Below are 72,089 nucleotides of genomic sequence, written 5' to 3' on the forward strand. Positions count from 1 at the left end.
AGCTGATGTTCATAAAAATGAACCAGGCATGGATCCCACAGGACCTGTCCATCCCTTGTGCAGATTAGATATTAACTACCTCCCCTTAACAATATATTATTCTACTCCAGGGCACTTCCTAATTCAATACTATTTTTAATTTCATTTTACCATTATATTGCGGGGCAACCCAAAGTTGAATGAACCTCTCCTCTGTCTGGGTGCCGGGGCCTAAATGTGTGACAGAGGCCTGTTCCAGTGGTGGGTGACGTGAAGCCTGATTCTCTGCTATGACATGAATACAGATTCTGCGCTGACATAAGGCCAGATTCTCTGTTACGGGACCTCTCTCCTCTGCCTGGGTGCCTGGGCCTAAATGTGTGACAGTGGCCTGTTCCAGTGGTGGCTGACGTGAAGCCTGATTCTCTGCTATGACATGAATACAGATTCTGCGCTGACATAAGGCCAGATTCTCTGTTACGGGACCGCTCTCCTCTGTCTGGGTGCCGGGGCCTAAATGTGTGACAGTGGCCTGTTCCAGTGGTGGGTGACGTGAAGCCTGATTCTCTGCTATGACATGAAGACAGATTCTGCGCTGACATAAGGCCAGATTCTCTGTTACGGGACCGCTCTCCTCTGTCTGGGTGCCGGGGCCTAAATGTGTGACAGTGGCCTGTTCCAGTGGTGGGTGACGTGAAGCCTGATTCTCTGCTATGACATGAATACAGATTCTGCGCTGACATAAGGCCAGATTCTCTGTTACGGGACCTCTCTCCTCTGCCTGGGTGCCAGGGCCTAAATGTGTGACAGTGGCCTGTTCCAGTGGTGGCTGACGTAAAGCCTGATTCTCTGCTATGACATGAAGACAGATTCTGCGCTGACATAAGGCCAGATTCTCTGTTACGGGACCGCTCTCCTCTGTCTGGGTGCCGGGACCTAAATGTGTGACAGTGGCATGTTCCAGTGGTGGGTGACGTGAAGCCTGATTCTCTGCTATGACATGAAGACTGATTCTGCGCTGACATGAAGCCAGATTCTCTGCTATGGCATGAAGAAACTGATTCTCTGCTGACATGAAGCCAGATTCTTTGCTATGGCATGAAGAGACTGAATCTCTGCTGACGTGAAGCCAGATTCTCTGCTATGGGACCTCTGTCCAATTGATATTGGTTCATTTTTATTTTTTTAATTTTAATTTTAATTCATTTGCCTATCCACATTTGTTTGCAGGGGATTTACCTACATGTTGCTGCCTTTTGCAGCCTTCTAGCTCTTTCCTGGGCTGTTTTACAGCCTTTTTAGTGCCCAAAAGTTCGGGTCCCCATTGACTTCAATGGGGTTCGGGTTCGGGACGAAGTTCGGTTCTGGTTCGGATCCCGAACCCGAACATTTACGGGAAGTTCGGCCGAACTTCTCGAACCCGAACATCCAGGTGTTCGCTCAACTCTATTGACAACTCTTTGCGGTTGTTTGCGGTGCATTAAACGGGGAGTTTGGTCTGTCAGAGTTACACCCTTACACTTCCTGATCGATACAACATCATACCTGATCGTATACACACACTGGATGTTTTAAAGCACGTTATTCCAAACAATTTAGGAATGTTAGGTGATTTATGCCCTTTATGGATCAAAACCCGACTCTGCGTCAACTACGTAATTTTCCATGGGAGTTTTGCCATGGATCCCCCTCCGGCATGTCACAGTCCAGGTGTTAGTCCCCTTGAAACAACTTTTCCATCACTATTGTGGCCAGAAAGAGTCCCTGTGGGTTTTAAAATTCACCTGCCTATTGAAGTCTATGGCGGTTTGCCCTGTTCTCCGTTTGAGAACGGAAAATTTAATGTTTGCGACATCTCTATTCCTTGGCTTTATTCCTAAAAAAGGTCAATTAGTCCCTTACATCAGCAAACCCCAACCACTGGTCTACGTACCAGGCTGTAAATCATCTGGTACTAGTCCGTGGGGGGGGACAGAGTTAAACGGAAGGGACGGGAACTGTTGTCTCCTGTGCCCCACAGTTCAGCTTCATAGTCCAATGAGGCAGTGCTATGGAGCAGTATGGTCGCGATGACATCAGGGTCACAGGTTTCATAACAACATTCTTACACAGCCAGAGACCCAGGGGCCGAAGGTCGCAGTGACAGACTGAGCCAGGGCAGCAAGTTGGAGGAGTTTTTTTTTTTTTGGGGGGGTTATGGGCACTATTAGGGGCACTACGGGGGAGCAGTTGGTGCATTATATATACAGAGGGCATTAATTGTAAAGAGCCCACAACCGGGAGCACTATATTTAAGAGGCCACTACTGGGGGGCACTACCGTGTTTCTCCGAAAAAAAGACAGGGTCTTATATCATTTTTTTCTCCAAAAATAGGGTTAGGGCTTATTATCGGGGTAGGGCTTATTTCGGCTCCATGAGCAACAATCACACATTTATGCTTGAACAAAAAAACAGGGAGATCCGGCGCGAGAGATGACAAGGTGCTGATTGGTGGAGGTGGGGGAGGGAGCAGGACACGCTCACCACCAATCAGCACCTCCAGCTCCAGGCAGCAGAGAGGAGAAGGACATCCTCCTGCTGCCTCATTGTTAGAACGTACAGGCTGGCGGCAGTACAGGGTAGAGAAGCCGTTCAGCCTGCCCAGCGATGTACCCGTACGGTAGATGGAAGCGCGGCTGCCAGCATAATTTTGCATATAGTGAAGCCACCAGCCACGATACATGCAAGGGCTAGCGGCTTCACTGAAGGCTAAGTGCTGGCAGATTGCGCTGCTGTAACTCCTGCCCACCTCCGCCTCCAATCAGCTGGGAGAAAGGAGATTTCCAGCGCCGAGGTCCTGCCCGCCCGCCCTGGCAGCTCAGGAGCCATTAGTGAGTGCTCCTGAGTAGGGTTGAGCGAACCCGAATTGTAAAGTTCGGGTTCGTATCGAACTTTAGGATTTTTGGACCCTGGACCCGAACCCCAAAATTTCAGTAAAAGTTTGGGTTCAGGTTCGGTGTTAGGCGATTTCTTGGCACTTTTTGAAAGGCTGCAGAGCAGCAAATCAACAAGCATTTAACTCTGTGCCCTTAGAAGCCATCACAACCATGCCTACTAATGGCATGGCTGTGATAGGCCAGTGCAGCATGTGACCCAGCCTCTATATAAGCTGGAGTCACGTAGTGGTGCACGTCACTCTGCTGTTTCTAGTGTAGGGAGAGGATGCTGCTGCTGTGAGGAAGAGAATAGGAAAAAAACTTTAAGAAACTTTTTGGGTTTAAAAAACACCAATTTTTGGCAATATCCTACATCTTGGGCCTCTGCCGAATTAGTCAGTGTGCAATTTAAGCTAGAAATACAGTTTTATTTTTTGGGGGTTTAAAAACACCCTTTTTGGGCAAAATACTAAATTTTACAGCCCTTGCTGCATCTGTACGTGTGAAATTCAAGCGTTATATTCTGCTGTCATATTCTGTTCGGAAAAAAAAACCACCCATTTTGGGCAAAGTACTTAATATTGCAGCCTTTGCTGCATCTGTTATTGTTAAAACAAGCTTGAAATACTTCAAGAATTTTCTGGCTTTGAAAAAATAAAAAAATTTGGCAATACCCTCCATCTTGGGCCTCTGCCGCATTAGTCAGTGTGCAATTTAAGCTAGAAATACAGCTATTATGTTCTGGGTTTTAACCCCTTAGGGACGCATGAAGTACCGGTACGGCATGTTTCCCAAGTCCTTAAGGACCCATGACGTACCGGTACGTCATGGGTATAAAATGCGATAGCGGCGCCGCGGGGGTTAATCGGAACAGGATGCCCGCTGAAGTCATTCAGCGGGCATCCTGTCACAACGCCGGGGGTGTGGGTCATGTGACCCCCCCGTATCGGCGATCGCAGAAAACCGCAGGTCAATTCAGACCTGCGGTTTGCTGCGTTTCCGGTCCATTCGGGTCTCCGGTGACCCGATGAACAGGAAAAAAACTGCGATCAGTGGTGTGATTACACACCACCAATCACAGTACGAACATTTGGAGAGGCGGTGCTGGCCATGGTGCTGATGCCTGCTGTCCAGGGTGCTGATTGGTGCAGGGAGAGAGGCGCGAGATTCAAACTTACAGCGCTCCTCTCTCCCCTCCTCTTCCTGTTTAGCACCTGCACCCTGCAGCACCGTCCTCACCAGGCTCCTGCGATCCCCCTTAATCGGCACCCATCACCCTCCTGCACCCATCACCCTCCAGGTAGGTTAGGGTCAGTGAGGGGGAGGCACCGTTAGGCAGGGATAGAAGGGAAAATGTAGTTAGGAAAAAAAAAAAAAAAAACTTTATCTAAACTTTTTATTTTCTAGCTTTGAGACCCTAGACTCCCCTGCCACCCTAGACTCCCCCTTTTTTTTCAGTGACCCATTTGTGAATCTGATGGTGGAGCAGACAATCCTGTACGCCCAACAGTTCGTTGCTCAGCACCCGGGCTCTATTTTGGCTAGACCCGGTGGCTGGACGCCGGTCAGTGCAGCCGAGATGAGGACATTTTGGGGCCTCGTGCTGCACATGGGTCTAGTGCAAAAACCCAGTGTCAGGCAATACTGGAGTGGGGACGTCCTCTACCAGACCCCACTCTACAGTATGGTCATGACACGTCCCCGGTTTGAGGCCATCCGGAAATGTCTGCATTATTCAGATAATGCAGAATGTCACCCCCGAAGTGATCCTGCCTATGACCGTCTGTATAAGATACGGCCGGTCATCGATCACTTCGGGGCCAAATTTGAGCAGGCCTACATACCTGGAAGGGAGATCGTGGTTGATGAGTCTCTCGTTGCGTTCAAGGGGAGACTCACTTTCCGGCAATACATTCCCACTAAGCGGGCGAGGTATGGCGTGAAGCTGTAGAAAATTTGTGAGAGTACCTCAGGGTACACTTACAAGTTTTGTGTGTACGAGGGGCGAAATTCCCGTATTCAACCCCCAGAATGTCCCCCCACTCTGGGTGTTAGCGGGAAACTCGTGTGGGACCTTATGTACCCACTGCTAGATAAGGGTTACCACTTATACGTGGATAACTTTTATACTATCATTCCCTTGTTCAGGTCCCTTGCTGCCAGATCCACGTTCTCTTGTGGGACCGTGCGGAAAAATCAGCGCGGCCTCCCTGCCCACCCCCTCCAGGCACCTATCCCCAGGGGTGAGACCCGTGCCCTTAATAGTGGAAACCTGTTGCTGGTCAGGTATAAGGACAAGAGGGATGTCCTTGTACTGTTCACAATCCACGGTAACAGCACCACCCCTGTCTCTGTGCGAGGTACCGTGGCAACGGTCCTCAAGCCCGATTGTATCGTCGACTACAATAGGTATATGGGAGGAGTTGATCTCTCTGATCAAGTCCTCAAGCCAAATAATGCCATGTGCAAAACCCGGGCATGGTACAAAAAAGTTGCGGTCTACTTGGTACAGTTTGCCTTGTACAACTCTTTTGTTGTACAAAGCGCTGGCAACACAGGGACATTCCTCCAATTCTATGAGGCAGTCCTCAAAGCCCTGATTTTTTCAGACCGGGAAAGAGCAGGCCGGAGTACCTCGGGAATTGGAGGCGCCTGGATCGTCCCTGGCCAACCTTTTCCAGGTGTGGTCCCCCATACTGGAAAGATTGGGAGAACCCAAAAAAGATGCAGAGTGTGTCACAAGAGGGGGATACGGAAGGACACCACCACTCAATGTGACACTTGCCCCGATTATGGATTGCTTCAGGGAGTATCACACTTCCATGGAGTACTAAATTTTTAACAGTCCCCTAGAGAACATAAAAAACTATGGCTCTCAGACTTTGGAGACACGGAAACAATTAATTTTTTTCCCAAAAATATTAGTTTTAGTGCAGGCATCCTCAAACTGTGGCCCTCCAGATGTTGTAAAACTATAACTCCCAGCATGCCCAGACAACCTACAGCCATCAGCAGGGCATAGTGGGAATTGTAGTTTTACAACATCTGGAGGGCCGCAGTTTGAGGATGCCTGCTTAGTGTCTCCAAAGTCTGAGAGCATCGCCGCCTCCGTAAAAATCTTCTCTCTAAAAATAACATTTAATCCAACCCCCCCGGATGAACAGCGTTAACAAAAAATGAGCCCCTACATTAGATAGTCGCCCAACAAAAAAAAAAAAACTGTAGCTCCCAGGCTATGGAGATACTAAAATAATATTTTTTGGTTCCTAAAATGATAATATAGTGTAAAATCAAAATACATTTTAAAATGTAGACATATTAGGTATCGCCGCGTCCGTAAGAATCTGCCCTAAAAAAATTACATTTGATCAAACCCCTCAGATGAACAGCGTTAAAAATATAAAATAAAAACTGTGCCAAAACACCAATTTTTTGGCAAAATTTTCATTTGAATCCTTTTTTTCGGTAATAAAGCAAGGGTTAATAGCCAAACAAAACTAAATATTTATTGCCCTGATTCTGTAGTTTGCAGAAACACTCCATATGTGGTCGTAAATGGCTATATAGCCACACGGCAGGGCATAGAAGGAAGGGAACGCTATATGGTTTCTGGAAGGCAGATTTTGATGGACTGGTTTTTTTGACACAATGTCTCATTAGAAGCCCCCCTGATGTAGCCTAGACTAGAAACTCCAAAAGAGTGACCGCATCTAAGAAACTACACCCCTCAAGGTATTCAAAAGTTACTTTACAAACTTTGTTAACCCTTTAGATGTTCCACAAAACTAAATAGCGAATGTAGAAACAATTTTAGAATTTAAATTTTTTGTTACCTTGCCTCAAAAAAGTGTAATATAGAGCAACCAAAAAACATATTTACCCTAAAATAGTCCCAAAACAACAACCACCATATCCCATAGTTTCCTAGATGGGGTAATTTTTATGGAGTTTCTACTCTAGGGGTGCATCAGGGGGCTTGAAAGGGTACATGGTGTAAATAAACCAGTCCAGCAAAATCTGCCTTCCAAAAACCATATGGCGTTCCCCTTCTTCTATGTCCTCCCATTTGGCCAAACAGTAGTTTACGACCACATATGGGGTGTTTCTGCAAACTACAGAATCAGGGAAACCCATATTGAGTTTTGTTTGGCAGTTAACCCTTACTTTATTACTGGAAAAAATGGGTTAAAATGGAAAAGTAAAAAAAAAATTGAAATTTCTAAATTGTTTCACCATCTGCCATTAACTCTTGTGGAACACCTAAAGGGTTAACAAAGTTTGTAAACCCAGTTTTGAATACCTTGAGGGGTGTACTTTCTTAGATGGAGTCACTTTTTTGGAATTTCTATTCTAGTGGTGCAACGCGGGGCTCTAAATGGGACATGGTATAAACAAAACCAGACCTGCAAAATCTGCCGTGCAAAAACATATGGCGTTCCCCTCCTTCTATGTCCTCCCGTTTGGCCAAACAGTAGTTTATGACCACATATGGGGTGTTTCTGCAAACTACAGAATCAGGGCAACCCATATTGAGTTTTGTTTGGCAGTTAACCCTTGCTTTTTTCCTGGAAAAAATTGATTATATTGGAAAATTTTCCCAAAAATCTAAATTCTTACATTTTATGTCCATTTGCCATGAAGTCTTGTGGAAGACCTAAAGGGTTAACAAAGTTTGTAAAATCAGTTTTGAATACCTTGAGGGGTGTAGTTTCTATAATGAATTGATTAACATATATCTCCCTAACACGTGTTCGGACTTTGTATTCTTTTATTTACAATTGGCCACATAGATGTCCCTAGGCTGACACGTGTTAAATAATAATAAAATGTAACATTTATTCCTTGTCCTTAAAATTCACTTGTTAGAACTCTACAATTAAAATTTTCAGCAATGCCTGCCTGCCTTGTATTTATGATAGCAACATAGTATCTGATTATTAAATCCGTCCACTGGGTGGCACTATATTCATGTAGCTATGTTTCTCATTGCTTTCTTTATTAAGGCATCTCTCTGCTCAAATGATGCACGCTGTTATTTCCACAGCGTGCTACTTGCTACTATGACTGCCTTCCTGGACTATGCCCCTCTTATCAATGTGTCTCACAGGCGTTATTACAGGCTAGGCAGGAGCTGGCTAAAACACAATTTTTGCTAGCGGCCCCCCTTTTTTTTAGTTTCTATAATGGGGTCATTTTTGGATGGTTTCTATTATGTAAGCCTCACAAAGTGACTTCAGACCTGAACTGGTCCATAAAAAGTGGGATTTGGAAAATTTCTGAAAAATTTCAAAATTTGCTTTTAAACTTCTAAGCTATGTAACATACCCAAAAAATAAAATATCATTCCGAAAATGATACAAACATGAAGTAGACATATGGGGAATGTAAAGTCATGACAATTTTTGGGGGTATTACTATGTATTACAGAAGTAGAAAAACTGAAACTTAGAATTTTGATAATTTTACCAAATTTTGGGTAAATTTGGTATTTTTTTATGCAAAAATGCACTTTTTTGACCCAATTTTAGCAGTGTCATGAAGTACAATATGTGACGAAAAAACACTCTCAGAACGGCCTGGGTAAGTAAAAGCGTTTTAAAGTTATCAGCACTTAAAGTGACACTGGTCAGATTTGTCCTTAAGGTGAAATAGGGCTGAGTCCTTAAGGGGTTAAAAAAACACCCTTTTTGGCCAAAATTATCAATTTTACAGCCCTTGCTGCATCTGTACGTGTGAAATTCAAGCATTATATACTGCTGTCATATTCAGTTTTTTTTAAAAACACCTTTTTTGGGCAAAGTACTTAATATTGCAGCCTTTGCTGGATCTGTTATTGTTAAAACAAGCTTTTAATACTTCAATAATTTTCTGGGTTTTAAAAAACACCCATTTTTTGCAATACCCTCCATCTTGGGCCTCTGCTGCATTAGTCAGTATGCAATTTAAGCTAGAAATACAGCTATAGTTTTCTAGGTTTAAAAAAAAAAACCTTTTTGGGCAAAATACACAATTTTACAGCCCTTGCTCCATCTGTGCGTGTGAAATTCAAGCATTATATACTGCTGTCATATTCTGTTATTCAAAAAACACCCATTTTGGGCAAAATACTTAATATTGCAGCCTTTGCTGTATCTGTGATTGTTAAAAACAAGCTTGAAATATTTCAATAATTTTCTGGTTTTGAAAAAACACAAATTTTTGTCAATACCCTCCATCTGGGGCCTCTGCTGCATTAGTCAGTGTGCAATTTAAGCTAGAAATACAGCTATAATTTTCTGGGTTTTAAAAAACACGCATTTAGGGCAAAATACTTAATTTACGGCCTTGTCTGCATCTGTCAGTGTGAGATACATGCTTTAGATACTGCTGTGCTATTCTGGTATTAAAAAAACACCCATTTTGGGCAAAATACTTAATTTGCTGCCTTGTCTGCATCTGTACGTGTGAAATTCAAACGTTATATACTGCTGTCATATTCTGGTATTAAAAGAACACACATTTAGGGCAAAAATCTTAATTTTGCAGCCTTTGCTGCATCTGTCATTGTGAGATACACCCTTTACATACTGCTGTGCTAAGTACATACTGCTAAGTACAGGCGATAGTACATTGGGTTGCTGACAGTGCCTCCAGTTCCTTCACATTGTCCCCCACCCAGTCTCCTGCTGAAAGATCAGAGTTGGCACCTGCAGCCAATGTCCATCAGTCTTTCACCTCATCCCCTTGCAAATCAGCCAAGCAGTCTGAGCCCCAAGTCATGCAGCAGCCTCTTCTGCTTTTTGATGACTCTGTTAGCAGGGTTTCACAGGGCCATCTGACCTAGCCCTGCCCCAACCACTTATGTTTCAAGATGAGTACTCGGGAGGACCATCGCAGCACGTCTCGGATGATGACGAAACACAGGTGCCAACTGCTGGGGCTTTCAAAAGTGTGCAGACCGAAAATGAGGGCAGGGGTGAAGACTGGGTGGAAGATGATGTGGAGGACGATGAGGTCCTCTACCCCACATGGAATCAAGGTCATGCGAGTAACCTGTGTAGTTCGAAGGAAGAGGCGGTGGTCGCACAGAGACACCAGCACAGCAGAAGAGGGAGCAGGGTGCAAAAGTGGAGCGGCCGTCCACTAGACAGTACGCCTGTTACTGCCCACCGCAGCAAGGGACCGAGCACATCAGAGCCAGCTCCAAGGAGTTCCCTGGCATAGCAGTTCTTCAGACAATGTGCTGACGACAAGACACGAGTGGTTTGCACACTGTGCAATCAGAGCCTGAAGCGAGGCATAAACGTTCTCAACCTGAGCACAATCTGCATGACCAGGCATCTAAGTGCAAAGCATGAGCTGCAGTGGAGTAGACACCCCTTAAAAACCAAGAAAGGTCTCTGGCTCCTCCTGCTTCCTCTGCTGCTGCAGTCTCGGCCTCTTCATCCACCTCTGGAGTAACAGTGCCACCTGCCACGCCGCAAACAGAGGATCTGCAAGCAACACCACCATCTGGGTCACTAAGCATCTCCACAATGTCCCACGGAAGCGTTCAGCTCTCCATCTCCCAAACACTGGAGCGGAAGAGAATCCCCTACCCACTTGCGATCCCTGGCCCTGAATGCCAGCATTTCTAAATTACTGGACTTTGAAATGCTGTCATTCCGTCTGGTGGAGACGGAGAGTTTTAAAAGCCTTATGGTGGTGGCTGTCCCATAGTACCTCGTGCCCAGCCGCCACTACTTTTCCAGGCGTGCCATCCATTCCCTGCACAACCAAGTGGGGGACAAAATCAGGTGTGCACTGCGCAACGCCATCTGTGGAAAGGTGCACCTCACTACGGATACGTGGACCAGTAAGCACGGTCAGGGATGTTATATCTCCATAACAGCACACTGGGTAAATGCAGTGGCGGCTGGGCCTGAGGCGGATAGCAGTTTGCCGCATGTCCTTCCACCACCGAGGATTGCAGGGCGCTTCAGTTTGCCTCCTGTTGCTTCCTCCTCCTACTCCGCTTCCTCATCCTCTACTGGCTCCTCATCCGGTCAGCGTAACACCTTCACCTCCAACTTCAGCACTGCCAGGGGTAAACGACAGCAGGCAGTTTTAAAACTTATCTGTTTGGGGGATAAACCCCACACCGCGCAGGAGCTGTGGACGGGCCTTGAACAACAGACCGATGAGTGGTTGGTGACAGTGAGCCTCAAGCCCGACCTGGTAGTGTGCGATAATGGGCGAAATCTCGTAGCAGCTCTGGGACTAGCCATTTTGACGCACATCCCTTGCCTGGCGCATGTGCTGAATTTAGTGGTGCAGAAATTCCTTAAAAATTACCCCAATATGTCAGAGCTGCTGCAAAAAGTGCGGGCCACCTTGCACATGCTGGCCAGACTGTGCGAGCAGCAGCAGGCGATAGTGGAGTTTCAGCTGCAGCACGCACGGGTAAGTCGCTCTGCGGAACAGCACCACTTCACCACCAATGACTGGACCTCCATGCGAGACCTGTTTTCCTTGTTGCGTTGTTTCGAGTACTCCACCAACATGGACAGTGCTGATAACGCCATTCTCAGCGTTACTATCCCACTTCTATGCCTCCTTGAAAAAACTTTGCTTGCGATGATGGAAGAGGATGTGGCACAGGAGGAAGAGGGATCATTTTATAGGGTTTCCGGCCAGTCAGTCACAAGTGGCTCCGAGGGTAGGTTCCTGCACCCACAAATGCCAGGTTGTCACGGATGGTGTTGCAGAAAGCTGGAACTTATAAATAAACATATGACCGGCTTGATCACAAACTAAGGAGCATATGGGTGAGCCCTATAAAACCCCTAGAGCTCTCCCTGACTGCTATGCCCATGCAAAGGTCTTTATGGTAGACAATTGCATGCCCACGTACCTTATACTGTGTGACACCTGAAAACCCTATAATAGTGAGGGGACATGACCACCGGCTCCCTGCACTTAATACGGACGGAGTCAGGGTCACCTAGAATCAAGCCAGCAAGGAAACACAAATAAAGGAAAAACACTTATCTGAGGAATCAGCAGTAGCAGTCTCCAGCAGTGAACAACTCATCCAGGAAGAAGTATAAACCGCAAAGTGAGGATGTATGGGAGGGAATATAAAGGGAGACAATTAGTGTAAATAGGTGACAGCTGGGAGAAGGAAAGGAGATGACAAAGTGAAACCAAAACAAAGAACATCATGCAAGAGGTAGAGAAGAACGTCTAACAGACCTTCTCACAGAACTTGCGGTGACAGTATCCCTCCCTCTACGGGTGGACTCCGGACACTCAGAGTCCACCTTCTCAGGATGAGACCTATGGAAAGCCCTGATGAGACGAGTGGCCTTAATGTCCGCCACTGGGACCCACATCCTCTCCTCAGGACCATAACCCTCCCAATGAACGAGGTACTGGAGAGATCCGCGGATAATGCGAGAATCCACAATCCTAGAGACCTGAAATTCAAGATTACCATCGACAACAATCGGAGGAGGAGGCAAAGAGGAGGGTACAGTGGGTTGGACATAAGGTTTTAATAGGGACCTGTGAACAACATTATGGATCTTCCAAGTCTGAGGAAGATCAAGACGGAAGGCAACGGGATTGATGACGAACAAGATCTTGTAAGGCCCAATAAACTTAGGACCCATCTTCCAGGAGGGAACCTTCAGTTTGATATTCTTTGTAGACAACCACACCAGATCACCCACATTCAGGTCCGGACAAGGCACGTGTCTCTTATCCGCCACACGCTTATACACTGCGTGCAGAATTATTAGGCAAATGAGTATTTTGACCACATCATCCTCTTTATGCATGTTGTCTTACTCCAAGCTGTATAGGCTCGAAAGCCTACTACCAATTAAGCATATTTGGTGATGTGCATCTCTGTAATGAGAAGGGGTGTGGTCTAATGACATCAACACCTTATATTAGGTGTGCATAATTATTAGGCAACTTCCTTTCCTTTGGCAAAATGGGTCAAAAGAAGGACTTGACAGGCTCAGAAAAGTCAAAAATAGTAAGATATCTTGCAGAGGGATGCAGCACTCTTAAAATTGCAAAGCTTCTGAAGCGTGATCATCGAACAATCAAGCGTTTCATTCAAAATAGTCAACAGGGTCGCAAGAAGCGTGTGGAAAAACCAAGGCGCAAAATAACTGCCCATGAACTGAGAAAAGTCAAGCGTGCAGCTGCCAAGATGCCACTTGCCACCAGTTTGGCCATATTTCAGAGCTGCAACATCACTGGAGTGCCCAAAAGCACAAGGTGTGCAATACTCAGAGACATGGCCAAGGTAAGAAAGGCTGAAAGACGACCACCACTGAACAAGACACACAAGCTGAAACGTCAAGACTGATTTTTCTAAGGTTTTATGGACTGATGAAATGAGAGTGAGTCTTGATGGGCCAGATGGATGGGCCCGTGGCTGGATTGGTAAAGGGCAGAGAGCTCCAGTCCGACTCAGACGCCAGCAAGGTGGAGGTGGAGTACTGGTTTGGGCTGGTATCATCAAAGATGAGCTTGTGGGGCCTTTTCGGGTTGAGGATGGAGTCAAGCTCAACTCCCAGTCCTACTGCCAGTTTCTGGAAGACACCTTCTTCAAGCAGTGGTACAGGAAGAAGTCTGCATCCTTTAAGAAAAACATGATTTTCATGCAGGACAATGCTCCATCACACGCGTCCAAGTACTCCACAGCGTGGCTGGCAAGAAAGGGTATAAAGGAAGAAAATCTAATGACATGGCCTCCTTGTTCACCTGATCTGAACCCCATTGAGAACCTGTGGTCCATCATCAAATGTGAGATTTACAAGGAGGGAAAACAGTACACCTCTCTGAACAGTGTCTGGGAGGCTGTGGTTGCTGCTGCACGCAATGTTGATGGTGAACAGATCAAAACACTGACAGAATCCATGGATGGCAGGCTTTTGAGTGTCCTTGCAAAGAAAGGGGGCTATATTGGTCACTGATTTGTTTTTGTTTTGTTTTTGAATGTCAGAAATGTATATTTGTGAATGTTGAGATGTTATATTGGTTTCACTGGTAAAAATAAATAATTGAAATGGATATATATTTGTTTTTTGTTAAGTTGCCTAATAATTATGCACAGTAATAGTCACCTGCACACACAGATATCCCCCTAAAATAGCTAAAACTAAAAACAAACTAAAAACTACTTCCAAAAATATTCAGCTTTGATATTAATGAGTTTTTTGGGTTCATTGACAACATGGTTGTTGTTCAATAATAAAATTAATCCTCAAAAATACAACTTGCCTAATAATTCTGCACTCCCTGTATCTCTCACTCATCCTCTTCAGATTACCCTAAATCTTTTGCCAAATAAATGACAAAGACGAGGAAAATCTCTCCTCATCAGGTAAACCAGAAGACCCCTCTCCAGAGAATGTCCCAAACTGCGGATGAAACCCATATGCACCAAAAAATGGTGACTTATCAGAGGACTCCTGGCGAAGGTTATTTAAAACAAACTCAGCAAGGGACAAAAAAGAACACCAATCCGTTTGATTCTCCGCCACAAAACAGCACAGATATGTCTCCAGATTCTGATTGACGCGTTCGGTATGACCAGTCGACTGTGGGTGAAAAGCAGAAGAGAACGACAACCGAACCTCCAAGCGAAAACAGAAGGCCTTCCAGAATCTGGAAACAAATTGTGTCCCCCTATCAGAAACGATGTCTGAAGGAATGCCATGCAATTTAACAATGTGATCAACAAACGCTTGCGCCAGCGTCTTAGCATTGGGTAACCCGGGAAAGGGAATGAAATGCGCCATTTTGCTAAAACGGTCCACTACTACCAGAATCACAGTCTTCCCCGAGGAACGAGGCAGGTCCGTAATGAAGTCAATGGACAAATGCGTCCAAGAACGGGAAGGAAATGGTAACGGGAGGAGAGAACCTGATGGCCGTGAATGAGGGACTTTGGCACGAGCGCAGGTCTCGCAGGCTGCCACAAAACCCTCAACCGTCTTATGAAGAGCCGGCCACCAGAATCTCTGAGCAATGAGATCCACTGTGGCTCTACTCCCCGGGTGCCCAGCAAGGACAGTATCGTGGTGCTCCTTAAAAACCTTGTGTCGTAAAGCGAGAGGCACAAACAACCTCCCAGGAGGACAAAGATCAGGAGCCTCTGCCTGGGCTGCCTGAACCTCTGCGTCCAAATCAGGATAAAGAGCAGAGATGACCACCCCTTCAGCCAAAATGGGACCCGTGTCTTCAAAGTTCCGCCCTCCCGGAAAACTACGTGACAGGACATCCGCCTTCACATTTTTAACCCCAGGGCGGAACGTAACAACAAAATTAAACCTAGAAAAGAAAAAAGACCATCTGGCCTGTCTCGGGTTCAGATGCTTGGCCGATTCCAAGTAAGCCAGATTCTTATGGTCTGTAAACATGATAATAGGGTCCCTGGCTCCCTCTAACCTCTAATGGCACCATTCCTCAAAAGCTAATTTGATGGCCAACAGCTCCCTATCTCCCACATCGTAATTTCTCTCTGCAGTGGAGAGTTTCCTTGAGAAAAAGGCACACGGTCGCCATTTGGCAGGAGAGGGACCCTGAGATAAGACCGCACCCACACCCACCTCAGAAGCGTCCACCTCAACAATAAAAGGTAGAGAGACATCAGGTTGTACCAAAATGGGACCGGAAGCAAAACTCTCTTTGATACTAGAAAAGGCTTTAAGCGCATCTACCGACCACAAAGAAAAATCGACCCCCTTTTTAGTCATATCAGTGAGTGACTTGTACAACAGAGGAATAATTCAAAATGAACTTTCTGTAATAATTGGCAAAACCCAAAAACCGCATCAGCGCCTTCTGATTCTCAGGAAGCTCCCAATCAAGCACAGCGCTGACCTTCTCAGGGTCCATGCGAAAACCAGAAGCGGAGAGAAGAAAACCAAGAAATTGAATCTCCGGGACCGCAAACACACATTTTTCCAGTTTAGCGTACAATCTATTATCCCGCAGAATCAGCAATACCTGACGTAGGTGGTCTCGATGAGTCTTGAAATCAGGAGAAAAAATCTAAGTGTCATCTAGATACACTAGAACAAATTTCCCCATTAAATGATAAAAAAATGCTGTTCACAAAATGTTGGAAGACGGCCGGAGCATTCATCAAACCAAAGGGCATAACCAAATTCTCGAAATGATCCTCAGGGGTATTGAAGGCCATCTTCCATTCGTCCCCTTCCCTGACCCTGACTAGGTTGTTATCCCCTCTTAAATCCAACTTAGAAAAAACCTTAGCCCCAACAATCTGGTTAAACAGGTCCGGGATCAGAGGAAGCGGATATGAGTCACGAATCGTGATACGGTTCAGCTCCCTGAAATCCAGACAAGGTCTTAAAGAACCATCTTTTTTCTTAACAAAAAAAAAACAGCGGCAACAGGTGACTTTGAGGGTCGGATGTGTCCCTTTCTCAGGCTCTCAGAGATATAAGTACGCATAGTGACTCTTTCAGGTTGGGAAAGATTGTATAAACGTGATTTTGGCAGTTTGGCGCCTGGGATGAGATTAATAGGGCAGTCGTACGCCCGGTGCGGGGGCAACTACTGGACACCACTCTCGGAAAACACATCCGAAAATTCAAAGAGAAAAGATGGCACCGTCTTGGTAGAAACCTCTGAAAGAGACGCCATGAGGCAATTCTCTCTGCAAAACTCACTCCAATCATTTATTTGCCTTGCTTGTTAATCAATGGTGAACACTAGAGGAGTAGGTAATCCGCTTAAGACGAAACATGACATATCCTCAACATGGATATTGTGAACTATGCCCTTTAACGATCTTTGAGAAAGTGGAGCGGAATCGATAGCAAAAACAGGTATATCCTTTTCCAAAGTGCATACCTGGAAACCATGCGTTATTGCAAATTGATTATCAATCAGATTGACAGCTGCTCCACTATCTACAAAAAATCTCACAAACAATGTTCTTGCTGTCTAGCGCCACCCTGGCAGGTAGGAAAAAACGGGAACTACAAGTAAACGGCAAACCTTCAATTTCCGCATCAACCTTGCCAATAGTAGCAAATTGAAAGTTTTTAGAGGTTTTTTTTTTCTGTTTTTCTTTTATTACCCTTAGAAAACTCCATGAATCTCCTAGAGGGTCAAACATTAGCCAAATGATTTTTACCCCCACAACAGAAACAAACCCTCCTCTGAGAGCTGAGTCCTCTACTATCAGAGGTAAGCAAACCCAGCTGCATGGCCTCCTCCTCAGAGGGGATTGAGAGAGACTGAGACCCCTGCGCACTGAATGAGACAGCCCGACTGTCCTTGGACTGAATATGACAGGAAGGAGTAGTCTCCTCTCTCTCTCTAAGACGCCTGTCAATACGAACAGCTAGAGACATGGCAGATTCTAACGAGGCTGGTCTCTCATGAAAAGCAAATGCATCTTTCAATCTTTCCGAAAGACCATGGCAAAATTGACTTCAGAGTGCAGCATCATTCCAACCAGTATCAGCTTTCCATCTCCGAAATTCTGAACAATATATCTCTGCGGACTGTTTACCTTGGCATAAAAGACGCAGTTTAGATTCAGCCAGAGCAATACGATCCGGGTCATCATATATCTGCCCCAAGGTTACAAAAAATTCATCCACCGATAGGAGGGGCCGTGCCCCCACCGGCAGCGAAAAGGCCCAAGACTGAGCGTTATCCCTGAGAAGCGAGATGATGATCCCCTCCTCATCACCAGAGGAATGGGGAAGTAGGCGAAAATGGAGATTGCAAGCCTCTCTAAAGCGAACAAAATTCTCACTACCCCCGGAGAACGTATCCGGAAGCGAGATCTTAGGCTCGGAACAAACTCCATAAACGCCAGCAGAACCGGTCACCTGAAACTGAGACACAGTTTTACGGAGATCTGCTACCTCCAGCGAAAGACCTTGCATGCGGTCAATCAAGGCTGAAACCGGATCCATGCTTAAGACGGTTATGGTGGTTTATAATGTCACGGATGGTGTTGCAGAAAGCTGGAACTTATAAATAAACATCCGACTGGCTTGATCACAAACTAAGGAGCATATGGGTGAGCCCTATAAAACCCCTAGAGCTCTCCCTGACTGCTATGCCCATGCAAAGGTCTTTATAGTAAACGATTGCATGCCCACATACCTTATACTGTGTGACACCTGAAAACCCTATAATAGTGAGGGGACACGACCACCGGCTCCCTGCACTTAATACGGATGGAGTCAGGGTCACCTCGAACAAGCCAGCAAGGATACACAAATAAGGGAAAAAACTTATCTGAGGAATCAGCAGTAGCAGTCTCAAGCAGTAAACAACTCATCCAGGAAGAAGTATAAACCGCAAAGTGAGACAGTATGGGAGGGAATATAAAGGGAGACAATTAGTGTAAATAGGTGACAGCTGGGAGAAGGAAAGGAGATGACAAAGTGAAACCAAAACAAAGAACATCATGCAAGAGGTAGAGAAGAACATCTAACAGACCTTCTCACAGAACTGGCGGTGACACAGGTACACAATTGTCCAGCCAGTGCACAGTTCTGGATGATGAGGAGATGGAGGAGGAGGAACCATGTTCACAGCATGGTGGCACCCAGACCAGCTCATGGCCATGACTGGTGCGTGGCTGGGGGGATACAGAGGACACAGACGATACACCTCCCACAGAGGACAGCTTTTCGTTGCCTCTGGGCAGACTGGCACACATGAGCGATTACATGCGGCAGTGTCTCTGCAACAACCGCCAAGCTGCCCACATTCTAATTTGTGCTGATTACTGGGTGGCCACGCTGCTGGATCCCAGTTACAAGGACAACGTACTGTCCTTAATTCCCTCACTGGAGTGTGATCGTAGGATGCACGAGTACAAGCGCACGCTGCTAGACGCGCTGCTGGTGGCATTCCCACCTGACAGCGGGGGCACAGTGGAAGCACAAGGCGAAGGCAGAGGAAGAGGTCGCCAACGCAGCTGAGGCACTGCCAGCACCTCAGAAGGCAGGGTTAGCATGGCCCTAATGTGGAAAAACTTTGTCAGCACACCACAACAACCAGCACCACCAGCTGATATGGAATGTCTTAGCAGGAGGCAGCATTTCACCAACATGGTGGAGCAGTATATGTGCACACGCCTACACGTACTGAATGACGGGTCTGTCCTCTTCAACTTCTTGGTCTCCAAATTGGGCACATGGCCTGAGCTTTCCCTTTACGCCTTGGAGGTGCTGGCCTGCCCTGCAGCCAGTGTATTGTCTGAACGTGTGTTTAGCACGACTGGAGAGTTTTATCACAGGTTATATTTCTCAATGTTTTGGGGTGTACCCTAATTTAAAAAATAAAAATCAATTTAAAACCAAAAAGCAGTGTAGGCTACCTCCTCCTTCTCCACCGCCGCTTCCACCTACACCGCCACATCCACCGCCTCCTCAACCTCCTACTCCATATGGACCTCGTCCTCCTAGATCAAGATTATTATTTTTTATTTTTTTGTATTTTATTTAAATTAATTTCCCTATCCAGATTTGTTTGCAGAGCACTTGCCATGCTCTTAACCACATTTTGATGCCATTTGCAGCCCTCTAGCCCTTTCCATGACATTTTTACAGCCATTTCAGTGCTCAAAAGTTCGGGTCCCCATTTACTTCAATGGGGTTCGGGGTCAAGTTCGGGTCCCGAACTCAAACTTTTTTTGTGAAGTTCGGCCGAACCTGTTGAGCCCGAACATCCAGGTGTCCGCTCAACTCTAGTTATGATAGATTTGATTGTGCTCCTGGGGATCATCAACGATTTGGATATTTTCTTATAACCTAACCCTGACTTGTACTTCTCAACAACATTGTCCCTTACTTGTTTGGAGAGTTCCTTGGTCTTCATGGCAGTGTTTGGTTACTGATGCCTCCTGCTTAGGTGTTGCAGCCTCTGGGGCCTTTCAAAAAAGGTGTGTATATGTAATGACAGATCATGTGACACTTAGATTGCACACAGGTGGACATCATTTCACTAATTATGTGACTTCTTAAGGTAATTGGTTTCACCAGAGCTTTTTATGGGCTTCCTAACAAAGGGGGTGAATACATACGCACATGCCATTTTTCTGTTTTCTATTTCTAAACAATAGTTTTATTTATAGTAAACTGAGCAGACCGATCAGCAAAATGGATGTTTCTGATCAGCACTCAGCTGGTGCAGGATGCACGTACGCACACAGATATTATGTTCGTGCAAAAATCCACACTAACACTACCTAACTAAAATTGATTTCTATTTAACACTAAATGTATATTTTACACCAAAAAAAGAAAACTGAGCACAAAAGCGACCAGTAAAAAAATGGTACTTATTGGTGCTCAGGGCTGCAGAACATATATATATATATATATATATACTATCTAAAAATCAACATATATATATATATATATATATATGTATGTAGTTAAGGCTGCCTGGCTGCCTGTATTTGTGGAAGGGGCTGAGGCCACTCCCCCTTTGCCTTTATAACCTTTGCTAGACTCTTAGGCGGGACATGCAGCCAGGTACTTCCGGGTCACGTCGCGCTTGACCGGTACTCTGCACGTCCTGCAACTCCGCAAACAGGCTGAGGTAGGTATCGGGGTCTGGCCAGGCCGTTCTTGTCCGTGCGATATAGCTGACGTGATCAGGTGAGCAGGGGTTCGGATGTCGGGGCCCGCGGCAGAGTCTGGCGGGTGCCGCTCTGGGGGGGGTTATGCCGCTTACCTTGTTCAATGGACGGGGGGGCTAATGGTCGGGTCCGGATCCACGCGGGATCCTGTAAACCGCAGGTCCGGCTTGTTCAGCCTCCACCCCTTTTGCTATCATGTGCTCCTGGAGAGGAGCTCTGTTTCTTCAGTTGTTCGCCATGTGTTGCAAGTTGCTTGGCACTCGCGGCGGCTCCTCCCCCTGTCACCACGGCCTCTCCTTCTGCAGGACATCATTTGCGCCAAGGCAACGGGGTCGCGTCAGGCCACCCTTGGCGTCGCAGTAAGCCCCGCTCACACAAATTTTTCTGCTGCTTTTTCCGGGTATCCATCATTTTTGGCAGGAGGGAAGTAAAGTTATAAAAAAAAAAAAAACACGTGTTTATATTTTCTATTATCAGGTTATGGTATATGGTCCCACGTAACGGACACTTCACGCCAATTTCACGGACTTCTCTTTGTCAAGCCATAGGTGGTACGTCCAGATAACCCACGCATTTTTTACGTTGGTGTCACCATGCCAAGTGTGGCTTACAGGCTTGGCTGGGGGTTCATTGTTGGTGTGTCTTCACATAGTGCGTCCAGGTAGCATTTGTCCGCGTTACGTTTTCTGAAGGTTCAGGTTCTGGTCATATCCACGTCGGCAAGGGGGGGGGCTGTTCTTTCTGGTATGGCACTAGTTGAGGTCAGGCGTCCTGTCACAGTTATCACCATGTTGGCTTGCTTCAGGTGTTATGTTTGTCAGTCCTCGTTGTACGTCCGTCTTAAGCGTTCAGACGCAATGTCACACCTCCTGCTGCGGTGGCTTGTTGTCCTGCCTGGTACGTTCAGGTCGTGTTGCTCGTCAGTCTTCGTTGCACGTCTGCCTGTAGCGTTTAGGCCCAATTTCACGGCCACCCGGGGTGGCATGTTGTCCTGCCTGGAACGTCCAGGTCGTTATGATTGTCAGTCCTCGTTGCACGTCCGCTTGAAACGTTCAGGCACCATGTCATGTCTGCCGCCCGTGGTGGCTTGTTCTCCGGCCTGGTACGTCCAGGTCGTTAGGTCTGGTGTTTTAGAAAAAAAATAAAAATCACTGATGTTGGGGTGGGCGCCGGTCAGTGCACTTCTAGCATGGGTGTCGCATTCTGCATTTTAGTCATGAAGGTATTATGTTCATCATGAATGTCTTCTTCACGCGACAGCAACTTGTAGGGGGCGCCAGTTTCTTCGTAGAGCAAGGCCTCCTCCCCCGTCAGATTGTTCGTGTCCTCTTCCACGGTACCTGTTCCAGTCATGTCCTTAATCATACCCAGGTAAGTGTCAGCGCTGGTCTATGTGGCACCATCCACTGTCTTAGGGTCGGCACATCTCACCCCTGGTGGTGACCCGGGACCCCCCCCCCCCTGTCACCAGGGTTTCCTCAGCATGCATTTTTGTCTCTTCACGCTCTCCTATCCACATGTTAAACTAAGGTTTTAGTCCTCAGGTGGTTACCAGGTTTCGACCCTTCAGTCGGCACAGCCAACATGTCCCAGGCTTCTGACATAGAAGACGCTTCGTCCATCTCTGAGTCCCAGATATCCGGTCAGACGTGCCATGGATCCCTCAGGAATTGGACTATTCCGAAGCTGGTCGCTGAATTAAACAGAAGGGGCATCAGCCACCCGGCGTCGACCAGAAAGGCTGAGCTGTATAGACTGCTGGTATCTAACCCGGGACCTTCCAGTGATCAAACTTTGTTACCCACAATTCTGAGTTCATTGGCACAGTTGCACGCCACGATGGGAAGTCTGGCTACTTCGGTAGCAGACATCCAGGCCAGGGTCATGGAGCTCGAGTCCAGGGCATCCACCGCCTCGCAGCCAGTGGCTCCCGTGGCTACCCCACCCTGGCCTCTGTCAGGTTCCCCAGGTATGTCCATCACTCCTCCGGCCATCGCCCTGGCCCACTTCGTGGCAGAAAATATCAGGAAGGACATATTGGCAGGGAAGGACGTCAACCTGGCTTCAATTCTCATAGCATCTCATGATGCTAATGAGAACAAAACGATTGATTGCAGAGAGGTTTCAGTAGTGTTAAAATCCAAAGATTCCCGCCTCAATCTGAACTTTTCCATACCCGAATTCGTGCTCGCTTTCAGTCTGTTCAGGGATGTCATCTGCTCTGCTCAGCCGAATAGGAGGGAAGAGCTTGACTCTTACCTCTATCCAGTGGCGTAGGGATCGCCATATCAACTATAGCAGGGGCCCGTCCGGACCGTATTCATTTTATTATTATTATTTTTTTATTAACACACACAGACACTACACACAGGCAGCCAGGCAGTGGCGTAACTACCAGGGAAGCAGCTGCTTCGGGGCCCGACAGTTTATTTTCAAGTTAGTTAAATATCGATTCTTGTCTTAATGTTCAGGGCCCCTTCACAGCAGCGGCTGACCAGGCCCCCTCGCCTGATCTAATCTTACTGTATTCTAAAGTCAGATGTGTCTGGGATTCGAACCCACAACCTCCAATGTATCAGTGTATCAGAGGCAAAGCATTTAACCTCACAGCCATAAAGGAGGCATTGCAACTGATTGAAAAAATATGAGACTTCTACTGTTATAGCTGGCTAAGTGTACATTAATACACATGACAGCTGCCCCAACACACCCAGCACTGCTATATCTTTATATGACAGCTGTCCCAGCACACTCAGCTCTGCTATATCTCTCTATATGAGCAGCTGTCATGTGTATAGATGTACACTTAGCCAGCTATAACAGTAGAAGTCTCATATTTTTTTAGTCAGCAGCAAGGCATCTCTTATGGTCTTGTGGTTAGATGCTTTGCCTCTGATACAGAAGGTTGTGGGTTCGAATGCCAGCAGAAACTTTTCTGAAATACAAGCACTGACTCCATATATGGACATACAGGGCGGGACACAGGAAGAGGCTGACATGGAGGTAAGTAGAAGTGTTTATTTCTTTTTTTTAATACCCGACTGTTACTGCCATGGGGGGAGCGGGAGGCACTTGATACTGGCACATGGGGGGAGGGGGGTTGGCACCTGATACTGGCACCTGGGGGGGGGGTTGGCACCTGATACTGGCACATGGGGGGGGGAAAGAGGCACCTGATACTGTGGATGGCACTGTTTAGGGGAGGGGGATCTGTGGATGGCACTGTTTAGGGGAGGGGGATCTGTGGATGGCACTGTTTAGGGGAGGGGGATCTGTGGATGGCACTGTTTAGGGGAGGGGATCTGTGGATGGCACTGTTTAGGGGAGGAGATCTGTGGATGGCACTGTTTAGGGGAGAGGGATCTGTGGATGGCACTGTTTAGGGGAGGGGGATCTGTGGATGGCACTGTTTAGGGGAGGGGGATCTGTGGATGGCACTGTTTAGGGGAGGGGGATCTGTGGATGGCACTATTTAGGGGAGGGGGATCTGTGGATGGCACTGTTTAGGGGAGGGGGATCTGTGGATGGCACTGTTTAGGGGAGGGAGATCTGTGGATGGCACTATTTAGGGGAGGGGGATCTGTGGATGGCACTGTTTAGGGGAGAGGGATCTGTTGATGGCACTGATTAGGGGAGGGGGATCTGTTGATGGCACTGATTAGGGGAGGGGGATCTGTGGATGGCACTGTTTAGGGGAGAGGGATCTGTGGATGGCACTATTTAGGGGAGAGGGATCTGTGGATGGCACTGTTTAGGGGAGGGGGATCTGTGGATGGCACTATTTAGGGGAGGGGGATCTGTGGATGGCACTATTTAGGGGAAGGGGATCTGTGGATGGCACTATTTAGGGGAGGGGGATCTGTGGATGGCACTGTTTAGGGGAGGGGGATCTGTGGATGGCACTGTTTAGGGGAGGGGATCTGTGGATGGCACTGTTTAGGGGAGGAGATCTGTGGATGGCACTGTTTAGGGGAGAGGGATCTGTGGATGGCACTGTTTAGGGGAGGGGGATCTGTGGATGGCACTGTTTAGGGGAGGGGGATCTGTGGATGGCACTATTTAGGGGAGGGGGATCTGTGGATGGCACTGTTTAGGGGAGGGGGATCTGTGGATGGCACTGTTTAGGGGAGGGAGATCTGTGGATGGCACTATTTAGGGGAGGGGGATCTGTGGATGGCACTGTTTAGGGGAGAGGGATCTGTTGATGGCACTGATTAGGGGAGGGGGGTCTGTTGATGGCACTGATTAGGGGAGGGGGATCTGTGGATGGCACTGTTTAGGGGAGAGGGATCTGTGGATGGCACTATTTAGGGGAGAGGGATCTGTGGATGGCACTGTTTAGGGGAGGGGGATCTGTGGATGGCACTATTTAGGGGAGGGGGATCTGTGGATGGCACTATTTAGGGGAAGGGGATCTGTGGATGGCACTGTTTAGGGGAGGGGGATCTGTGGATGGCACTATTTAGGGGAGGGGGATCTGTTGATGGCACTATTTAGGGGAGGGGGATCTGTGGATGGCAGTATTTAGGGGAAGGGGATCTGTTGATGGCAGTATTTAGGGGAGGGGGATCTGTGGATGGCACTATTTAGGGGAGGGGGATCTGTTGATGGCACTATTTAGGGGAGGGGGATCTGTTGATGGCAGTATTTAGGGGAGGGGGATCTGTGGGTGGCACTATTTAGGGGAGGGGGATCTGTGTATGGCACTATTTAGGGGAGGGGGATCTGTTGATGGCAGTATTTAGGGGAGGGGGATCTGTGGATGGCACTATTTAGGGGAGGGGGATCTGTGGATGGCACTATTTAGGGGAGGGGGATCTGTTGATGGCACTATTTAGGGGAGGGGGATCTGTGGATGGCACAGGGGGGGGCCCATAAATTTTTTTTGCTATGGGGCCCATGCATTTCTAGCTACGCCCCTGCCTCTATCGGTCACGATTTAGGCCACAAGTATGGGGGCCCGGCTTTTTACGATTATCATCGTTCCTTTGCGGCTAAGGCAGCAGTCGCCCTGGCACAATTCCAGTTCTTAACAAATTGGGCTACTCTCGACATGGAGCTCTTCTGCAGACATTTTGAGGGTCTCCGAGCCCCCACTTGTGGTTCGTGTCAGTCCATCTTCCATGCTACGGAATGGTGTCCCAATGAGGCGGTTTCCCAACCAGATAGAGCCCTTCCTGGCCCGTCTGGGGTCCCCAGGGGCCCGGCCCTCATGGATAAGTTCGGTAGACCTATTGTCTATTTGGGTAAAAGTCAAATATGCAATAATTTCAATTTCGGTCACTGCACATTCAGCTGATGCAGGGCCCTCCATGTTTGCACTGTCTGCTTCCGTGCTCACCCCAGGTCCACATGTCCCAAAAAATCCTCCAAGCAGCCATGACTGACCGACATAAACGTGGACCTCCTCGGGGCACTCCTGAAGCGTCAACCCGATCGCCAGTTTGTAACACATCTGTTAACGGGTCTTTTACAAGGGTTCCATACAGGGTTGGTGGCCCTCCCTCAGTCCAACTGGGAGTGTGAGAACCTTCTTTCCGCTAGGCGGGATCTGGAGGCAGTGCAAGCAGCTATTGACTCAGAGTTGAACAAAGGGTTCCTCATCGGCCCCCTCAATTCCATTCCCTTCGATTTTTGGAGGGTCAACCCTATCGGTGTGGTGGCCAAGAAAGATTCTAATAAAAAAAGGCTTATATATGACCTCTCGGCTCCTCATTCTTCCAATGTGCCCAGCATTAACTCCCTCATACCTTCAGAAGAATTCAATATGAAGTACTCTTCAATTGATGAGGCCATACAGTTCATACTCAAGGCAGGTAGGGGAGCTTGGTTGTCCAAAACAGATATTGCGGACGCATCCAAACTTCTTCCAATCCATCCTCCACTTTGGCAATACTATAGTATCAAGTGGGCAGACAAGTATTACTTTGCCAATCGCTAAACTTTTTGCTCCAAAAGCAGCCCTTGGCTGTTTGACCGGCTCGCTCAGGCACTGCACTGTATCCTGGTCAAACACGGTGAGGCCCTTATGTGCATCCACTACCTGGATGACTTCCTGCTGGTTGAGCACCCTTCCCAGCAGCCCTCTAGCTTGTCCACCCTTTTGAAACTTTTTTCCGCAGTCCCGGTAGCCCCAGGGAAAATGGTAGGCCCATCCAAGGCTATCACCTTCCTGGGGGTCATTCTCGACTCTGGTAGGTTAGAAGCGAGGCTCCCCGAGGAGTAGTTGCTGCAGATCCGGACGGTCATCAATAAAGATGTATCAGGACAGTATCATTCACTTGGACCAACAGGCCATGGCGGACCTGTCCATGTGGAACACGTTTATGTCCTCATGGAATGGGGTCAGGTTGTTCATTCCCCCCGGGGGCCCTTCCTCCCCCACTGTTTATTCGGATGCGGCCGCATCAAAGGGTTTTGCGGCCATTTTTGGGAACCATTGGCTCGCCAGCTCCTGGCCACCACAAATCACCGTAGATAAGGAGTCTCTTCGCTCTTCCCCCCTATTAGAGTTGTATCCACTAGTGGCAGCGGCACAGGTGTGGGGCTGGCTGTGGTCAGATTCCAGGGTGATGTTTGTCACAGACAGTTAGGACCTGGTAGACATCATCCACAAAGGCATTGCCAAATCCCCTAAAATCATGTCCCTCGTGCGTAGATTAGTTTGGCTTTCGATGGTGTATAATTTCTACTTTTAGTGCTCCCACATTCCGGGTTTCAGGAATATTGCCGCCGACGCTCTGTCCCGCTTTAACTTCAATGTTTTTTTTCCAGAACTTGCCACACGCGGACACAACGGGGGCGTCAATTCCAGCGTACAGCGACCTAACTTGGGATTAGCATCCTTGATCATGACAGCGAAAGACCTCTTGCACCGGAGCCTCTTGGTGAACACCGCCAGGAATTACCGCACGGGCTGGAATCTCTACAGGGTATTTGCTGTTAGACATCCACAGGGCGACATCAATGACGTCTCATTCATGATGGCTTTTATCGCCCACTGCCATTCCAACCTCGGCCTCTCTCCCAACACCATCCGCCTTTACTTGGCGGGGGTACAACACCTTTTTACGTTAAATGACCCAGCCCGAGGCTCATTCTTCACATCTCAAGCCATCAAAGCCACTCTCAGGGGTATTGAGAAAGTCAGTGCAAGTAGGCCAGTGGTCCGTCAACCCCTGTCCAGCTCAATGTTCAGGCAGCTGTCTTTGGTCCTGGACGGTAATCCTTTTGGGCCTCTCGTCAGCACAGTCATTAAAGCCGCAATATACCTGGGGCTCTATGGGTTCCTCCAGCCCGGGGATTTCACCGCCACCATTAGGAGCGGACGTCATCTCCAGAAACAGCATTTATCATGGCATCACGACCACTTCATACTCAGCATTCCTTCTACCAAGATCGCACAAACAGGGCCTCCAACACAGGTGAGGTTTTACCCTTCTCACAATGATTGGTGCCCGGTCAACACACTTCAGCAATTGACATCGGGGCTTCAGGTGGCAGCCTTGGTTAGTCCTTTTCTACCATTCAAGGGGGGTCCACTGTCAACGTCACAGTTCATTTCGCACGTTCGCTCATTAGCGGCAGGGTTAGGTTATGATCTAAAGACCATGTCAGGCCACTCCTTTCGCATTCGGGCCGTCTCAGCGGCTTATAGACACCAAATACCTCCGCACATCATCAGGAGCATGGGGCGTTGGAGGTCGTCTTGTTTCTCCAGATATGTCCCGAATCCTCAATTGGAAATTTGCAATGCTTTTTGCTCACTTGCCCTGTAAATCGTACAATAAAGTGTTTTAGCAGTACGTGGTGTCTCTATTCTTTGCCCCCTTTTAGGCCTACCCTCGTCCTTTGCTCCCGGCATTTACCAGCCATCGGTAGGGTCCGGTTAGTACGCTCAGGGGCCTTCGCCCCGACCACAAGTAGTTAAGGCTGAGGCCACTCCCCCTTTGCCTTTATAACCTTTGCTAGACTCTTAGGCGGGACGTGGAGCCAGGTACCCCACCCACCCTACCCTTTTTTCTTCGGTTTCATTGGGGTAGGCCCCCTTTTAGGCCTACCCTCGTCCTTGGCTCCCGGCATTTACCAGCCATCGGTAGGGTCCGGTTAGTACGCTCAGGGGCCGTCGCCCCGACCACAAATATATATATATATATGATTCTAACTATTACTTTAAAAAAAAAAAAAAAAAAGCACAGATGAAAAAAAAATATCTGCACCGTAAAAAAGGACAGGGGGGCTGGGGTTGCGGGAAGGGACAAGGACAGGGATGGAGGGTGGTTTAGGGATCTGGAACAGCTGCAAATGAAAAATTTCTTCTTTCAGCAAAAAAAGCTCAAATCGCAGTGGTGGTGCACCACAAGTCCCAGCAAGCCAACAAGGAGCACAGAGAAGCACAGAACCGCTCTGCATGCAGTCACAAGCTAGAGTGGCTACCTGCAGAGAGGTTCATCACTTTCCTGTGCTTCTATAGCGCTGCCATTGGCTAGAGCGTTGCTCCAGCCAATCGCAACGCTGGCAGGGGAAACCAAACACTGGAGTCCTCTGCCTGACCTCGGAGGAGACCGGTGCACCTCCCCATAACTCCCCCACCCCCCCGACTCTCCCCGCAGCTTCCTTCTGCTTCCGGCGCTGCGATGTGCTGGTCTTCATTGACCAGCCAATCGCAGTGCTTGGAGATGCAGTAGGGCGGAAAGACACCATGCTGACCTTACCTGGCATGGATGCATGCCGGTAAGAGCAGCCATGGTGCCCCGATTCCCCTGCGATCCCGTCGTACGGCGCTGGTCCTTAATAGTGTTGAGCGCGAATATTCAAATTGTGAATATTAATCGCGAATATCTGTGCGGCGTATGCTTATAGCAATGCGCCACACAGACCTGTGAGTTTGAGAAGAAGGAGCGCCCGGCAGCCCCAGCGCAGGTAAATACAATGCTGACTAACTGACCATGGCAGCCAGGACTTCAGTAGCGTCCTGGTTGCCATGGTAACCGATCGGAGCCCCAGCATTACACTGCTGGGACTCCGTTCGGAACTGCCGCTGCCACCAATGATGGGGGGGGCGCACTGCCAGCAATGATTAATACTGGGGAGAGAGGGGGGATTGAAGGCGCACTTCCAGCAATGATTAATACTGCGGAGGGAGGGGGGATTGAGGGCGCACTGCCAGCAATGATTAATATACGGGGGGAGGGATTTTTAGCGCACTGGCCACCAATGATTGTAATACTGGTGTACTGGTGAGGGGGTTTAGGGCGCACTGCCCATAAATGATTTTAATAGTGGGGGGGGCGCACTGCTGCCAGGCGGCACCCGACCTCTGACAGGGTGCTGTGATCCGCACAATTAACCCCTCAGGTTACTCCATCTGCTACCACCATATCTCCGCTGTACTCAAATGCCGCCACGGAGGAGGCCCGTTCTCCCAACGGGGCTCCGACCACCACCCAGCATAACTAAGTCTGTTTTAGCTCACGTACAGGCCAGAAAAGGAATTGTCCAAATTAACACCCAAAAGGAAGACACCATCAGGTCCCATTAAAAACCAAGGCCAATAAGGCCCATGATGAGAGCATAATCCAACCACTTTTCAAATCACTAGTCAGACCACACATGGAGTACTGTGTACAGCTCTGGGCTCAGAGGAGGGCAACTAAAGTAATGACTGGAATGGGGCAACTACAGTACCCTGGAAGATTGGCAAAATAAGGTTTATTCACTGTAGAAAAAAGACGACAGAGGGGAGATCTAATAACTGTGTATAAATATATCAGGGATCAGTACAGAGATCACTCCCATCATCTATTCATCCCCAGAACTGTGACAAGGGGAACATTCTCTGTGTCTGGAGGTAAGAATGTTTTTTTACAACATAGAAGAGGATTATTTACGGTAAGAGCAGTGAGACTTTGGGACTCTCTGCCTGAGGAGGTGGATGAGAAAGGGATAATCATATGTCAGGACACATGAGGTCCAGAGCTCTGGAATAGACAACGGGGCATTACCACAGCGCGGGTCACCAGCATCACCGCGCCTCCGGTGGAACTCTATCCCAACCACCTCCGGAAGGAGTTATGACCACCTGAATTCCAGGATCCCTGTCCAAAAGACTTCCACCTCTCGAAAAACCAAAGAGCGCCCACCAGCCTCTGTTCCTCTCTCCGCACCGCACAGAAGGTATACGAAAGCCAGCCATCGAACCGCTAAACGCCACAAATCTGAAAGAAAAAAACAATTAGCCCGAGCCACAACACGCAAAAGAGGATCGCACAACTAGACACAGAATAGTTATATTTCATCCAAAAAGTATTTTCTTTTTTGTTATTATTATTATTATTATTTTTTTTTTTTTTAAAAGACCAAGGTAAATTGTCAAACTATAGTGCACTTGGAAAGAGTAAACGGATGGCTCACTGTGAGTGATCACGCTGGGTGCTCTGGACGAAGAGAGCCACTCCTGGCTCTGGAGAAGGTAAGATACATGCATAAAATTAAAAAGCAACTAACAAAACAATATCCTTAATCGATGAATACTCGATTTTCCTGGAGACCTAGATGTTTCTCACAATTAAAGTCCCAGTGTAATAAGCCCATATCATATGGGTGAGTCCCAGTGGAGATGATAAAAGCTGTGTCCCAGTAGGAGTAGTCAGAATTGTATCCTCAAAGCTCTATATAGAGAACAGGGTTGTGCCTATCCAGGCTGGCATAGATAATAAATGCAACCAGATTTATTTTATTTTACCGTACCCGAACAAACTAGTCCGGGTACACCCCCCCCCCGGGCGCCCCGAGCGCCGGCCCAAATCACCCACAAATTGTCAAACCGCCTGGGGGGGACCTAACCTAAAGGGAAAAACAATTGGAGCCCCACCATGCGTGAAGTCATTACAGAATACCAAACGAACTGACCAGCCGGACCGAAACCAGGTGGAGGGGAGGTACCCACCCCTTTATATTAACTGGATCGACAGGTATAGACGGACCCCAATCCCGAGTACTATTACCCCATACAAAAATTCTGGAATAACAACCCCCCGCGCAGTGCGGCCTTGAATGAAGAGACAAACACCTTGGAGAAAATCTCAATCAGCCAGAACAGAAGGCTGAAGGAGACGGGACGTGACTATCCAAACTAAATACTCCCTAACTATAGCCGTATCGCCTACCATACAATGGAATGATACATGCAAATAATGCTTGGAGGGTCACCATGCCGACCTGTGAAGTCCTGTCAAGAGGACCCGTCAGTGTGTCTGACCCGCATCACAACCTAGATCCGAACGGGGAATGAAAGGCTGCAGTTTAACAGTGTAACTCCATGAATGGTGTTATATCAAGGCTCCACCCTGAGCGACGTCTACGATCGGACCTGGTTATCCGCTCCTGGCTGACCATCTAGTTATACCTGCGACTACTGATTCCGCCATATCCACTCAACAAGGGGCAGCCCTGCTTCGTACAAACCATGCTGCACCAGTATACTAATACCGCCCTCACGGCAACCAACCCAGCTGGACTAGAAGAAAGTCTCATGAACTGCTAACATCGTGTACATCTCCCCTGGATTCGACCCTACTGGATCCCACCGCACTGTAACTCCTGTAACACTGGACATGAGGCAATTGCATCACCACCAAGCTGCCCGCCTGCACAGACATGCTAGAAGCTCAGCAGCAGTGCCCAGGTATCAACCATACCAACGGAACCTTGGGCCGGTGACCCGTACCGTAGACTGCAGAAAGAGAAAACCGAAATTGCGGCTGTGATGATATGAACTCACAACCATTTACATTAAAGGAAGGTCCATAGCCACAGGCTATAGAGCTGAATGCTAGAGGGATTACTACTACTGCGTCTCGCCTCCGTATATATGTACTAACCATGTCCTGTATGTCATTGTTGAAAGGCAAATAAAACGCTTATATATTTTTTATTATTTTTTTTATTATTTTTTTATTTTTTATATACACACGGCCTAGTGCCCGCAGATAGGAGCATAACAGGCAGTACTACTTTTTTTAATACTACACTCCATGCTGAAAGGGAAATTGGGAGAACACCCGGCAGGACTGATCTATCCTGAAAAACATCCGCAAAAAAGGCCAGCCAATAAACAAGACACAAGATAGAAGCAAGGCTTCTCATGCAGGAGAATATAAACATACATAATAAATATATACATCGATCAAACCTGTTTATTTATTTATATATGTATTTATTATTATTTTTTTATTATTATTATTATTATTATTTTTTTTTTTTTGTATACATTTATCGTAATATATATATTCCATTTTTTATTTTTTTTATCCATAAAATTACATTGTTAAATCATTTATTATTAGTATCATTTCATTCTTTTTAATCATGTTTTATTTTATAATACCTAGATATATATATATATACTCAGTTCCATTTTTTTTTATTTTTTTTATTACCCTTTATTATTCATTTGTATATTTTAATGCCTATAATATATTAATTCGTTTAGTAATTTTTTTAAATTTTTTTTTTTAAACGTATAGACAGAAAAAAAAAATCCATATATGCTAATGATATCCCGTTGCTCAGGGCTGCACCTGAGTTGCCCAATTTCCAGGAAAATATGTGCGGGTAACCTACAGGCTCTGTAAATCCACCCTGAAGCCATTGAGTGACCATCGAGATTGTTTTTTTTTATTTTATTTATTAAGGCAGGGACACCGCCTCTACCAGTGATTCTAACTCTGCACAAGAACCATCCTCCCCGCAGTACTCACCAGTACAGAGAGGAACGGAACCTCCAAAGGAGCGGTTACGGGCTGCAGCGACCAGGCCGAGCCCTGGAGTGACGGTCAGGCAACAGCCTCGATACGGTGATTGTATAACTAGACTCCTCCGATGCGCCTGACATCTGTCCTAAAGACGATGATAAGCACCACCTGAGGATCTGGAGCGCCCATTTCTCCCTGAAACCCAGTTACGGCGACAGGACTGGCGCATGTGGAATCCATTATGGCCATGCCTCCAGGCAACCTAAGGGAAGAAAAACTGCACCTGTGCCTGCGTGAAGGGGAGGAAGGAGGGGGGGGGTGTCGCCATAATGGCTACAAATAAGACCCAGAGAGTCTCATTGTACGGAAGGGGCTCTGATCGCAACGCTGGGACAATAGGAATAGGCACAGGTGCACCGAAATCGGACATGGCAAGCACGAGGGGTTAATCTATAATACTGGACAGGAGACTGGGGGAAGCAAAAACAAGCAGCACATATGAAATATCCTGAGGGAAACATAGGTGAGCGGATCCCTTCTTATTTTTATAAATTACATATGAAAACTCGCCTGCCCAGCGGTGCCCGGTACGGGACCCGGTAAACGCTGCAGGGGAAGGGTGGCGGGGCTTAGGCAAAGCGACCTAGCTTGCGCCATGGGAGCTAAAGGAGGCCGTCCAAAGCAGCAGGGGGAGGGGTGAGGACCCCATATTGCCCTACATTACCGGGGAGACCAACAATCCCGCCCGGCTTGCTTAGCCATAACGCCATGGAACAGAAGCTGGGAAGGGGGGGGTGGGGACACAGCGCAGCGCCACAGACATCACAGGATGGGTCGAAAGAAACGGCGCACACACGCTGGAAGCTGGGGGATAATAAAAGTCGGGGGGGGGGTTAGGAGGAACGGCGAGCAGACCGCCGGACCTTCGCTGAAGCGCTGGAGCTGCATGTATACCGCAGCAGCAGCTGCACAAAGCCCCAGAAGCAGGCACAGGGAAGGAGGATGGCAGAGCACAGCTAACCCTCCCCTCCTCATGTAACTCACCAGGAAGCAGCCAAAGGGCAGAACCACCTGTGGGCTTCTGGTGTGGACAGAGCAAAGGGGTATGTCCATACCAATCTGCTTCCACTTGCAAGAGGAAGTGACCAGGACAGAGAGGAGGTATATGTGACCTTCAGGATTTCCTGCACCGCCCCCATCCTGTCTAAGGAGGTTCCCCAGGGATTAACCCTCAATGACCCTAATCTGCAACCTACTTAACCATTACTGAGACGGGGCCAGATTCCTAAATGCCCCTAAGGGGAAAAGGGGGGAAGGGGGAGGACCATCAGTCCCTAAGCACCCTCCCTATACAGTCAGGCGCTTTCCAGGATGCATGCCGGTAAGAGCAGCCATGGTGCCCCGATTCCCCTGCGATCCCGTCGTACGGCGCTGGTCCTTAATAGTGTTGAGCGCGAATATTCGAAATGTGAATATTAATCGCGAATATCTGTGCGGCGTATGCTTATAGCAATGCGCCACACAGACCTGTGAGTTTGAGAAGAAGGAGCGCCCGGCGGCCCCAGCGCAGGTAAATACAATGCTGACTAACTGACCATGGCAGCCAGAACTTCAGTAGCGTCCTGGTTGCCATGGTAACCGATCGGAGCCCCAGCATTACACTGCTGGGACTCCGTTCGGAACTGCCGCTGCCACCAATGAGGGGGGGGGGCACTGCCAGCAATGATTAATACTGGGAGGGAGGGGGGATTGAGGGCGCACTGCCAGCAATGATTAATACTGCGGAGGGAGGGGGGATTGAGGGCGCACTGCCAGCAATGATTAATATACGGGGGGAGGGATTTTTAGCGCACTGGCCACCAATGATTGTAATACTGGTGTACTGGTGAGGGGGTTTAGGGCGCACTGCCCATGAATGATTTTAATAGTGGGGGGGCGCACTGCTGCCAGGCGGCACCCGACCTCTGACAGGGTGCTGTGATCCGCATAATTAACCCCTCAGGTGCGGCACCTGAGGGGTTAATTGTGTGGATCACAGTGCCCTGTTAGAGGTCAGGTGCCGCCAGGCAGCAGGGGGCCAGTATGTATGCGCCTGTTGGTATACTCTAACTTGAAGCGTCCCCATCACCATGGGAACGCCTTTGTGTTAGAATATACCATCGGATTTAAGTTTTCACGATCTAACTCAGATCCAATTGTATATTCTAACCACCGGGCGTTCCCATGGTGACGGGGACGCTTGTTGGGAGGAGTATTCCAAAGGGGCTTAGCTGTACTAGTTGGAGAAAAAAAAAAAAGACAAATATTCTAAAAAAATGTCAAAACGAATATATTCGCTAAAGTGCTATATATTATTTTTTTTGGAATATTCGTCTTTTTTCAACATCTATAGTCATGATTCCTCCCTGCTTCTTGCTTGTGGGCCAATGACTCATTGACCTACAAGCATTTTAAGCAGGGAGGAATCATTTGTTCAGATGGAAAAAATTACGAATATTCTAAAAACGAATATATAGCAGTATATTCTGTAGTGCTATATACTCGTTTTTGACCACCTTTTTTTCGAATAAAAATTAGCATTATGCAATTTTTTTTTATTACAGATTTTTCGCAATAAAACGAATATCTCTAATACGAATATTCGCGAATATATGACGAATATTCTACCATATATTCGTGAAATATCGCGAATTCTAATATTGCCCCTGCCGCACATCACTAGTCCTTAAGTCACATCCAGCTACGGGTCCCTAAGGGGTTAAGTTAAACAGACAAATTGGTACCTTGCCATGGGAGACAGTAAGTATGCTTCTTGCTGCTCGAAACAGAAGATGGTCTTCCAGGTTGATGACTTCTTTCAGGGCCTGGTAGTCTTGGGCTTGAAACCACAAGAGTGTTCCGGTACTGGGTTTCAGGATCACTGGTTGGTTATCTCTCGTACAAGCACGGCAGATCTACCCTTTTTCATTTGCAAATTTATGTTGAGCACGTAGTACACAGATGGTCTGTTGGATTACCTATTTAGTGGCAGGTGATGATGTAGGCATAGACTTGCGTAGTGCTTCAAGCATCTCTCAATAGCAGTTTGACATGTTCCATGAACTACTGGAGGATTGTTTTCTTGTCTGACTTCTACTACACTAATGCCTTGTTGAGTTAGACTTGTTCCTCCTACTTGAAGGGTTGGTCCCAGTACCCATGCACTGGCGCTAGTTTGCCATTACTGGCTATAATGCTCAGTCAGGATTCTTAAATGCGGCTTGCTAAATGGTGTCCAGCAGAGCAACAAACAGAACCCCATTAATTGAGAGAACTACTTCAGGACAGGGTCCTACATACTTGGGTATCCAACTGGGATCTTCTGGACCTACTGTTTTTTTCACCCGAGGGGTTTGCCCTTAGCCTCGGGGCTGCCCTTTTAACTGGCAGTACATCTTCTCTGTATGGCCTCATTTGTGTCTTTCAAATATCTGTTCTACCGCACTTCCGGGTCTGCAATTCCATTCCCGAAAAAAATAGAACATGTCTTATTCTTTTCCGCAATTGCGGACAAGAATAGGCATTTTCTATTAAGTGCCGGCGATGTGCAGTCCGCAAAATGCGTGGATTCGCAAAACACACACGGTCGTGTGGATGGACCCTTAGTGTGGTACCTTCTAATTGACCAATGAAATTTCCAGCTGTTGTTCTGTAGACACAGGCTATAATCTAAATATAGCCAGCATTTTCTCTTTAAAGTCTCTCAGAGTATGGATATAGATGATTATTATGTATGGGGTATTTGTGCAGTAAGATTTAATTATTTAAAGATTTACTGTAATTATTGGTATCTGCAAAGGTGTTTGAGGGATATATTGCCAGGAAAATATATAGTTTTTCTGTTTATTATTAGTGGTGTTTCTTTGATATGTAGTGCTCTCTTTAATTTGTAAGTACTGATACAGGTATAACAGAAGATGTGTACTGGTATAACTGGAATTTGGCTTCAGATCTGGTGTCTGAATTTTTGGGCTTAACTGTGGTCTGTATTCATTTTGGGGTTCAATCTGGAGGTCTTTATTAGTTTTGAGGTTTATGGGTCTGTATTAAATTTTGGGTCTAGTCTGGGAGTCTGTATTAAATTTGATGACTGATATGGAGGTCAGTATGAATTTTGTGGACTGTATTAATCTTGGGGTCTGTCTGGAGGTCTGTATTTATTTTGGGGTCTGTCTGGAGGTCTGTATTTATTTTGGGGTTTGTCGGGAGATCTGTATTAATTTTGGGGTCTTTTTTTTAGGAAGGGATTGTCGAGTCATGTAAAACTTATTTTTGCAGCCTGATTAGAATGTTATAAAATAATAAAAGTAGTGATGCCTTTCTGATCTCCCACCGCACTCCCTCAGCTGCTTCCTGCATCCTGAGTGCTTTCTGTACTTCCAAGTTCCTATCATCTTGGACAGGTGACCGCTGCAGGAAGTGACTGGGAAACAAGCGGCGGGGATCAATAAGGTATCACTACTTTTATTATTTTATAACACTAAGGAGTTTATAAAAATACATAGCTGAACAATACCAATAATTTTCAATTCTGATCTGGGGTTTGAATCTATTTTGGGGACTGGTCTGGCATAACTCCCAACTTTTCAACATGGGAAAGAGGGACAAAAGTATTGGTGCACCAAGCGCCTTCACTGTGTTTGATTTAGAATTTCTTACAGTAGAAAATGACCCAAAATAGTATTTTACAGTCAATTTTTCACCTACTGTAAATAATAACCCCCCTATAAACAAGCTCTAACAGAAACTGATGATTTCCTATATAAGAGCAGAATATTACAGGGACAGATCCACTCTATTATTTACGTTCAGCTGAAATACATGAGTCTGCTCACAATATTTTTGTGCTGTTTTGGATAACAGTCTAGAAGACCTGTCCCTGTCATACACTAGCCTTATATACAGTAGTAGGGTGGGTCTGTCCCTGTAGACTGATTATGTAAGTGACTGATACACTTTAAACAATATCTCTTAAATAGATTTAAAAAAAATATATTCCCTTACGTCCCACCAGCAGCACAGATGGGGTTAACTGCCCCCCGTGGACTGGTAGGACCGGCGGAATTTTTAATGAGCCCAAAGAATAACCAATAGAAGAACTCCAGCTCCCTTAAAGGGAGGGGTTTGCCCCCCAGCCCAGCGTGATTTTTTCTGTCCTTTGGACAGATGGACTGGCGAAGCCCTCCCTCTCTGGGAGTTTGGAGACCATTATTCCAATGTTCCAGATTGGTCTCCTTTTTTTGTCCATTACATCTAGCGCTCTTTCTAAGACCTGCGCTTATTCTTTCATTCCCCCATTCAGCTGCTGAACTTAGCGATTTTTGGGTCGATGTGTTCTCTACTTACTGAGTTTTCGCCTCCTGGATGCCTCGGCTCGCTCAGACTTCGGCGTGGCATGGGCGCCGCCATGACCGGAAGTGACGCGCTGCCTGCTGCGGCGTCACTTCCGGTCTTTCGGCTGATGTCGTTTTTTCTTTCTGCTTAAAGCAAACCAATTCCTGCCAGCCGGGGGGTTGTTTTTCAGGAGGGATGGGCGTTGTAAAGGCAGTTAAGATGTATTCCTTTACACACTAATGTTTAAAGACGTACAGCTGTTACTCTGACTCCTGGGGGAGTGCTAGTGGCTGGGCCCCTCCCCTGGGTGGAGCTGTCCCCTTCTTAAGCTCCCTGACAGCTTCAGTCTGTCTCTGCTGCGCTGCTTTAACAAGCTAGTTCCAGAGTCTCCTGTGTTCAGTGAGAGTTGTCTAATATCTGAATTCAATTCAGCCTCTATTTTTCAAAGTGCTTGACCTTTCTCCTCTGGTTCCTGCCGCTAATCAATGTCTTTTTACTCCCTTAGTTTTTTAATTCAGGGATGTTTTAATTTTCTTCTTTCGTTTCAGCTATGGCTTCTCCTAGAGAGTCAGACCAGCAACGGAAGTCTGCGGCCAAGAGGAAACACCTGGCCTGTTATGATTGCAACACGCCTCTTGACGAGAGTTGCCCCTATCCCAGGTGCGACAGCTGCCGTTCTGGCACCATTACAGAACCGTCTATGTTTCCGATGGCTAAACCCTTAGTGGAATCATGGGGTTCCATACCTAAGGTTGACATGGCGATAGCCAAACTGTCCAGGCGCACTCTGGTTCCTGCAGACGATGGGTCTAGTCTGCAGGACCCTCTAGATAGGAGGGCAGAGTGCACCCTAAGAAGGGGTTACTCGGCGGCCGCAGCTTCGGCCTCAACCTCCATTGCGGCCACAGAGGTCTCTTCTTTCCTTAGAGCCAGGCTGAATCAAATCCAAACGGATGTCGACCAGAGTGTCTCCCGAGACGACATCCTGGCCGCTTTCAAATCCGTCAATCTGGCCATGGATTTCCTGTGCGACACGTCCCAGCTACAGCTGAAATTGGCAGCCAAAACAAGGGCTCTGGTGTCAGCTGCTAGGAGACCTCTGTGGCTATAGCCCTGGAATGCCGACAATGCTTCCAAATATAACCTCTGTGGGCTTCCTTTCGAACCAAACCGCTTATTCGGTTCAGAATTAAACTCAATTATGGAGGGTCTCTCGGATAAAAAGGGAAAAAGTCTCCCCCAACAGCCCTTTTGGGGCAGGGGTAGACAAGCTCGCGGGGGCCGACCAGGACAGCAGGCTGGACGTAGAGACTGCGGGGGCCGTCTAGAAAGTTCTGTAGACGCTCCCGTAAACCCACCCTCCTGACTATGGGCCTCTCAGAGGCTCTTGGATAAACCCTGCTACCCCTGTTATTACGCCTCTAGATTTTCCCATACCCCTCCCTCACCTCCCTGTAGGGGGGCGTCTTTCCTTTTTCAAACACGTATGGGCCCAGGAAGTCTCAGATCCCTGGGTCCAAAGCATAGTAGCTACGGGCTATTCCATAGACCTCGTCTCTCTCCCCCCAGAAAAATTCATAGCCACGCGCAGTTTTTTGCCGACCAGACAAAGGATCCTAGAGTCCTATATCCAGGACTACATTTCCAAGGGAGCCCTGGAGGAGGTACCGGCAGGGGAGAGGGGTATAGGGATTTATTCTCCAGTATTCCTGGTACCCAAAAAGACAGGAGATCTCCGGATGATCATAGATTTGAGATTCCTCAATCGTTTCATAAGGAGAACCAGGTTCCGTATGGAAACCATAAGGTCAGTCAGCTACCTCCTCAGTCCTGGGGACGTGATGGCTACTCTGGACCTCAAGGATGCTCCACATCCCGATCCATCCCTCCTCACGGAAATTTCTCAGGATCGCGGTCCAGATTTCAGGAGTGCGCAGGCACTATCAATTTGCCGCCCTCCCCTTCGGAATCTCATCTGCCCCCCTTATCTTCACCAAGGTGGTAGTATCGGTGGTAGCAGCTCTGAGACTCCAGGGACTGACCATTGTCCCTTACCTGGACGATTGGCTCCTTCTAGCCTCTTCAGTCCCTTTACTTTCCCATCATCTTCGTGTCGCAATTTCCTTTCTGCTCCGCTAGGCTGGATTATCAACTGGCAGAAGTCGAACGTGAGCCCTTCAACTTCTATCCATTATCTAGGATTCGTAGTCGACTCTCTGGAGATGTCCCTCCAGTTGACGTCAGAAAGAGGAGCGCGGATTCAGGACCTGGCAAGGTTCCTTTACGTACCACGACGAGTCTCCATACGGACCCTCATGAAGATGTTGGGGCTCATGTCAGCGGCTGCGGATGCAGTCCCTTTGGCTTTATGGCACCTCCGACCTCTTCAGTCGGAGGTCTTAAACAAATGGAACGGCAGCCCGGCGGGGCTAGATTCCCTGTGCTCCCTATCCAACCAAACCCGGAATTCCCTCAGATGGTGGTTCCATCTACCAGCAGGGAAGTCTATGCCCCAACCAGTTTGGCTCATATTGACTACGGACACGTCCCTTGTAGGCTGGGGCGCCCATTTAGACGGATCCCCAGTTCGGGGATCTTGGTCTCCTCAGGAGCGGCATCTTTCCTCAAATCTCCACGAGATGCGTGCTATCCAGCTAGCCCTCCTTCACTTCGCCCCTCAGATTCGGGGCAAAGCTGTGAAAATCCAGTCAGACAACATGACTGCCGTGCTTTACATAAACAAGCAGGGAGGCACAAGATCCTTACCCCTTCTTTCAGAAATTGGCGTAATTCTACGGTGGGCAGAGCTGAACCTATCCCATCTATCTGCCACTCATATTTAAGGCTCCCTCAACTTCATTGCGGATCGCCTAAGTCGCGGCTTACCGACCATGGAGTGGTCACTGCACCCGGAGATCTTCAAGCAGCTAGTCCTCAAATGGGGTATGCCAGAGGTGGATCTTATGGCAACCAGGTTCAATGCCAAGGTACAGAGGTTCTGTTCCCTATACAGGGAGGACAACCCCCTGGCGATAGATGCTCTGACAATACCATGGAGGTTCAGGCTGGCTTACATCTTCCCTCCCTTTTCCATGATTCCGAGGGTATTGATGAAAATCCGTCTGGATCAGGCCTCGGTAATAGCCATCATACCATTTTGGCCCAGGAGATCCTGGTTTACCCAGCTCATTCAGATGAGTCGGGGACAATATTGGAAACTCCCCCCGGAGCAGACCCTGGTGTCGTGGGACACGCATCTCTGCCCAGATCTGCACAGATTCAACTGACAGCCTGGAGGTTGATCAGTCCCTTCCCAGAGTGGATGGGCTCTCTGAGTCGGTCCTGAGAACTTTGTCGCATTCTAGAGCAGAGTCTACCAAAAAGGCCTACTCCCGGATCATGAGGATCTTCACCTCATGGTGTAGTTCCAACCAGGTGGCGTCTGCAGATCCGCCCCTCTCTGCGATCTTACAATTCCTCCAGGATGGGTTGGAAAGAGGTCTCTCCCCTTCTACCATGAAGGTCCAAGTTTTTGCCATCTCGGCCTGTCTCAACAGGCCATATTCTCGGGACCCGCTCATCAAACGCTTCCTTAAGGGAGCAGAAAGATTGAAGCCTACGATACTGAAACCCGTTCCCCAATGGGACTTATCAGTAGTTCTCAAGGGGTTAGCATCTCCCCCCTTTGAACCTTTGGAGGAGGCAAGCTTTAAATTTCTAACACTCAAGGTGGTCTTTCTTCTGGCTATTACCTCAGCCAAAAGAATTTCGGAGCTACAAGCTTTCTCCGCTTTACACCCATACATCATTTTCTTACAGGACAGAGTCCTTTTAAAATTTCTACCTTATTTTAGACCTAAGGTTCCAACTTTTCAAAATAACAATCAGGTAATTTCTCTACCTGTATTATTCTCCGCCTCCTCCTCTGATATTCCAGTCCGACATCCACTGGACATATCGAGATGCCTCCAGATCTATGTGGATAGATAAAGAGAATTCAGGATAGATGAGAACCTCTTCATCCTGTTTGCCGGTAAGTCTAAAGGCCGCAAGGCGTCTAAAACTACTATTAGTCGCTGGATAAAGGAAGCCATTAGGGTAGCTTTCACCTCCCAATCCTTAGATCCTCCGGAGTTTGTGAGGGCCCATTCTACTAGGGCCGTAGCTACCTCTGTCGCGGAGAGAAGTCTTCTCCCCCTAGAGTTGATCTGTAAGGTCGGCTTCCTGGAGCTCTGAATCAACCTTCATCTCTCATTATAGAATAGATGCTAAGGTAGCAGAGTTTTCGGCTTTTGGGCAGACAGTTCTTACTTCTGCCGGGCATGAGGACCCTCCCTAGGGGATTCTTCTTGCTATCTCCCCATCTGTGCTGCTGGTGGGACGTAAGGGAATCGTTAATTTCTAACGATAATTTGTTTTCCCTTAGTCCCAACAGCAGCACACAAATTTTCCCGCCCTAAGTACCTTTTCTTGGTATAAACACGCTGGGCTGGGGGGCGAACCCCTCCCTTTAAGGGAGCTGGAGTTCTTCTATTGTTTTTTCTTTGGGCTCATTAAAAAATCCGCCGGTCCTACAAGTCCACAGGGGGCAGTTAACCCCATCTGTGCTGCTGTTGGGACTAAGGGAAAACAAATTATCGTTAGAAATTAACGATTTTTGGTATGGTAATAAAATGATGCGCAAAACCGATGCAGTGTCCTGAAACACACTGCTTAACCCCTTAAGGACTTAGGGCGTACCGGTACGCCCTATTTCACGAGTCCTTAAGGACTCAGGGCGTACCGGTAGTTTAAAAAAAGAAATCATTGTGTAAAACTTACATTAAAAAAAAAGTATACATATTAGGTATCGCCGCATCCGTGACAACCTGGTCTATAAAAATATAACATGATCAAACCTGTCAGATGAATGTTGTAAATAACAAAAAATAAAAACGGTGCCAAAACAGCTATTTCTTGTTACCTTGCCTCACAAACGTGTAATATAGAGCAACCAAAAATCATATGTACCCTAAACTAGTACCAACAAAACTGCCACCCTATCCCGTAGTTTCTAAAATGGGGTCACTTTTTTGGAGTTTCTACTCTAGGGGTGCATCAGGGGGGCTTCAAATGGGACATGGTGTAAAAAAAAACAGTCCAGCAAAACATGCCTTCTAAAAACCGTATGGCATTCCTTTCCTTCTGCGCCCTGCCGTGTGCCCGTACAGCGGTTTATGACCACATATGGGGTGTTTCTGTAAACTACAGAATCAGGGTCATAAATATTGAGTTTTGTTTGGCTGTTAACTCTTGCTTTGTAACTGGAAAAAAATTATTAAAATAGAAAATCTGCCAATAAAGTGAAATTTTGAAATTGTATCTCTATTTTCCATTAATTCTTGTGGAACACCTAAAGGGTTAACAACGTTTGTAAAATCAGTTTTGAATACCTTGAGGGGTGTAGTTTCTAGAATGGGGTCATTTTTGGGTGGTTTCTACTATGTAAGCCTCGTAAAGTGACTTCAGACCTGAACTGGTCCCTAAAAATTGGGTTTTTGAAAATTTCTGAAAAATTTCTAAATTTGCTTCTAAACTTCTAAGCCTTGTAACATCCCCAAAAAATAAAATATCATTCCCAAAATGATCCAAACATGAAGTAGACATATGGGGAATGTAAAGTAATAACTATTTTTGGAGGTATTACTATGTATTATAAAAGTAGAGAAGTTGAAACTTGGAAATTTGCAATTTTTTTAAATATTTTTGGTAAATTTGGTATTTTTTTATAAATAAAAATGTTTTTTTTTTTTACTTAATTTTACCAGTGTCATGAAGTACAATATGTGATGAAAAAACATTCTCAGAATGGCGTGGATAAGTCAAAGCGTTTTAAAGTTATCAGCACTTAAAGTGACACTGGTCAGATTTGCAAAAAATGCCTAAGTCCTTAAGGTGAAATAGGGCTGAGTTCTTAAGGGGTTAATACTGTGATTTTTTTTCATGTAAATTGTGCTTGTGCAGTGGCCAGGTATGGGTTGATAATATTTTGTATTTGTCGTGACGCCAATTGCAGCATGCGCAGGGTACTATCCCAGGGCCCTTCCAAGGTGTTATAACGCACGTCCTAGATTAGGAATGCCAAAGTGGTGTAATGGCCTATAATGTCTCTGTAGTGTTGTGGTAGTTGTGTCACGGTGTCTCCTACCTGGTTACAGCCGGACTCCTGGCTCACTTGCAATAAATTTGAATGTAGTGATAGTAGGAGTAATAGAGGAACTTTGCAAAATAAATGATGTCCAGACCTTTAGATGAAGTTCAAACGTTGCTTTACTTCAAATAACTTGCATCCAAACAGTATACAGCTTTGGTATCTTGGTCCCAGCAGGTATAGGCAATGATTGGCAGGTATAAGTACTTTTGCTTTAAATGTGGAGCTTGCAGGATAAACGTCTGCTTGGTAGCTCTGTCGTTGTTGCAGGATTAGCTTCTGCACTTATCTGTAACTTCTGCTTTGTGGGGACAGACTAGCTGAGGAGGAATAGGCTTCTCCTAGGACTCTGGACTTATCTCACAGATGGATTCTCAGGGGATGCTTTCTTCCTGGAACTCTGGAGTTGGTCTGTAGTTTCTGTCTCTTCATCCAGCAGAGCTGAAGGTGCTCAGACTGGGTATATGGCCACGTCTCCTGTGAAGACGGCCCCTACTTTCTTCCCTACGGAGGGAGTACTACTCAAAACCCTCCTTTCCTTAACAGGGGGTAAACTATATCTGGCTCTAACTGTTTTTTCCCTCCCTTGCTGCAGGAAGAGGAACTCGCCCACCTCTCTCCAGAAGGGGGGCAGAGTTCCACTCTGAAGTGCCATAACATTAAGACTATCGCTGCCAATGATGCTGCCACCCGCTGGTAACCATTATAATTACATGAACTATTACATTTAACATAGCTTTATGCACATTTCTGGAGGACATAAGCAAAATCACATCTGATGACAGTGTAAAAGCTCTTAGAAGATAGTAGTGGGGTAGAGGAGTGTAGTAACACAACTCTGGGGTATTACACTTGTATAGGAGTTCCAATAAAGTTGCATAGGGAGAGGGAGGTTCTAACAGGCCTCCCAGGGCTGACTCCGCCCTGCACACAGTACAGAGGAGAAGGAGAAGAAGGTTAGTCTGTGTGTGTGTGATGTCTGCGGAAAAGCTTCACCTCAGCCGCCATCTTGGAGAGTTATAAAAACTCGAAAGTTAGTTCCATGTACCAGCCCATAGAAGGGAAACATTACAGAAGAACCAGGCAACTCAGAGAGTGAGTGAGAATATCGGCAAAGGAAGGTCATTTATCAGGCTCTAGTCTCCTTTGCATTAGGTGGAGAGATTCTAGGCTACAAGCTGCCCACCATAATCAAGGAAAGAAAGGCCATCTGTCAGAATATAGTATTTTTAGAGAGGATACAGAGGTATATGATTATACAGTACAGCAGAGATAGTCCATCCCTCCAGCCTGGAGAAGCAAGAGAGAAAGATTGATTGTCATAGAAAACTGCCACTTATGCAACGTCTAGGAACTAATCTGAATCACTGCCTTGCAGTAAATGACTTTTGCATACATTGATGACCTTTGGATCAGCTTCAGTAAAGTACTGGGAGTTTATTAAGAAATTTGGTCTCATTATTCCGCTTCATCTCCTAATTGCACCTAACGGTGCTGGTGTCAGGAACAACCGAGGTCCCAGCCCCAAAGCACCATAACCACCTATACCATCAAGGGCACCTCGACTAACATCTGGCTGGTTATCTCCGTACTAGAGAGTGCCCGGAGGATTTAGTGCTGTCTTCCCCATCACTGCATGCCGACCCAGGGAGGCTCTGCTAACCATGAGTAGATGAACTACTACCAACATCGGCCCACTGTGCCTCACGTGTTGCCCCTGTGATCCGATCCACTGCATAATTTTGGCGGTCACGAACAGGATCTAAATCTTTTTTGCCTTAGTATAAACAATATACATGTGCTCTCAGATCACTGCTGAAGCTTACATCATCTGTAAAAACCCCATACAAGTGACTGTATTGCATTAATTTGCTGCTGGTAAAACAGGGGTTAATCAGCCATCTTGTTTTTGCTCTCCACATACTGAGGAAGACAAACAGCCCGCCTCTACAGAGGAACAAAAGTGTTTGAGTGCAAGTTCCTAGGAGGACAGAAAAAAACAGCTGTACCCATAGAGGAAGTGAAAGCAGCTCGACCTTGAAAAAAAAAAATATAGAGGTCCAACTCCCCTGCAGCCTGAGAATTATCCATGAATTTCAAAGTGAATGCAGTTGGTGAAAATCAACTTTAATAAGGACTGTTTGGGATTACAATCTGCCTTACAGAGCACCATAATCCTCTATATTAAGCTGTCACAGCGACTCTTAAAGGAGCCACACACCAATTCTGCTGCCGTTGCCCAAAGCAACGCAACACAAAAAGTGTGTAAAACTGTATTTAACCTGCATTATATTGAAACACTGTCATTGTCATGTCTGAACAAGGAGATAATGAGCAACCTGACCTTAACAGATCCCCTGCAGCAGCCGCAGCTAGAGCATCACCAGCCGCTGCAGCACCAAGCATCATGGCCCTAACAAAGCCTTATTTTCTAGGAGCACCCTGGTTCCCATGATATGCTGGGGAAGCTCATACTTTAAGGGAATTTGCATTTTTTTTAAGCTGTATTCAGATTGTACCCTGTGTCAGCAGAACAGCAAATGGAAATCCTCATTGAACTATTGTAAGGTGCCGCCCTGAGAGAAGTGAAATCCTGGCCAAGCTCAGAGAAAAGAACAGTGGAGCAGATATTTGAACGACTCTACACCACTTTTGAACCCAGGATTGTGTCAGAGGTTAAGATGAGATTCTTCAGCAAGAGACAGCAACCCAGTGAGTCACTCAGAGACTTTGCATTATCCTTAGAGCTGTTATACAGGTAGATCTCCATGAACCAGAGGATCAAGATAAAACGCTGAGAGAACAATTCATTGAAGGTGTTAGGAAAGAAACCTTAAAGAGCCAGTTAAAGATGTTAGCTGCACAGCACCCAAGTTCTACCTTCCTAGACTTCAAAGAGCTAGCTATTAGTATTCTGGGGAAAGACCCACAACCAGAGCCTGCTAGGCCTGCTGCAATGTCTGTGAATAAGCCAGCTACATCTCCAAAATGTCACCCTATAGTCTGTTGGGTATATAAAGCAAATGCCTTATATCAAAGAATGGATCAAAGGAAAATAATTTATCCTTGAGACTTTTGATCCAAGGGGGACATATAAACCCCTTTTAGAAAAAAAGAATTCGAGAACCTAATTATTTTGTGCAATTAGTAAAATACGGTAACAGCGTCTATGCAAAAATCTAAATGATTTATTATACAGTAATTTATAGACAAATAGTTAAGGCTGCATGCAGCCTGCAATTGTGGGAGGGGCCAGGTCCCCCTTCTTAAACCCCCTCGTCCAGCTCACCGCACCGCGCCCGCCGACTCGCACTTCATGTGACTCACGTCACTTCCGGTAAGCACGCCTCCCCAGGTAAGTATCGCCGCACGCCGCACGCCCCCTGCCTCCCGCCTTGTGTCTCCGGTCCGTCCGACTTCAGGACCGAGGTCGGCCGCGGGCCCCGCTCCCCCTCACCGCTTCCGGCCACCGCCAGCTCCCTCCACCGCCGTCATGTCGCGTCCGTCCTCTCGCGAGAGGTCGGGCGCATGCGCAGCCGGCTACCGGGCCCAGCTCCCGGTTGCCGCATCGAGCCCTGCACGCTGGACGTAAGGGTGGGGGACAGAGGGGGAGCCCCGCTCACGGCCACGGCCGCTCCCGCCTCCCACGCTCCTGTCAGGGCCGCTTCTTGCTTGCCACACTCCCGTGCCCCAGAGTGCAGGCCTAACCGGCACATCCAAGGTGCACACACACTCGGGGGGTCTGATACACACAGCTGAATGCTCATCCAGGGGTGCGTTAGTCAGCTGCCGCCCGTGCCTTCTACCAGCCATTGGATAGTATGGTGGCCAGCCTGCATTTGGGCAGGTTGGCTAGGTCACGCCCATAAGGTGTCACATAGCAGGGCTAGCGTATGTAGCTTTAGGTCATAACCACCACTGCTGGGCGGTCAGTGATCCTGGTACGCATTAATTGCCCATTACGTATAAATGGCACTGATGGGTAATTAATGGTCCGTCCCCTCCACGTCTCTCCTGGCTCCATCCAGCTCGCCGTTCCTGGCTCCTGGGTTTCCACCTCCAGGCCACCCGCTCCTGCCAGGTTGGCACGGGCCACAGACTCCTCCACGCCCACTCAGGTTGGACCCGTGGCCCTCCAGGCCGCTCACGCCCCTGCCAACCCACGGCCTCCCAGCCTGACCCACGGGGGCTCCGACCCTTGTGGCTCCCCAATTTTTCACATGCGTGTTCCTTTCCCAGGTGCCAGTAGCGTTCGTGGTCCCCGACGAGTTTTTCTCGACTTCCTGACGTCAGGTTTAGGTCCGCAGAAGGTCGTTCCCGGCCACTCGCGGGTATTCGCAAGCTTGAGGGTTTTCAGGTAGGTAATCCTGGGCTGCTCCCCGCAGTTCCTCCCACCCACATCCCGGGTTGCCTCCCCGGAGGCAAGCAGGGATGTTTTCTCTCTCACTCAACCTGAGACGTTCAGGTGTCTTCTCTGTCCTTCTTAAGCCTGAGGCGTTCTGGTTCTTCTCTGCCCAGGTACCCTGAAGCGTTCAGGTGTCTTCTCTGTCCATCTTGGCCTGAGGCGTTCAGGTGTCTTCTCTGTCCAGGTACCCTGAAGCGTTCAGGTGTCTTCTCTGCACATTTCTGCCTGAGTCAGTCAGGTGTCTTCTCGGTCCAGGTACCCTGAAGCGTTCAGGTGTCTTCTCTGCACATTTCTGCCTGAGTCAGTCAGGTGTCTTCTCTGTCCAGGTACCCTGAAGCGTTCAGGTGTCTTCTCTGTCCATCTTGGCCTGAGGCGTTCAGGTGTCTTCTCTGTCCAGGTACCCTGAAGCATTCAGGTGTCTTCTCTGTCCATCTTAGCCTGAGGCGTTCAGGTGTCTTCTCTGTCCTAGCACCCTGAAGCGTTCAGGTGTCTCCTCTATCCATCTAGCCTGAGACGTTCAGGTCTCTTCCCTGCCCAGGTACCCTGATGCGTTCGGGTGTCTCCCCCGTCCGCTGTCGCTTTAGCATCAGGGCCGTTCCTGGTTTCTTTAGCGCACGGGGGCAGCCACCTTTACGGTAGTCAGTCGGTGCGACAGGTGTCTCCCAGTTCCCACGCATCTTGCGGCACCCAGGCAACCTGTTCACGTCTCCAACCTGAAACGTTCAGGTCACTCCTCACCGCCAGTCCTGGAACTCCCAGGCCTCCTTCTTACCGCAGTCCTTCGACTCCTCCTCCTGGCTCCCCAGATACCCCTTTTTCCTGGTTTCATGTTTCATCCACATCTCCCTGTTCCCGTTAGCAGCCGACACAGCGGGGTGTCCGCACGCTTCAGCATTGGTTTTCAGGTCCTGCGCTGCAATTTTCTCACGTCGCTCCTAACTTTTCCAGTCCTCAGGGCCAGCCGGGTCGTTCCCGTCAATCCTCAGACAGTAAGGCAAGGGTGTTGATTCCACGCTCTCAGGTACGTCCTCAAATACGTTCGCCCTCGTCCTCAGTAGTCAGGGTACACGTCCCCATGACCTCTCCAGCTGCCATATTGTTGTCTCTAATTCCAGGTATTGCAAGGTCTCCGCTATTTTGAAGCTATGTCGCAGGTCTCTGATGTCGACGACACATTGTCCCTCCCGGGTACTTCGGTCTCCAGCCAAGGCGGCCCAGTTGCCCTCCGAAGATTGACTGTGCCGAGGCTCATTGCGGAGTTGGCCAAGAGAGGTATCAGGCACTCAGCCTCAGCCAGGAAGGCCGAGCTATACCGGCTATTGATGACCGAGCCCAGCCCTCCTGTAAGAGAAGATCCACCCCCTGCCATCCAGCAGTCCCTGGTGCTGTTACAGGCCTCCTTGGATTCGCTCATCTCGTCCGTTGCCGACATCAGGACCAGGGTGGTGGACTTGGAGTCCAGGACACCAGCATCATCCCAGGCGGTGGTCCCCGTCACTGATCCCCCTCTATCCCTGCTTCCGGCTCCAGGTACGTCCCCGGCTGCTCCGGTGGTGGCCCCTGCGCACTTGGTGCCGGACCACATCAGGAGGGACATCTTGGCGGGCAAGGACGTGAATCTCGCGTCCATCCTGATTGCGTCCCACGATGCCGCAGACAACAAGACCTTTGACTGCGGGGAGGTCTCGGTAGTACTTCGGGCCAAGGATGGACGGCTCAACCGCAAGCTCTCTGTCCCCGAGTTTGTTTTGGCCTTCGGCCTGTTTAGAGACGTGCTCTGCTCCGCCTTTCCGGCTCGCCGGGAGGAGCTGGACACGTATCTACACAAAGTTACTGGTCTTGGGCACAAGTACGGCGGCACGGCTTTCTATGACTACCACCGCTCCTTTTCAGCCAAGGCCGCCGCCGCGCTTACCCAGTTTCAGTTTTCCGTCAACTGGGCTACGCTGGACATGGAGTTGTTCTGCCAGCATTTCGCCGGTCTCCGGGCCCCTGCTTGTTCGACTTGTCAGTCGTTTTTTCACTCCACGGAGTGGTGTCCTCAAACTGCCACGGCCCAACCAGACAAGGCCAGTCCAGGCCCCTCCGGGGTCCCCCGCAGTCCCTCCTCCACTGATAAGTTGGGCAGACCCATTGTTTACCTTGGCAACAGCCAAGTTCGCAACAACTTTAACTTTGGTTCCTGTCTTTTCAGCCGTTGCAGGGCCCTGCACATCTGCTCCATCTGCTTCAGGGCTCACCCCAGGTCCACATGTCCCAAGAAGGCGTTCAAGCGCCTATGACTGGCCGACTGCGACATCGACCTCCTGGCCCTCCTATTACGGGACCATCCGGTGCTGGGATTCGTGGACTTCCTGATCACTGGCCTCTGCTCCGGCTTTGACACAGGGTTGGTGGCACTACCCCATTCCAACTGGGAGTGCGACAATCTGCAGTCAGCCAGGTCAGATTCCGCCGCTGTGCAGGAACTCCTGAATTCGGAGGTCAAGAAAGGGTTCCTCCTGGGCCCCTTCAACCAGGTTCCTTTCTCTCGCTGGCGGATCAGCCCCATAGGCATAGTGTCCAAAAAAGAGTCAAATAAAAAACGTTTGATTTACGATCTCTCCGCCCCCCATGATTCCGTCATCCCCAGCATTAATTCACTCATTCCTTCCGAAGAGTTTTCCATGACGTATGCATCCGTTGACGAAGCCATTGCCCTCATCCTTAGCGCCGGGAAAGGCGCCTGGTTGTCGAAAACTGACATAGCGGACATCTTCAAACTGCTGCCCATCGCCCCTCACCTTTGGCAGTTCTATGGTATTAGGTGGGAGGGCAGGTTCTATTTTGCCAACAGGTTGACTTTCGACTCTAAAAGCAGCCCGTGGTTATTTGACCAATTGGCGCAGGCGCTACACTGGATCCTGATCCACCACGGCAGCGCCCCAGCGGTCATCCATTACCTGGACGACTTCCTCCTCATAGAACCTCCGCTATGTCGGCCATCCGGGCTGCACTCCCTCCTGGAGATCTTTGCCGCCCTTTCCATCCCAATTTCGCAGGGGAAGACCGCGGGGCCGGTCACTTCCATCACCTTCCTGGGTATTGTCCTGGACTCAGACAGAATGGAAGCCAGGCTTCCAGAGGCAAAGCTGTCCCAAATACGGGAAGTCGTGGCCAGGGCCATCACCTCTTCCCAGGTGACCAAGGTCGAGCTACAGTCCATCCTGGGTCGGCTGAACTTTGCCTTAAAGGTCATGCCCCAGGGCAGGGCCTTTATTTCCCGTCTGCTCTCGCTCCTCCCCACAGCCCCCGAACCCAGCAGCGTTGTCCACTTGGACAGGGCTGCCATGGCAGACTTGCGCATGTGGGACAGCTTTCTTTCATCCTGGAATGGGGTCAGCCTGTTCGTCCCCTCATGGTCCCAGTCATCTACCAGGGTGTTTGCTGATGCCGCGGCATCCCGGGGTTTCGCTGCCATCTTCGGGTCCTGGTGGTTGGCTGGCCCATGGCCTCCTCAGGTTAGCTCCGACCCTCAGTCCCTCAGCTCGTCACCGTTCCTGGAATGTTACCCCATCGTGGCGGCCGCATCCGTCTGGGGTCACCTCTGGGCTAATTCCAGCGTCATGTTTATATCTGACAGTCAGGACCTGGTGGACATCATCTCCAAAGGCCGAGCTAAGTCGGCCAGGGTCATGTCCCTGTTGCGCAAACTGGTCTGGCTGGCCATGACCTATAACTTTCATTTTTCGTGTTCCCATATTCCAGGTGCCAGCAACACGGCGGCCGATGCCTTATCGAGGTTCAATTTTCAAACCTTCTTTCAGGTATGTCCAGAAGCAGACTGGACCGGGGCCCGGATTCCCGGTTTCAGCGACCTGATGTTGGATTGAGGTCTCTGCTGGCAACCGCCAAGGACCTCATGCACCGATCCCTCTCGGTCAACACGGCTCGCAACTACGGCACAGGTTGGAACCTCTTCCAAAAGTTTTCCAGGGACCATCCCCAACAGGATACGTCCTTCATTGCGTACATCATGGCTTTCATGGCCCATTGCCATGTCAACCTCAAACTGGCACCCAGCACCATCCGTTTGTACCTGGCCGGGGCGCAACATTTCTTAGCCCTTCAGAACCCAGAAGTGCGCGCGGCATTCACATCCCAAGCCGTCAAGGCCACGCTCAGGGGCATTGAGAAAAACAGTAAAGACTCCAACCCGTCCCGTCGGCCGGTCTCCGGCGAGCTGTTTAGGCAGCTGTCTGCATCCCTAGATGGCAATCCTTTTGGCCCTTCTATTAGTCTGGTCATCAAGGCCGCCATGTATCTAAGCTTCTACGGCTTCCTTCGTCCAGGAGAATTTTCAGTTTCTTCCCAGAAGACGATCTTCCTGAAAAAGAAGCAGCTATCCTGGAGCCAGGATCATCTGGTATTAAGCCTTCCTTCCACCAAGACGTCCCAAACCGGTCCTCCCATACTGATCCGCTTCTTCAAGTCCGAAAACGCCTGGTGTCCAGTGGTGGTACTCCAACGTCTCCTGGTTTCCACACCATCTCCAGATCCCGAGTCCCCTTTACTTCCATTCCAAGGGAAACCCCTGTCCACGCCACAGTTCGTCTCCCACATCAGATCCCTGGTCGCAGGGTTGGGGGTGGACCCCAAAACCATCTCAGGACATTCATTCCGCATCGGAGCCGCCTCAGCGGCTTCCAAGCACGGGACACCTCCGCACGTCATCCGTCACATGGGTAGGTGGAGATCTGCCTGTTTTTCCCGATACATCCCGGATCCGCTGACTGAAACCCGGCAGGTATTCCTTTCCTTGGTTTTGTAATCCTGTTCTAACATGCATTAAACAGCAGCACTTCTCCTACCCGGTGTCTTTTTGGCCCTCTTTTAGGCAGGCCCACGTCCCGTGGCTCCAGGCACACTCCAGCCACTGTCTAGCCCCCTCCTGTCACCTTACTGACCGTGGCCGCGGCCACAAATAGTTAAGGCTGCATGCAGCCTGCAATTGTGGGAGGGGCCAGGTCCCCCTTCTTAAACCCCCTCGTCCAGCTCACCGCACCGCGCCCGCCGACTCGCACTTCACCCCCCCCTTTTCCCACCCCTTTCTTCCTACTCTCCCTAGGGTTGGCCCTCTTTTAGGCAGGCCCACGTCCCGTGGCTCCAGGCACACTCCAGCCACTGTCTAGCCCCCTCCTGTCACCTTACTGGCCGTGGCCGCGGCCACAATGAATATATGACCAATAATAATGCAAAGACAAGACAATGAAGTGTAGTACCCAAAACACTAGATGGTGCTGACACACCATAAATTTACCAACACAAGAATTTATTCAATTCAGCTTAAGTATGAAAGCTTATATCATCTGGTTATATACAAAAATTAAATAAAGAAAATGACGGATATGAACCGTTGCTCGGCCAAACTATGAACAAATCTCTGGGAGTTTGGTAGTATTGCAATAACTAGTAGACTAGTAGAGTTAAGCGGACACCTGGAAGTTCGGGTTCGGCCAAACTTTGCAAAAAAGTTCGAGTTCGGGACCCGAACTTGACCCAAACCCCAATGGGGACCCGAACTTTGGAGCACTAAAATGGCTCTAAAAAAGTCATGGAAAGGGCTAGAGGGCTGCAAAAGACAGAAAAATATGGTTAACCTGTTCCGGACACATGACATACCTGTACGACATGTTGTCCTGGTACTTAAGGACACATGACGTATCGGTACGTCATGTATAGTTCCGATCACCGCCGCCCAGCGGGCAGTGATCAGGACCGGTGCCTGCTCAAATCATTGAGCAGGCACCTTGGCTCAATGCGCCAGGGGTCCTATGACACCCCCCCCCCCCCCATGTCGGCGATCGCAGCAAACCGCAGGTCAATTCAGACCTGCGGTTTGCTGCGTTTCCGGGTTATTCGGGTCTCTGGGGACCCGATAACCCGGAACAGGAGGGTGATCGGTGGTGTGATAATACACCACCAATCTCACCATCACCTCTCAGGATCGATCTCATTGGTCGGCTGGGCGGGCGGGAGGTTCAAATTACCGCAGCGCTCCTCTCCTCCTCCTTTTGTGTCCGGGGAGCCGAGGAGCTGCACGTCATCGGATCGCCAGAGATACACGGATCTCCAGCCAGCACCCCCATCTGTGTCCCAGCACCCCCATCTGTGCCCCAGCACCCAGGTAATTAGGGAAAGGCTAGGGACAGGTTAGATTAGGCAGGGATATTTTAGGGAAAGTTAGTGAGAAGAAAAAAAAACAAAACAATTTTTGATTGTATCCCCCTAAATCAGTTGTCTGGGGTTCACAGCACAGCTGTGTGACCCTAGACCCCCCAGGGGTGCAGCAGCTTGCCCCCTGCCCCCCCAAACGTTTTTGTTTGTTTTGTGCGTATGCTCTGTGGCCGGCACTCTTAGCGTCCGGCCACTGTTAGCGCATTGCACACCCCACCGCTGATCAACTTCGGACGGTTGATCAGCGATTTTTAAATTTTCTTTTTTTTTTTTTTACATTTTCTGGCCATTTTTTTGTTAGTCTTTTTTTTTTGTCTGTTAGGTTTAGGGTGAGTTCGCGAACACCCGTGCCCCCACACACACGCACACCAAATAAAGTTTTCCACGCACGCACACACACACGCACACACACACTTATGGCCCGCCGGATGTTCTCGGCCGAGGAGGCCTACACCCAGCTTGCCACCGAGTCCGAGAGTCCCAGTGAGGACGAGGATGACCCCACTTTCCTTTTGTCATCCGCGTACTCCTCATCATCTAGCGATGATGATGAGCCCCCAAGGCGACGGAGACGCCGCCAGGCGGAGCAAGGGGCCCGTCATGCTAGGGACCCTGTGGCCCACCCTAGTACGAGCAGCTCTGGGGTTCGTACTAGTTTTTCGGCCCACCAGTTAAATCCACCGGAGCCCCCTGCTGGTGAACTTGTCTGGTATACCCCAGAGCGTTATGAGCCCGTGATTCCTGAATTTGTAAGCTAACCAGGAATCCAGATTTCCACAGTGGGCTTCACTGAATATGACTATTTTAGTCATTTTTTCAGTGACCACTTTGTAAATCTGATGGTGGAGCAGATGAACCGTTGCAGCCGAGATGAGGACGTTTTGGGGCCTCGTGCTGCACATGGGCCTAGTGTCAAGAAACCTAGTGTCAGGCATTACTGGAGTGGGGACATCCTCTACCAGACCCCACTTTACAGTACGGTCATGACACGCTCTCAGTTTGAGGCCATCCGGAAATGCCTGCATTATTCAGATAATGCAGCATGTCCCCCCCAAGGTGATCCTGCCTATGACCACCTGTACAAAATCAGGCCAGTCATCGATCACTTTGGGGCCAAATTTTTACAGGCCTATGTACCTGGAAGGGAGGTCGCGGTTGATGAGTCTCTCATTGCTTTCAAGGGGAGACTCCTTTTTCGCCAGTATGTTCCCTCTAAGCAGGCGAGGTATGGCGTGAAGCTGTACAAACTTTGTGAGAGTACCTCAGGGTACACTTACAGTACAAGTTTCGTGTGTACGAGGGGCGAGATTCCCGTATTGAACCCCCAGAATGTCCCCCCACTCTGGGTGTTAGCGGGAAACTTGTGTGGGACCTTATGCACCCACTGCTAGATAAGGGTTACCACCTGTACGTGGATAACTTTTATACTAGTATCCACTTGTTCCAGTCACTCGCTGCCAGATCCACCTCCGCTTGTGGGACCGTGCGGAAAATTCTACGCGGCCTCCCTACCCACCCCCTCCAGGTACCTATTGTAATGACCGGCGTCACACACAGGGAGGGAAAAGGGAAAGCCCTGCCCAAGGGAGAGGGAAAGGTGGTGACCCCTAACTCACCTTGTGGCTGGCACCTGACTGCCCTGACGTCCCTAGACGGGTTCCTCACCCGTGCGGCGATCACGTGCCTAAACCCTGGCTTTCCCTAAAATGAGCCCTAGATAGTGAACGGGCCGGTGGGATCGCTAGTCCGCACCACTGTCACTAAGAGGGAAACACCAGGGAGAGGACAGACAAAACAGACAAACACATACACCCAGGTGGGCGACCACAATAGACCACAAAGGTCCAACAGGGATCCGGAGGGTAGCGTTCTGGACCAACTACCAGAGAACGCAGCAACACAGCTCCAGAGGGTCAGAATAGATGTCCAGGCAGGAAGCTCTATATCTGGCAACCAGAGAAGTGTGAGAGGGGAATATAAGGAGGTTGGGAGTGCTGGACAAGGAACAGCTGAGGAGAAGGAGCTACGGATCCCTCAGTGAGCCGAAAGGGTTTGCAAAGCAAACCCAGAAAGCTACCATAAGGAAACAGCCCTATCCTACATAGAGCGTGCAGCCAACCGCTGCGACTTCCTGACCCCGGGTATAACGGAGTCAGGCGTGGTTCTTGACACCCTCGTGACAGTACCCCCCTCTATACGAGGGGCCTCCGGACACTCAGGACCAGGTCTCTCAGGATGAGAGGCATGAAAAACTCGAACTAGCCTGTCAGCGTTTACCTCAGACGCAGGAACCCACATTCTTTCCTCGGGACCGTAACCTCTCCAATGCACCAGATATTGAAGAGAGCGGCGGACCCGACGAGAATTAACAATTTTGGATATATGAAATTCTAGATTACCATCCACGACAACAGGAGGGGGTGGCAGCGGTGACGGTTCTAGAGGTGGAACATATTTTTTGAGTAACGACTTATGAAAAACATTATGGATTTTAAAAGCCACGGGGTTGATGATGGCTACAATTTTGTAAGGGCCAATAAACCTAGGACCCAGTTTCCAAGAGGGAACCTTCAATTTAATATTCCTAGTAGACAACCACACATAGTCATTCACTCCTAGGTCCGGACCTGGCGACCGTCTCTTATCAGCCATGCATTTGTATTTACCTCCCATATTTTTCAACTTAGCTTGCACCTTCTGCCATACCGATGAAAGAGATGACGAAAACCGTTCCTCTTCGGGAAAGTACAGAATTGGGGATGAAAACCATATGCACCAAGAAATGGTGACTTGCCAGTGGATTCCTGACGACGATTATTTATGGGAAACTCAGCTAACGGTAAATATGATGACCACAACTCTTGGTTTTCAGACACAAAACATCTTAGATATGTCTCCAGGTTTTGGTTGGTACGCTCAGTCTGTCCATTCGACTGAGGATGGACAGCTGAGGAAAAGGACAAGTGTACCCCCAAACGGGAACAAAAAGCTTTCCAAAATTTAGAAATAAACTGGGTACCCCGATCCGAAACAACATCGGGAGGGACCCTGTGAAGCTTCACGATTTCACTGACGAATACCTGAGCAAGAGTCTTAGCATTAGGTAGTGCGGGTAACGCAATGAAGTGTACCATTTTGCTAAACCTGTCCACTACTACCAAAATAACTGTTTTACCCGCAGACAAAGGTAAGTCAGTGATAAAATCCATTGACAGATGTGTCCATGGTCTATTGGGAATGACGAGTGGTAATAGAGACCCTGCAGGACGTGTATGTGAAACAGGTAGAACAAGACGACACAAAATCCAATACATCCTGACGCAACCTTGGCCACCAAAAACGACGAGACAATAGCTCCAAGGTTGCTTTACTACCTGGGTGCCCAGCAAGTGCCGAATTATGATGTTCCTTTAATAATTCGAAACGTAGGTTCAACGGTACAAACAATTTCTCTGAGGGGCAAGAGACCGGGGCGTCCCCCTGGGCCTCTAACACCTTCCCCTCCAGAACAGAGTGTACCGCAGAAACAACCACTCCTCTTTGAAGAATGGGTACCGGATCACTCACATTACCCCCTCCAGGGAAACAACGAGATAGTGCATCAGCCTTGGTATTCTTTGCCCCAGGACGATAGGTAATCACAAAGTTAAACCTGGTAAAAAATAGCGACCACCTAGCCTGTCTAGGGGTGAGACGCTTAGCTGATTCGAGGTACAGAAGATTTTTGTGGTCCGTAATCACAGTGACGGGGTGGACTGCCCCCTCTAAAAAGTGACGCCACTCCTCAAACGCAAGTTTAATAGCTAATAGTTCCCTATTGCCAATATCGTAGTTCTTTTCTGCTGCAGATAGTTTTTTAGAAAAGAAAGCACAAGGACGCCATTTGCCAGGAGACGGACCCTGAGACAGCACCGCCCCCACTCCCACCTCTGACGCATCGACTTCAACAATAAAAGGCTGAGAGACATCAGGTTGGACTAGTACAGGTGCTGAGGTAAACCTCTCTTTTAGGGAGGAAAAAGCAACTTTAGCGGCATCATACCATTTAGAAAAATCTGTCCCCTTCCTAGTCATGTCAGTAAGGGGTTTTACAATAAGTGAATAATTTTTAATGAATTTCCTATAGAAATTCGCGAAGCCCAAGAACCGTTGTAGTGCTTTGAGGTTCTCTGGAAGATCCCAATCTAAAATTGCCTGAACCTTCCTAGGATCCATACGGAAACCTGACGCAGATAAAAAATAACCTAGGAATTGTATCTCCTGAACGGCGAAGACACATTTTTCAATTTTAGCATATAATTTATTCGTCCGTAGGACCTGCAGTACTTGTCTGACATGCACCTCATGTGTTCTCAGATCAGACGAATAAATTAAAATATCATCTAGGTATATTACCACAAACCTGCCGATTAGATGACTAAAAATGTCATTAACGAAATGTTGAAAGACGGCAGGAGCATTGGTCAGACCGAAAGGCATAACTAGATTTTCATAATGCCCCTCAGGGGTGTTAAAAGCTGTCTTCCACTCATCCCCCTCCTTAATACGAATCAGATTGTAGGCCCCCCTAAGATCAAGTTTGGAGAACCACCTAGCACCCGCAATCTGGTTAAACAGGTCAGGAATGAGAGGAAGAGGGTATGGGTCTCGGATGGTTATCCGATTTAATTCGCGAAAATCTAGGCAAGGACGCAGGCCCCCATCTTTCTTTTTAACGAAGAAAAACCCTGCAGCCACGGGTGAAGAAGAGGGTCTGATGTGTCCTTTAGCCAAGCTCTCGGAGATATAATCCTTCATGGCTTGTCTCTCTGGACCCGAAAGATTATATAACCTGGTCTTGGGTAATTTTGCGCCGGGAATAAGGTTAACCGGGCAATCATAAGGACGATGAGGTGGTAACTTCTGACAACCCTTTTCAGAAAAAACATCCTCAAAATCCGAAATAAATGTAGGTAGGGTAGTTATGGAGGCGACTAAGCAATTGCTATTTAAGCAATTTTCTCTGCACTGCTCACTCCACTCCAATATCTCCCTGGCCTGCCAATCCACCACTGGATTGTGCGCTACCAACCAGGGAAGACCCAGCACTACCGGAGTGGGAAGCCCCTCCAGAACATAACATGAAAGCATCTCGTTATGGTGGTCCCCTACCCGAAGGTGTAAATTATGAACAATGTGGGTGAGGTTTCTCTGAGACAGAGGAGCAGAATCAATAGCGAATATGGGAATAGGTCTCTGTAGCGTACAGAGAGACAAACCCATAGTGCGGGCAAAATGGGCATCTATCAAATTTACCCCTGCTCCACTGTCTAGAAAGAAAGAAATAGTCTCCGTCTTATCACCAAAAACAATAACCGCTGGCAACACAAATTGCGATGTACGTATGGAGAAAACGTATACCCCCCGGCTGACATCCTCCACACAATTAACCTACAAAAAGGCCACCTGTCAACTAGACAGCTACAAATAGTTAAGGCTGCATGCAGCCTGTAATTGTGGGAGGGGCCAGGTCCCCCTTCTTAAACCCCCTCGTTCCAGCTCACCGCACCGCGCCCGCCGACTCGCACTTCCTGTGACTCACGTCACTTCCAGTAAGCACTCGCCCCAGGTAAGTATCGCCGCACGTCTCCAGCCTTGGGCTCCGGTCCGTCCGCCTTGGCCCGCTCCCCCTCATCGCCTTCGGCCGCCGCGGGCTCCCCTCTCCGCCGTCCGGTGGCGTCCGTCCTCTCGCGAGAGGTAGGGCGCATGCGCGGCCGGCTCTGGGGGGGGGGGCGCACAGAAGGGAGCTCATTACTGCCTCCGTCCCCCGCCACGGCCGGGCCGCTCACCCGCCATGCCGCCTCCCACACTCCTGACAGGGCTGTTCCGGCTGGCGGCTCTGCCATGCCCCCGGTGTGCGGGCCGTGACAAGCGTGCACAGTGTGCACCCACTCCGGTGGGGCTGCCGCTGCTGTCTGCTCATCCGGGGTGCTCAGGCAGCCGCCACCCGCGCTGTCCCGCGGCCACAATTATATTTTGTACAAGTTGCAACTGTTTGCATGTGAATTAGTCCCCCACTAGGTAGCTGATTTTTTAATCTTTCCTCCTGCAATCATGTAGATTCCTCTAATTCTAATTGCTCAGCCTGCCCGTGGATCCCATGGTGGCCAGCCTGCAGTCACAGGCAGGCCAGGTCCCGCTCCAGGCCCGGGCTGGGCCGGCAGAGATAGCTCCCTGGTCATGACCACCATCAGGGTGGTCTGACCCCTGGCACGCGTTAATTGCCCATCACATGTGGCCCACCGATGGGCAATTAACGGGCCGCACCCCTTCCACGTCCCACCTTGCCCCATCCAGGTCGCCGTGCCTGACCGATGCGTCCACCCCCAGGCCCCGCTTCTGCCAGGCTGGCATGCGCCACGGTCTCCGCCACGCACACTCGGGTCAGATCCGTGGCCCTCCGGGCCCGTTCACCCCCCGGCCTACCCACGGCCTTCCAGCAGGGCCCTCGGGGGCTCCGGCCTTGTTGCTCCCAATGTTCACATGTGTGTTCCTTTCCCAGGTGCCAGTAGCGTTCGTGGTCCCCGTCGTACCTTGTCTCGACTTTCCTGACGTCAGGTTCAGGTCCGGCAGAAAGTCGCTGTCGGCCGCTCGCGGGAAATCTCATACTTGAGGGTTCAGGTAGGTAATCCCGGGCTGCTCCTGGCAGTTCCTCGTACCGACATCCCGGGTTGCCTCCCCGGAGGCACGCAAGGATGTTTTTCTCTCTCTCAACCTGAGACGTTCAGGTGTCTTCTCTGTCCTGCTTAGCCTGAGGCGTTCTGGTGTCTTCTCTGCCCAGGCACCCTGAAGCTTTCAGGTGTTTTTTCTGTCCATCTTGGCCTGGCTTTCAGGTATCTTCTCTGTCCAGGTACCCTGAAGCGTTCAGGGGTCTTCTCTGTCCATCTTGGCCTGAGGCGTTCAGGTGTCTTCTCTGTCCAGGTACCCTGAAGCGTTCAGGTGTCTCCTCTGTCCATCTTTGCCTAAGGCTTTCAGGTGTCTTCTCTGTCCAGGTACCCTAGAGCGTTCAGGTGTCTTCTCTGTCCATCTTGGCCTGAGGCGTTCAGGTGTCTTCTCCGTCCAGGTACCCTGAAGCGTTCAGGTGTCTTCTCTGTCCATCCTTGCCTGAGGCGTTCAGGTGTCTTCTCTGTCCAGGTACCCTGGAGCGTTCAGGTGTCTTCTCTGTCCATCTTGGCCTGAGGCGTTCAGGTGTCATCTCTGTCCCAGCACCCTGAAGCGTTCAGGTGTTTCCTCTGTCCGTCTCAGCGAGACGTTCAGGTGTCTTCCCTGCCAGATGCCCTGAGGCGCTCAGGTGTCTTCTCCGTTCACAGTGGCTGGTAGCGTCAGGGTCGGTCCTGGCCTCTTCAGCCACAGGTGCAGCCCCCTTCCCGGTAGTCAGCCGGTGCATTCGGACCACTCCTCGCCACGCATCCCGGTACTTCCAGGCCTCCTTCTTACCGCAGTCCCTAGTCTCCGCCTCCTGGCGCCCTAGACACCCCTTCTTCCTGGTCCATGTTTTATCCACGTCTCCCTGTCTCCACATTAGACGACACTACGCTGTGTCCGCGCGCATCCGCGATGGTTTCCTGTTGCAGGCCTCCTTGGATTCGCTCATCTCGTCCGTGGCCGACATCAGGACCAGGGTGGTGGACTTGGAGTCCAGAACACCGGCGTCTTCCCAGGCGGTGGTCCCCGTCACCGATCCCCCTCTATCTCAGCTTCCGGCTCCAGGTACGTCCCCGGCTGCTCCGGTTGTGGCTCCTGCGCACTTGGTGCCGGACCACATCAGGAGGGACATCTTGGCGGGCAAGGACGTGAATCTCGCGTCCATCCTGATTGCGTCCCACGATGCCGCAGACAACAAGACCTTTGACTGCGGGGAGGTCTCGGTGGTACTTCGGGCCAAGGATGGACGTCTCAACCGCAAGCTCTCTGTCCCAGAGTTTGTTTTGGCCTTCGGCCTGTTTAGAGACGTGCTCTGCTCCGCCTTTCCGGCTCGCCGGGAGGAGCTGGACACGTATCTACACAAGGTTACTGGTCTTGGGCACAAGTACGGCGGCACGGCTTTCTATGACTACCACCGCTCCTTTTCAGCCAAGGCCGCCGCCGCACTTACCCAGTTTCAGTTTTCCGTCAACTGGGCTATGCTGGACATGGAGTTGTTCTGCCAGCATTTCGCCGGTCTCCGGGCCCCCGCTTGTTCGACTTGCCAGTCGATTTTTCACTCCACTGAGTGGTGTCCTCAAACTGCCACGGCCCAACCAGACAAGGCCATTCCAGGCCCCTCCGGGGTCCCCCGCAATCCCTCCGCCACCGATAAGTTGGGTAGACCCATCGTTTACCTTGGCAACAGCCAAGTTTGCAATAACTTTAACTTTGGTTCCTGTCTTTTCAGCGGTTGCAGGGCTCTGCACATCTGCTCCATCTGCTTCAGGGCTCACCCCAGGTCCACTTGTCCCAAGAAGGCGTTCAAGCGCCGATGACTGGCCGACTGCGACATCGACCTCCTGGCCCTCCTTTTACGGGACCATCCGGTGCCGGGGTTCGTGGACTTCCTGATCTCTGGCCTCTGCTCCGGCTTTGACACAGGGTTGGTGGCACTACCCCATTCCAACTGGGAGTGCGACAATCTGCAGTCAGCCAGGTCAGATTCCACCGTTGTGCAGGAACTCCTGAATTCGGAGGTTGAGAAAGGGTTCCTCCTGGGCCGCTTCAACCAGGTTCCTTTCTCTCGCTGGCGGATCAGCCCCATAGGCATAGTGTACAAGAAAGAGTCAAATAAAAAACGTTTGATTTATGATCTCTCCGCCCCCCATGATTCCGTCATCCCCAGCATTAATTCGCTCATTCCTTCCGAAGAATTTTCCATGACCTATGCATCCATAGACGAAGCCATTGCCCTCATCCTTAGCGCCGGGAAAGGCGCCTGGTTGTCTAAAACTGACATAGCGGACGCCTTCAAACTGCTGCCCATCGCCCCTCACCTTTGGCAGTTCTATGGTATCAGGTGGGAGGGCAGGTTCTATTTTGCCAACAGGTTGACTTTCGGCTCAAAAAGCAGCCCGTGGTTATTCGACCAATTAGCGCAGGCCCTACACTGGATCCTGATCCACCACGGCAGCGCCCCAGCGGTCATCCATTACCTGGACGACTTCCTCCTCATAGAACCTCCGCTATGTCGGCCATCCGGGCTGCACTCCCTCCTGGAGATCTTTGCCGCCCTTTCCATCCCAATATCGCAGGGGAAGACCGCGGGGCCGGTCACTTCCATCACCTTCCTGGGTATTGTCCTGGACTCAGACAGAATGGAAGCCAGGCTTCCAGAGGCAAAGCTGACCCAAATACGGGAAGTCGTGGCTTCGTTGAGGTGAAACGCGCGTCGAGGTCTCGCGCTCAGGGTCTGGCATTCCATCCACCACCATGTCCTCAGGTACGTCCTGTCATTAGTACTGCTTTACACTGCCCATAGGGACCTCTGCTTATATCCATAGTGGGTCCCTTATATTCTTGTGCATATTGTTATCATTTCTTTCTGACTGAGACATTGATTCTTATTTTGAGTACCTATTATTACATTGGTCGGTCTCGGTATCTATGCATTGTGGTATGTGTGGGATAGCTCATGGATTACCAGGTATGGTCATTTGTACTTGTTGTGCATAGCCTTATTGCGGCGACTTCGGTGTCCTGCTATCCTTGTCATCCTTGAGCTTTTATCCTGATTTATGGACTGTACCTTTCTGTGTGCTATATTTCACAGATTTATTGGTGACTGTTTGGGGTCATTGACCCTGTGCTTCTCCGTATTTTTGTATGCCATCCTGTAGTTTCTCCATAATTTATATTTTATAATAAACATATATTTTGATACATTATTTCCACTTGTTCGTTTTGGGACATCCTCCACACAGCCTGGGGTTAGTAGTTTTCCGACGGTCTTTTGTTTCTGAGGAAAGAAGGACAGACATTAATGAAATGACCCCTCTCCCCACAAAAAAAAAAAACCCCACGCCTACGGCGAGCCTCAGGAGGACGGACCTGACGAGTAGTTCCTCCTAGCTGCATAGGCTCGTCTAAGTCCGTACAGACTAACTGCTGCTTGGGAGGGGTTACCAATTGCTCCGGTTTTTTCAACCTGTCCCTAAGGCGTCTATCTATTCGGATAGAAAGGGACATAACCGCATCAAGGGAAAAGGGGGTCTCATATAATGCAAGCGCATCCTTAACCCTTTCGGATAACCCAGAGCAGAACTGACTCCTGAGAGTCGGGTCGTTCCATTGGGTATCCGTAGCCCACCTACGGAATTCAGAGCAATACTCCTTTACCGGCCGCTCTCCTTGTAAGAGTCTCCGTAATCTTGATTCAGCCAGTGCGACTCGGTCAGGGTCGTCATATATGAGACCAAAGGCCCCGAAAAACTCATCCACTGACCGAAGAGCCTGGGAATCAGTAGGTAAAGAGAACGCCCAGGACTGCTGGTCCCCCTGCAGCAGGGAAATAACAACCCCCACCCGCTGTTCTTCATTACCAGAGGAGTAAGGGCGCAGTTTAAAATATAATTTACAGGCCTCACGGAATGTCAAAAACTTGTCCCTTCCCCCAGAAAATCTGTCAGGGAGAGGGACCTTGGGTTCTGCAACAACCTGGTTACCAGTAGCAACCGCTGGGCTTGCGGTCAGTTGTAATTGCTGCTGTTGCTGGAGGACCGACGCCTTCAATCCTGCCACCTCCAAAGACAGGCCATGAAATTGTTTGGACAGAGCAGCAATTTGATCCATACTGGATTCTAAGTAGGTAAAAAAAATATATATATTTTTTTTTTTTAACCTACACAAAATAAGGGCCAGATATAATGTAATGACCGCGTCACACACAGGGAGGGAAAAGGGAAAGCCCTGCCCAAGGGAGAGGGAAAGGTGGTGACCCCTAACTCACCTTGCGACTGGCACCTGACTGCCCTGATGTCCCTAGACGGGTTCCTCACCCGTGCGGCGATCACGTGCCTAAACCCTGGCTTTCCCTAAAATAAGCCCTAGATAGTGAACGGGCCGGTGGGATCGCTAGTCCGCACCACTGTCACTAAGAAGGAAACACCAGGGAGAGGACAGACAAAACAGACAAACACATACACCCAGGTGGGCGACCACAATAAACCACAAAGGTCCAACAGGGATCCGGAGGCTAGCGTTCTGGACCAACTACCAGAGAACACAGCAACACAGCTCCAGAGGGTCAGAATAGATGTCCAGGCAGGAAGCTCTATATCTGGCAACCAGAGAAGTGTGAGAGGGGAATATAAGGAGGTTGGGAGTGCTGGACAAGGAACAGCTGAGGAGAAGGAGCTACGGATCCCTGAGTGAGCCAAAAGGGTTTGCAAAGCAAACCCAGAAAGCTACCATAAGGAAACAGCCCTATCTTACATAGAGCGCGCAGCCAACCGCTGCGACTTCCTGACCCCGGGTATAACGGAGTCAGGCGTGGTTCTTGACACCCTCGTGACACCTATCCACGGGGGTGAGACCCGTGCCCTTACCAGTGGAAACCTGTTGCTGTTCAGATATAAGGACAAGAGGGATATCCTTGTACTGTCCACAATTCATGGTAACAGCATCACCCCTGTCCTTGTGCGAGGTACCGTGGCAACGGTCCTCAAGCCCGATTGTATCGTCGACTACAATTGGTATATGGGAGGAGTTGATCTATCTGATCAAGTCCTCAAGCCATATAACGCCATGCGCAAAACCCAGGCATGGTACAAAAAAGTTGCGGTCTACATGGTGCAGGTTGCCTTTTACAACTCTTTTGTGCTGTCCAGGAGCGCTGGCAACACAGGGAAATTCCTTCAGTTCTATGAGGCAGTCCTCAAGGACCTGATCTTTTCTGACCGGGAAAGAGCAGGCCGGAGTACCCCGGGAAATGGAGGCGCCCGGATTGTCCCTGGCCAACACTTTCCAGGTGTGGTCCCCCCATACTGGAAAGAAGGGACGGACCCAAAAAAGGTGCAGAGTGTGTCACAGGAGGGGGATACATAAGGACACCATTACTCAGTGTGACATGTGCCCCGATCATCCGGGCCTCTGCATTATTGGTTGCTTCAGGGAGTACCACACTTCCATGAAGTACTAAATTTATATCCCAATTTAGCCACTGACAATCGGATAAAAAACTATGGTTCTCAGACTTGAGACACTAAAACAAAAAATAAATAAATCAAAATTATTATTTTGTAAAACTAAAATAAATAAAATTAGGTATCGCCACGTCCGCAATAATCTGCTCTATAAAAATACCCCCCTAACCCCTCAGATGAACACAGTCAAAAAAATAAAATGAAAACGGTGCAAAAAAAGGTATTTTTTTGTCACCTTACATCACAAAAATTGTAATAGCAAGCGATCAAAAAGTCATATGCCCCCCAAAATAGTGCCAATAAAACCGTCCTCTCAATCCGCAAAAAATGAGCCCCTACCTAAGATAATCGACTAAAAACAAAAAAAAAAAATTACTCTTAGACTATGGAGATACTTTAATGTTTTTTTTTTGTTTATAAAAAGATAATATAGTGTAGAACCTAAATACATTAAAAAAAAATTAGACATATTAGGTATCGCCACGTCCATAAGAATCTGCTCTATATAAATACCCCATGACCTAACCCCTCAGATGAACATGGTCAAAAAAAATTAATAAAAACTGCCAAAACAGCAATTTTTGGGCAAATTTTCCATTTTAATCCGTTTTTTCCAATAACAAAGCAAGATAACAGCCAAACAAAACGTAATATTTATTACCCTGGTTCTGCAGTTTACAGAAACACCCCATATGTGGTCGTAAACTGCTGTATGACCAAACGGCAGGGCGCAGAAGGAAAGGAACGCCGTATGGTTTCTGGAAGGCAGATTTTGATGGCCTTTTTTTTTTGGCACCATGTACCATTTAAAGCCCCCCTGATGCACCCCTAGAGTAGAAACTCCATAAAAGCGACCCTATCTAAGATACTACACCCCTCAAGGTATTCAAAACAGATTTTACAAACTTTATTAACCCTTTAGGTGATTCTCAACAGTTTATGGCAAATGTAGATTAAATTTCAGAATTTCTATTTTTGGTACAAAAATGTAATATAGATAAACCAAAAATCATATGTACCCTAAAAATAGTCCAAACAAAACTGCCACCTTGTCCCGTAGTTTCCAAATTGGGGTCACTTTTAGTTTCTACTCTAGGGGTGCATCAGGGGGGCTTCAAATGGGACATGGTGTAAATAAACCAGTCCAGCAAAATCTGCCTTCCAAAAACCAACACGGCACACATTTCCCTCTACGCCCTACCGTGTGTCCGTACAGTAGTTTACGACCACATATGGGGTGTTTCTGCAAACTGCAGAATCAAACAATAAATATAGAATTTTGTTTGGCTGTTAACCCTTGCTTTGTCACTGGAAAAAATGGATAAAAATGACATTTGAGAATTGAAATTTTTTGGCAAATTTTCCATCCCTATTTGAATACCTTGAGGGGTGTAGTTTCTTAGATGGGGTCACTTTTATGGAGTTTCTACTCTAGGGGTGCCTCAAGGGGGCTTCAAATGGGACATGGTGTAAATAAACCAGTCCGGCAAAAGCTGCCTTCCAAAAACCATACGTCCCCAAAAACTAAAATGTAATTCCCAAAATGATCCAAACATGAAGTAAACATATGGGAAATATAAAGTAATAACTATTTTTGGAGGTATTACTATGCATTATAGAAGTAGAGAAATTTAAACTTGGAAATTTTCAATTTTTTTCCAAAATTTTGGTAAATTTTAAATTTTTTTAGAAATAAAAATTATTATTTTTTTTACTTCATTTTACCAGTGTCATGAAGTACAATATATGACAAAAAAACAATCTCAGAATGGCCTGGATAAGTCAAAGCGTTTTAAAGTTATCACCACTTAAAGTGACACTGGTCAGATTTGCAAAAAATGGCCTGGTCCTTAAAGGGGTTGTCCGAGTTATTTTTTTGTTCTTTCTATGTTCCTAACTAGGCAAATATAACAGCTTTCCCATTAACTCACTTTATCTGCAGTGGCTGGTTTCTCAGATTTCACTGAGGGTCACATGACCTGTTATGTCAGCTTCTCTCCCTGCTCTGATAAATTTCGTTTTCAAGCCTGTAAACGAGATGTCACTGTGTTGCCACGCCCCCCTTCACTGCCGTCTGCTCTCTCTCCTAGGATTCTTAACCTCTTCAGCTGCACACATTGGGTATCTGCAGCAGTGACAATTCTGGGCACAGGAGCTGAAGGACTAGAGAGAGCATTGCACAAGAAGGTAGGGGGAAGATCCTGTGTGTATTAGCCGTGTCATTATACAGGGGGGACTTGTAGTTCTACACTTACAACATGCTGCAGAGTCTCCCAGTAGGCAGACATGTCACTCAGGGCAGCACTTGTATTCACTCCCTTAGCAGTGTCATTATACAGCTGGGACTTGTAGTCCTACACATACAACATGCTGCAGAGTCTCCCAGCAGGCAGACATGTCACTCAGGGCAGCTCTTGTAGTCTTGTAGCTCTTAGCAGAGCAGGGGGAGGGGCATACATTGTTTTTATTGCATGTAAACAAAGGGCCAGAAAAGAACCAGGGAAATGAGGAAATATATATATATATTTTTTTTTTTTTGCATAAAACTTGCTTAGCTTAGTTATATATTGCTGCCCATCAGAATTTCAGTGCTATATATTTTTTTTTTCATAACTCGGACAACCCCTTTAAGGTGAAATATGGCTGTGTCCTTAAGGAGTTAAGAGCATGGCAAATGCTCTGCAAACAAATGTGGCTAGGTAAAATGCGTAAAAAAAATAAATAATAATCTTGATCTAGGGGGAGGAGGTGGTTGTGGCGGTGTAGGTGGAAGTGGCAGTGGAGGAGGAGGAGGTAGCCAACACTGGTTTTTGTTTTTTCTTTTCTTTTCTTTTTTGTTTAAATTTGGGTAGACCCCAAAACATTGGGAAATATAAAAAATAAAACAAAGAAAAAGTTCGCTGGAGTACAACAATGGCTAGGTGAGGCCGGTATACATGTCTATTCTGCACAAGGTACGAACAAGTCCTGTGGGATCCCTGCCTGGTTCATTTTAATGAACGTGAGCTTGTCCACATTGGCTGTGGACAGGCGGCTGTGATAGCCCCCTCCTGCCGTGCTAAACAAACGTTCAGACAATACACTGGCTGCAGGGCAGGCCAGCACCTCCAAGGCGTAAAAGGCAAGTTCAGGCCATGTCCCCTATTTGGAGACCCAGAAGTTGAAGGGGGCAAACCCATCAGTCAGTACGTGTAGGTGTGTGCACACATACAGCTCCACCATGTCGCACATCCCCGTGACGTCCATAATCCAATTGGATATTTTCTCTATCAACTTTCGATGTTCTTTTATGCGCCTACCATGGTGATCACGGGTAACGGGGAATCAGGGTTCCATGCCGGAGAGGGAGCCTGAGAAAGGGATACTACATCCAAGGGAGGTCAATGGTTGAAATCTGATTGGGTGGAGATGTGGGACAAGTTATTAAAGCGGACGAATCGAACGAAGGCAGGAGGCGCGCAGGAATTACCCACTTCCGACTCGGGGAGGTAGTGACGATAAATAACAATACAGGACTCTTAAGATGCCCTGTTATTGGAATGAGTAATAAAAAATTACAGGGAATGTCACTGCGGTATTTTTGATGAGGAAACGTTATACAGGAGAGACCCTGCTGCCGCTTTGTTAACTCTACATAACTTCTGCCTGAGGTTAATGGCTGAAATCTGATTGGGTGGAGATGTGGGACAAGTTATTAAAGCAGAAAAATCGAAGGAAGGCAGGAGGCGCGCGGCAATTACCCACTCCCGACTCGGGGAGGTGCAGCGGCACCTCAGAACACGTGGGAACTGTAAAATTACTGTGAAACGGCATTATTCTACTGCATGTAATTTTGTATTGCAACACCTGTTGTATCCCTGTTCATAGGCTGGTCAGGTGTAATTTATACATCCCACCACTAGATGGGGATAGTACTTAGGTCATATAAATACTTAGGTCAGGCCTAGTGGGACAGGTTAGTGGGATGGTTCTAGAGTCATTCAGGAGGTTAGTGAAGAGCAGAGCCAATTGTAAAACTGAGGCTACACACCACGGAATAGTGGGTGAAGCCAGATACAGAAATGAGGTAGAGCCAAGGTATGAGGCGCAGGAGAGCGTTTTCCTCCTGTGACCTTCTTAGATCCTAGATCCTATAACCAGAGGATAGCGTTTTCGTCCCTGGAAGAAGATAACCAAGCTAAAGAGAGACATTGGTGATAACAGCCACTACTAAAGGCTTAATGGGCACCTTTGCACATGGTGGAGGACAATCTAGCTACAGGCAGCCTCACCATACATTAAAGAATACAGACTAGCTACCTGTTCAAGGGCTTGGAAGATACAAAAACAAAAGGACTAAGCATACCAAATAAGCATTACAGGCAACCTCACCAAATTACTCTGGTTTACTAGGGACCTGAAGCAAAGTCACCTACCAGAAATACTTATACAGAACCTTCAAGCTAAGCTAAACCCAGCCAAACCTATTAACAGTGGATCA

The sequence above is a fragment of the Bufo bufo genome, chromosome 9 (assembly GCF_905171765.1).
Source record: "Bufo bufo chromosome 9, aBufBuf1.1, whole genome shotgun sequence".
NCBI lineage: Eukaryota > Metazoa > Chordata > Amphibia > Anura > Bufonidae > Bufo > Bufo bufo.